Source organism: Trematomus bernacchii, unplaced genomic scaffold (assembly GCF_902827165.1).
Source record: "Trematomus bernacchii unplaced genomic scaffold, fTreBer1.1, whole genome shotgun sequence".
Taxonomy (NCBI): domain Eukaryota; kingdom Metazoa; phylum Chordata; class Actinopteri; order Perciformes; family Nototheniidae; genus Trematomus; species Trematomus bernacchii.
The window spans coordinates 8,523,481-8,584,406 of record NW_022988098.1 but is presented as its reverse complement, the minus strand read 5'-3'; the positions used below and the strand labels follow the sequence as shown (position 1 = coordinate 8,584,406).

General features: G+C 43.6%; 4 protein-coding genes across 4 annotated transcripts in view; 1 reads left to right on the top strand and 3 right to left on the bottom strand.

Moving 5' to 3' along the window:
- Positions 1-1,098, top strand: part of LOC117475554 — a 2,149-nt gene extending 1,051 nt beyond the window's left edge. Inside the window, exon 2 of the mRNA XM_034121829.1 lies at positions 1-1,098. This exon is cut by the window's left edge and continues 369 nt beyond it. Coding sequence (XP_033977720.1) covers positions 1-431 — 431 coding nt within the window. The 3' untranslated portion in view covers positions 432-1,098.
- A 26,608-nt stretch (positions 1,099-27,706) lies between these two features.
- LOC117475561 (zinc finger MYM-type protein 1-like) lies at positions 27,707-30,282 on the bottom strand. Its single transcript, XM_034121839.1, has 4 exons — positions 29,572-30,282; positions 29,220-29,319; positions 28,125-28,667; positions 27,707-28,064 (listed from the first exon to the last, which is right to left on the bottom strand). The coding sequence occupies exons 1-3, from the start codon at positions 30,183-30,185 to the stop codon at positions 28,140-28,142; spliced, it is 1,242 nt and encodes a 413-aa protein (XP_033977730.1). The 5' UTR covers positions 30,186-30,282; the 3' UTR covers positions 27,707-28,064; positions 28,125-28,139.
- Positions 30,283-39,266: 8,984 nt separating this feature from the next.
- On the bottom strand, positions 39,267-47,859 carry LOC117475358 (trace amine-associated receptor 8a-like). The gene is made up of 4 exons (XM_034121503.1): positions 47,742-47,859; positions 41,418-41,457; positions 41,013-41,142; positions 39,267-39,974 (listed from the first exon to the last, which is right to left on the bottom strand). The coding sequence occupies exons 1-4, from the start codon at positions 47,857-47,859 to the stop codon at positions 39,267-39,269; spliced, it is 996 nt and encodes a 331-aa protein (XP_033977394.1).
- An 8,418-nt stretch (positions 47,860-56,277) lies between these two features.
- On the bottom strand, positions 56,278-59,727 carry LOC117475357 (trace amine-associated receptor 8a-like). Its single transcript, XM_034121501.1, has 4 exons — positions 59,570-59,727; positions 59,165-59,294; positions 57,622-58,088; positions 56,278-56,536 (listed from the first exon to the last, which is right to left on the bottom strand). Exons 1-4 carry the CDS (start codon positions 59,725-59,727, stop codon positions 56,278-56,280), a joined length of 1,014 nt encoding a protein of 337 aa, XP_033977392.1.
- Positions 59,728-60,926: the final 1,199 nt, after the last annotated feature.

The window sequence follows — 60,926 nt, the reverse complement described above, 5'->3', positions numbered from 1 at the left end:
GTCTTAAGGACAAAGTTAATGTGCTGTCTTTCAATGAAGAAGCCTTCAAAGGAAATGATGAGATGGTACAGGAACTAACAGGCCTACCAAGCTATGCTAAAATGATGGTTGTTTTTGGTTTCCTGTCTGGGTTTGTGAAAGCCGGTCCAAGACTGACTCCCTTTCATAGCTTTTTATTAACACTGATGAGAATGAGGCTTAACTTACCTTTATATTTTTTTGTTTATCTTTTTCATATGTCTAAGAGCAGTGTTGTCAGAATGTTCAACAATACTTTAGATGTTATGTATGTCAGACTGTCACCACTTATATTTTGGCCCTCAAAAGATCAAATTCAGGTTAGTCTGCCCATGTGTTTCAGGGATAATTTTAGCAACTGCACTTCCATCATTGACTGTTTTGAAATGTTTGTAGAGAAGCCAAAGAATTGAAGGGCACGTGCACAAACATACTCCTATTACAAGCACCACAACACTGTAAAATATCTCATTTCTATAACACCACAGGGTGTTACATCCTTTGTGTCAAAGGGCTGGGGGGGACGCACAAGCGACAAGTACATTACAGAAAACTGCTCATATCTTGAGAAATTATCACCAGGAGATGTTGTTCTTGCTGATAGAGGCTTCAATGTGAAAGACACTGTGGGACTGTATAATGCACAGTTGAAAATACCAGCATTCACCAAAGGCAAGCAGCAACTGCATCCACTAGAACTTGAATCCACAAGGGGACTCGCTGCCATCAGGATCCATGTGGAAAGAGTCATTGGCCTGGTCAGGAACAAATACACCATCCTTCAGAGCACCATCCCGCTGTCTCTTTGCCAAGCAGCCACTCAAGGACAACCTACTTCCCTTGACAAGATGGTAACAGTTTGCTGTGCACTTTGTAATGTCTGCCCATCTGTGGTACCCACAGAATAGATAGATACTATTTGTAAGTCGCGACTCGCTTTTGATAAAAGCGTCAGCTAAATGAAACAAAATGCTTATTGTGTATTCCCTTTTCTATGTATGTTGGATCTTCTCTCTATTATTTTTACAATTAATACATTAAAATGTCCAGTTTTGAACTAATAAACATCACTTTATCCAAGTATTTGTTCTTTGAGGTTTTTTAAATACTCCTACTTATACTACAATGCATCTGCAAGTATTAGATACAGTTATTTATTGCACAATCTACAGTGAATGAATATGTAAGGTTAATGGGTACACAAAAACCTGACCATGAAGACAAAAGAAAAAGACCAGTGTCTGACAAGAAGAGCTTATTTATTGTCAGCTTCTTAATGTCCCCCAGATGTTTTGTCAGAGGTTGCAGTGGGGGAGAAGCGTGGCACAGTAAACCATTTACCCAACAACTCTGGTAGTATCCCAGTTCTGATGAAGTTTACCACCTTTGAATGGGCAACATAAAAAAATGCACCATCAAACATGATGCGCTGTTTAAAAAGTTCTTGAGGTGTCCACACAACAAAATCACAGAACATTACCTCTGCGACACGCATTTGTGCCTGCACTTGATACATATAGCTGTGATCCAGCTTTAGGCTCATCACACCTCCCTCAGGGACAGTCAGGCAGAACCACGAGTCTTTGGTGCATTCAAGTAGACTGCGGTCTTTAGCGCTGAAAGGACACTTAATTTCTAAAATGCCAGGCTCATGGCAAGCACAGGTCACGATACCATCTGGGGATGCACTAATCCATGGCAGCTCTGGGTTAAGGATGAGCCCTGATGCTGCAACATTAATGTCTTCATGGTGATCTTACATAGCCACCAGGTAAGACTTTTTGGCAGTGTCCTCGTTTTGTAAACCCCATCTGAGGAAAAGAACATGTTATTTTGAACATTTTGGAAAAAAACTCATCACTTTAAAAAGTCCCTAAAATACTGTTATTAGAATGTTAATATCTTGTTTAACCCTCATAATATCTAGTTACTCAATTATTGTCTTTATTCATGATGAAGTAGTGGAAAGAATGTATGATTTAGTCTTGTTGCCTAAATGTATATATATATATATATACCTGGTCGCTTCAGTGGAAAACTGAGAGGAGCGAGGATAGCAAACTCTTTTAATCAAAGACGAAGAGCTCTCTGTCTTGGCTGCCTCATGGAAGGATGACGCAGTAACTCTCCCTGCTCTCTGCTCAAACCAGACCCTCGACCTACTCTGTTTCCTGGTCTTCTCCTCAACTAACAAACACTCAAAAAGAATTGAACTATCAAAAGAGCTGTAATTATCAGAAAGCAGTGAAGTTATTCTTGTTGATGTTTAGGATTTAGCATTGTGACACGGTTTTATTTTACCGTAAGCCATTTCTATTTCTTACCTGCTCTGGTGTGAGATTCAGCTCCTCAAAGACTTTGGCACCCTCCTCTAGCAGTGCAGGCAAATCCAGTACAAGTCTGCTGCTTTGATACAGACTGGTAAGGGGTGTTGGCAGATCCAGTTGTACAGTCTTTGGCGTGTATCTGTGGGAATGGCCTTCAATGACCGACAGGATAGCACTTTTCTTGGGCTTTGTCTCTTGTTCTTCACTTTGGTGGAGTTGTTCACAGAATAACTTGAAATCATCAGCAGATGGTCTCATGTGCTGAAACAGGTCTTCGGTTTGAACTTGTTCTTTGATGGCGAAGATGTTAGACACCTCATTGTACTTCACCATTTTAGTGCTAGGCTGTGTCCATGTGCATGGCTTCTCTGTGCATGTCTGGTTTTCTCTCTTCTCAACAGCAGCCAAAACTGTAAACATAAGTGCTGCTGCGTGGGAACAAACCTCTCCTAACCCTGCCATGCATGTACAATGCGCCATCACCACTGTCCCGTCCTCCTGCACCACAATCCATGGAGATGTTGGTTTGCTGTTCAAAGCCTGGGAATGATTGACCTGTTAAGTGAAAAATGCAGTACATTAATTTTGTCATATAAAAGCTAAACTCTCCTGAGCTTGTACAAATGTAAGATTCAAAGGTTTATTGTCAAATACAATAGCTACAGCGCAGATTGGCATTTAATATCTGAAGTCCCAGGCTGCTCCAAAAGTAGGCTACAACATACAATATCCTTAAGACATAAAAAAACAAGTAAAGATAGAGCAACGCGAAATATAACAATAGTGCAAGTGACAGAGAATCGTGAAATAAACATGGACCTCTTGCAATTTGTCATTGAAAGAAGAGTATGTTGCTTTAAAACAATATATATAGCTACTGTAGCTGCCAGCTGGAGTTATGTTAGCTAGAAATACCATAGCAACTGGCTAGCAAGCTAACATCATCACTTTAGACATAAATACAACTATAATAACACGTTTTATGATTGTTGGTAAATTACTTACCTTCGCTGTGATCACATGTAGGTGTGTCTTCTCCACATGCCATATCTTGGTGTCGTTCACCCACCCGGCAACGGCGTATTGATATGCATCTGTGCTCTTAAAAGCCTTCAGGCTCTCTCCGGTGAATGGAGATGGATTGTGAACAAGATAAATATATATGTTGGGGAAGACACTTAGCCGAATTCAATAAACAAAATACAGTTGGGGGCAACAAATAGGGATCGCATCCAATAATCGCCGTCTTTACCAAATATCTCTCTCTCTCTTTCCCGTTTAAATGCGCTGTGTTTGCTGCTATGACGAGTGTAAACAAACTGTGAGAGTCGGTCACAAAGATGGCGGCGGGCATTCCGGAAATGACGTACTTGGTACCCATACGGCAACTCTAATAGGACACTTGACACAGTGGCTTTTGGCAAAGCAGAAAAAGAACTGATAGAGATTAGTTATTGTCAGCGCCACTCTGGTTATTGTTATTACAACGTGACTTCACTATTATTTAACAACTCTTTTTATTGGGTTCTTTTATTTGGGGTTAAGTACATTGTCAGAATAAGTGAGAAATGGATTTAACTTCTGTTAGACATATGCCATACATTTTTGCATACAATCAGAGTAAATATGTATTCAGTATGATAGCTGTCTAACAGAAGTTAAATTAATTTCTCACTTATTCTGACAATGTACTTAACCCCAAATAAAAGAACCCAATAAAAAGAGTTGTTAAATAATAGTGAAGTCACGTTGTAATAACAATTTGTGTCAAGTGTCCTAGTAGAGTTGCCGTATGTAGTTGTCCAATATGGCGGACCATCTCGCACATGCGCAGTACAGATCGGGCAGGTGGACCGATCGGGTAGTGACAATTGTCGCGGTCGAATACTCCAAAAATCAGCTCCTAAATTCTAACCCTATCGTCTATTCCTTGACCTCTGAGTGAAACGTCACGGGGTTAAGGGATAGTGGATAGGAGAATTCAAAAGGATTTAGAAGAAGAGACTGCGGTACTTTAGAGAATCCGACTGCACTTTCACTATCCGACGTGTTTATGATGCGCCAGCGGAGGTCATAAATGTGCGTCTGCTGCTGTGGGGAAACTATGGAAACTACAGTTTTCTATACAGCGGACTACAACATGGATGTTTAATAAGAACGAGGGACTACTGTAAACTCATCTAGAGACTCTGCACCGTGCTCTGATGCTGTTGCTTTATGCTTTATGAACGGGGACAACAGAGAAACATATTCTTCATGACCAAAGTTGGAATTGAAATAAAAAAGGAAAGTGAAACTTATGCTCGTCACCCTCTCCCTCCGGTCCACATTAATACAAATGATCCCAATACGTATGATTGAATGAAAAGATCTTAAAATCAATACAAATGTATTTATTATAAACGTTAGTCCTTAACATCTATCACTGTGTATATCACCATTCAAACATCTTTTAAAAGTTGAACAAACCCCACAGCTCAGTAAAGACTGTGAAATGTTGACTTTATTTGATCATTTCAGTCAAAACTAACGTTCATATTTCTCTTTTTGATTATAATACTGATGAACGTTCAAAACAAAGCACTTTGGCAACTTACCACATACGTTTTAAAATGCTTAATAAGGACCGTAACTTTCATGATATCATTTCTCGTTCATAATCGGTTGTTTCCGTGAACGGCCGACTGTTGTGTGACGGCAAATGCCGCGGCCGCAAGGCATTGTGAGGCGGCAGTTAACAGCTAGCGGCTAGCTAGGAAATATGCTAATTTACACATCAATCGTTATGTACTTTTATATTACGCTGTAACAGGATCTACACTGTTAAAAATGATTTGTTGACTCAACTTGACTAAGGCTAGTCATCTTGTTGCTTTGACTGAGTTAAGTTGTGTCAAGTTGATTCAACATTTAGTGTCAAGTCTATTACACTTCAATAAACTAGTTGTTACAACTTGTAGTCTGTTGACACAACATTTAGTGTCAAGTCTATTACACTTCAATAAACTAGTTGTTACAACTTGTAGTCTGTTGACACAACTTCATGTCTCAAGTTATTTGGACTAGAAAATATTAGTTAGGATAACTTAAGAAGATGTTGGTTTAACTTATTTTATTGAGTTCTTAAAAATGTGTTAATCAAGTTGGCTCAACATGTACAACTGTTTGTTCAACTTCTAGTACCAAGTTAGCTTACCAGGACAAGCAAACTAATAGCTACAAAGTTATACTATAAATCAACATGAGAACTAGCTTAGTCTAAACTATATTAACACATGAAAAAATAGCTGAAAAGACATTTCATTCAGGACTGTTATTACAATATCAATAACTGAAGAAATGAAGAACTCCAACCCACACACTCATTAACTGTTCAGTGTTGCTTTTTAATTCAAATAAGTGTGTCAATGGATGTCAACATATGATAAAGACCTTCCTTGGGACATGTAGACAAAACAAAAAACACCCTCTAACACACCATTGTTTTTGCTCTGGGCTGCTCAAAAACTGAAATGACACTGTCCCATGGATAAAACTGTAATTGAGTGACTTGTTAAACAGAGTCCATTCTGAGGAGTAAGTGTTCAGGGTTGCTGCAGTAAAATGCAGTAAAACATACATAGAAAATGGTATCTCTCTTAACTTAACTTTCAGTCAGAAAATTCAAACATTCGAACAGTACTGAAATATCCACTCTGTTCATGGTTGCTGTACAACATAAAATACACACTAGTGTCTCTCAGACACTTCCTCAAAATAGAGCAATAGAAAATGAAAACAAAATAAACTGGTGTGACCCACAGAGGGGCTATACATTTGTTTTCCTCTTAGAACAGTGGACAAATGACAAAAAATGAAGATGCATCCTTTGGGACAGATGCAGAGACATCTTCCTAGGCCATCTCTCTGGCCGTTTCTCAATGTCGAGTACACATGATGCAGAGCCACTATTTCAAGTATACTACGTCATTGAGTGGCGCCGAAGGACTGTTTAAATGCATGTTAAATGCCCAGCATTCTGCGCCACTCTATGACGTAGTATACTTGAAATAGTGGCTCTGCAGCATGTGTACTCGACATTGAGAAACGGCCAGAAACTGAGAAACTTAACTTTCAGTCAGAAAATTCAAACATTCGAACAGTACTGAAATATCCACTCTGTTCATGGTTGCTGTACAACATAAAATACACACTAGTGTCTCTCAGACACTTCTTCAAAATAGAGCAATAGAAAATGAAAACAAAATAAACTGGTGTGACCCACAGAGGGGCTATACATTTGTTTTCCTCTTAGAACAGTGGACAAATGACAAAAAATGAAGATGCATCCTTTGGGACAGATGCAGAGACATCTTCCTAGGCCATCTCTCTAACTGAGCAATTTATTCTTCAGAGAGTGGACCCTGGGAGTGCACGAGTCCAACCCAATTCCCATGAACAGGCGCTGAATCACCTCAAAGGTGTATTTCAAGTCTTTTGGATAGTCAAGGTTCAGCATGTACTGCAATCCCATCAGGTTCACAAAAGCATTGGGTACATCACCAAGGTGACGTATGACTATCCTTTCCTCGATCACGAGGGCGACATCAAAGTAGGAAGCTGGAAGAGGTTCCTTCACATCTTCAACGACTGAAAGGATTCCAATCACCATTCCCTTGATGACGTCCTCTTCAGGATCCGTTGGCTTCATGCAAAAAGAAACAAAAAACAACAACGAAAGTGCTTTAGAGATGCTTTGCCATATGTGCATACACAGACGACCCCTGAAACGACTAGTGTAACCCTGTTCATTGTGAACTCGTTTTTGTATCATCTTGAACGACATTTCAGCGCTTACCTCACACATCTTCATGATAGTTGAAGGATTCTCCCTCATGTACCATGGTAGGCCCTGCAACACTGCTGCCCTCTTCCTTTGGTTCGATGCCTGCCAAAACACATGAAAAATTAATATTGCTCGTTGCTATCAGAATTATATAACCCCCTCAATCCACAAGACATTCTGGTTATTTGCACTACGTTCACAGCTAACCTTAATAGATTCCTTCATATTCCGTGTGTCTGTCTGTGTGTGTGTGTGTGTGTGTGTGTGTGTGTGTGTGTGTGTGTGTGTGTGTGTGTGTGTGTGTGTGGCCTGCCTTCTCTGACCCTTGCCTGCCTCACTATCCCTTAAGCCTTTGTACCACCATGTTGTTTATTAAATCATTGAACTGCATCAATCTCTGCCTCAGGCGCCTGCTTTTGGGTCCTTCCCCTGTATCCCGTCGTAACAATTACATTTGAGTTTACACGAGAACATAGAATGAATGTGGAAAGGCAGCTCTATTGCCTCAAAGTACTTTAAAGTAAAGAACTGTACTTACATCCTTGTCGAGGCTCTCCATTAAGGATGTAATTTCTTTGATCCCCTCAAAGCGCTTTGACCTGAACAACTGAAGGAATTTCTGCAGGTGGCTGTCCAGACCCTCATAGAGCGAATTGAGGTCCATCGACATCAGCCTGGTGAATTCCTTGACGATCTATATGAAGAAGTGACATTACATCATTTTTAGTGCAGTGGCATTACTGTACATCATTTTAGTCCAAGTTAAAAGTGACCTACGTTTTCACATTTCACAAGCTGCCCAGATGTAATATTTGGTATTGCACAAGCATATAGATTTCAAACCATATACAAATGTTGAACATGCAATACATGAAATAGAAGAACATTATTACTTTGTCATGCCTGTTGCTACAGTCATCTTCGAAGCCTAAGATTTTGCGTTGGTAAAATTCAAAGCACTCAAAGCAAGCAAAAACGTATGCACTTTACCTGTCTTTCAGTAAACAGCGCGGGCCATCTGACTTTCATTTCGGCCACAGGTGGCTCCTCTTCAACAAGCTCCTGTCTTCTAAATGCATATGTGGCGTTCATTGCATCATCAATGAAGGCCAGGTTTGGGGTTGTTTTTCTCATCTCCTGGGCCATCTTTTCTCGCTCTTCTTCAAGATGTTGTCGGTCTCTTCCCTGGGGGAGATCTGGAAAGAAGTTTGTTTCAGACCGTCTTGGTTTCTTTACTTTGTTTCTCTTCCCTCGCGTGTCCCCAGGACCTCTCTTCTCGGAATTTACCATCAGTTCTTGACAGCCTGCTTCTCTCAATTTCTGCCTGTAATTGCCCATCTTAAACTTTAAACTAATTTTCCATCCATACCATCCAGATGTGGAGCCACGTTCTTTTAGGCAAGGGTGTTTTTCAATGAGTGCAATGGCTGCACTCTCAAATTGTTGTTCATCAGGGTAGGCCTTGAATGAATACATTGCTTCAGCCATTTTCTCCAGAATTTCAGATTTCATGTCCCTTGAAATGGATGGAAGTGTTCCATCTTTTCTGAAAGCACCATTGCCGTGACTGAGCCTTAGCTCAACATCATATGAGAAGGTGGGAAGGGGAAAGAGAGTTGGCCACGGCTGTGAACGACCTGCAAAGGACTCTGTATGGCTGCTCGATGCAGAGGACGTTGAAGGAGATGATGGACACCCTGCACTTAAAGTTTCCAAACTGGAGTCTGAGGAGACGGAGCAAAAATTGACTTTCAATGTAACCTTCTCCTTTGGTAGATCGTCAATACACGTGAGGTTACAGAAGTCTTTGAAGTCCTCATCTTCATATTGAAGGTCAAACAAGGAGCATAGCTGAAAACTGTTTTTCAACACAAGTTTCAGGCCATGAACTGAATCTGGAACCGAGTCCAATCGGAGCTTCCTTATGTCCTGTGGTGAAATGATCACGCGCAACAGCATCTTCCTTTGATTGAGAAACTCTCAGGACTTTTCTGGAGATGGAGAAGAAACTGTTACGCTTCCCGAGAAGTGACTGGAGATGAGAACCCGCTACGCAAACACTAGACGGAGACAGTGGTGAAGTGTCAAACAATAGTCTTTATTTGACCACGGCACAGGCAAGGTGTAGAGAGGAGCTCAGAGAAGACAGACGTGGAGCTGGATAGCTCAGGGGGAGACGGAGGTGCGGAGATGCACGGAGGGCGCACCGGCGTGGAGAGCCGGAGATCCAGAGCTGGCGAATGTAGACAGGATGAGCTGGTGTGCGTGGAGGCACGGAGGAAACACCGCCGAGGAGAGCCGGGAATCCAGAGCTGGCGAACGTGGTCTGGATGAGCTGGTGTGCGTGGAAGCACGGAGGGAACTCAGACGAGGAGTCGGAGGCTGGACGTGGCAAGCAGAGCGGCAGGTGTGTGTAGGTCTGGAAGAATAAAGATGCAGGGTGAGAAAGGAATAACCTTTCACTAGGAGTATCAAAAGGTTTACTAGAATACTGCTAGTAGGCCTGGACGATAGTTACCACTGAAGGATAAACGAAGAACTGGCGAAGTCTGAGGATGGGAACCAGGGTTTTAAGCAGGTGCAGGTGAGTAGTGGCAATCAGTGAGATTTACAACAGCAGTGGAGATGAGTTGGCGGGAATCAGAATGTAGGTCAGCCACGCCCAGCCAGGAAGACAAAATAAACATAGAAGTGGAAAAGAAGGAGGAAGTACTGCAGATCCTCACAGTACCCCCCCCCTCAACGGGAGCCTCCTGGCGACCACCAGGCTTGTCTGGATGAGCCCTGTGAAAGGCCCTTATCATTACAGGGTCCAGGACTCGGGAGCGAGGGACCCAGCATCGCTCCTCGAGACCGTAACCCTCCCAGTCCACCAAATACTGTAAGCCCCTGCCCCGGCGCCTGACGTCCATGAGACGGTGCACTGTGTAGGCAGGATGGTCATCAATGACTCGGGGGGGAGGAGGGGGAACGGCCGGAGGGCTCAAGTCACTGGTGTGAACAGGCTTAATCTGGGAGACATGAAAAGTAGGATGGACTCTCAATGTTCTGGGAAGCTTCAGCCGGACTGCAGAGGGGTTAATAATCCTTTGAATGGAGAAGGGACCAATGAAGCGTGGAGACAACTTCTTCGATTCTGTGAGGAGAGGAATGTTCCTGGAAGATAACCAGACAGACTGACCTGGGACGTAAGGAGGAGCAGCTTGTCTGTGGCGGTTGGCCGACTGTTGGTTCCGAGCTGAAGTCAGGAGGAGAGCAGAGCGAGTGTCTCTCCAGATCTTTTGACAACGACGAACATGCTGCTGGACCGAGGGAACTGCTAGTTCTCTCTCCTCTTCAGGGAACAGGGGCGGCTGGTACCCCAAAGAAGCCTCAAACGGGGAGAGACCAGTAGCAGAACACGTTAGGGAATTATGCGAGTACTCAACCCAGGGAAGATGGGAGCTCCAGGTAGAGGGGTTACGGTCAACGATGCAGCGGAGGGCTGACTCCAGGTCCTGGTTGGTTCGCTCAGTCTGACCGTTTGACTGGGGATGATATCCGGATGTTAAACTGACAGAAGCTCCCAGGGATTGACAGAACTCCTTCCACACTCGAGAGGTGAATTGAGGACCGCGGTCAGAAACTATGTCAGAAGGGATTCCATGTAGCCGGAAAACGTGTACAGAGAGGAGTTGGGAGGTCTCCAAGGCTGAAGGGAGCTTAGGAAGAGCTACAAAGTGGGCAGACTTAGAGAATCTATCAACAATGGTGAGAATTGTGGTGTTACCCTGGGAGGGAGGCAGACCGGTAACAAAGTCCAAGGCGATATGTGACCAGGGACGACTAGGGATGGGTAGAGGCTGAAGCAATCCTGCAGGTGTTTGGTGGGAGGACTTACTCCTAGCACACGTGGGACAGGAAGAAACAAACTCCTGAGTGTCCTTGTTGACAGTTGGCCACCAGAAGTGTCTCTTAAGAAGAGAGCGTGTGCGGTTTACTCCGGGATGGATGGAGAACCGGGAACTGTGGACCCACTGTAGAACCTTGGAGCGAGCAGCATCGGGAACGAACTGACGGTTCGGAGGACCGTTACCAGGATCTGGTTGCTCTCTCAAAGCCTCCTGGATGGTGTTATTAATCTCCCAAGAGAGGGCGCCTACAACACAACTCTTGGGCAGGATTGAACCAGCAGAGGGCTCGGGAGAGTCAGAAGAGTACAGTCTGGATAGAGCATCGGGCTTAACATTCCGGGAACCTGGACGGTATGTGAGACTAAAATTGAAGCGACTGAAGAAGAGAGCCCATCTGGCCTGTCGAGAGTTCAGCCGTCTCGCTGACTGGATGTAGGCGAGGTTCTTGTGGTCTGTCCAGACCAGGAATGACTGCTTGCTGCCCTCGAGCCAGTGTCTCCACTCCTCTAACGCCAACTTTACTCCCAGAAGCTCCCTGTTTCCAACGTCATAATTGCGCTCAGCAGGAGAGAGGCGGCATGAAAAGAAAGCACAAGGATGAAGGATGTTATTAGAACCAGCAGTTTGTGACAAGACAGCTCCCACCCCAGTGTCTGACGCATCAACCTCCACAATAAACTGCTTCTCAGAGTCTGGCTGGATGAGGATGGGAGCAGAGGTGAACAGGGACTTGAGTTTGAGAAAAGCCTCATTAGCCTCTGGGGTCCAGAAGAACTTAATGTTGACAGAGGTGAGTCTTGAGAGAGGTGCAGCAACCTTACTGAAGTTCCTGATGAAGCGGCGGTAAAAGTTGGCGAAGCCCAGAAACCTCTGAAGCTCCCTCCTCGTAGTAGGGGCTGGCCACTCGACCACAGCCTCGATCTTTCCAGAATCTGCCTCCACTCTGCCCTGACTAATGATATAGCCCAGGAAGCTGATCCGGTTCTGGTGGAACTCACACTTCTCAGCCTTGACATAGAGCTTGTTCTCCAGCAGTCTCTGAAGCACCAGGCGGACATGGTTCTCGTGTTCCTCCTGGTCTTTGGAGAAAATCAGGATGTCGTCTATGTATACAAAGACAAAGCGGTTAAGGAAATCACGCAGAACATCGTTGACCAGAGCCTGAAATACTGCTGGAGCGTTAGTGAGTCCAAAGGGCATGACTAGGTATTCAAAATGACCTAAGGGAGTGTTGAAAGCCGTCTTCCATTCATCCCCTTGACGGATACGGACCAGATGATAGGCGTTCCTAAGGTCAAGCTTGGTGAACAGGGTTGCCTCATGGAGAGGTTCAAAAGCAGAGGTGAGAAGGGGTAATGGGTACTTGTTCTTAACAGTAATGTTGTTTAACCCACGAAAGTCAATGCAAGGTCGCAGTGACTTATCCTTTTTGCCAACGAAGAAGAAACCGGCACCCACGGGAGAGGAGGAAGAACGAATAATCCCAGCAGCCACTGAGTCCGTGATATATAGCTCCATAGCCTCCTTCTCAGGACGGGACAGGTTGTAGAGGCGGCTGGTGGGTAGAGGAGCCCCAGGAAACAGATCTATAGAGCAGTCGTAGGGCCGATGAGGAGGAAGAGAGAGAGCCCTCTCCTTGCTGAAGACCAATCTCAGGTCGTGGTAGGTCGCAGGAACTCCAGTTAAGTCTACAGAAGCAGCAGAGTTTGGGGAGACAGAGACAGGAGGTACGGCAGATAACAGACAGTTAGCGAGACAGTGCTGATCCCATTCAATGATCTTTCCCTTGACCCAATCAATGTGTGGGTTGTGGGTGCGAAGCCACGGATAACCCAATACCAGAGGTGTGGAAGGTGCAGAGATTACCTTTAACTGGATGAACTCTCTGTGGTTGCCGGAGGTGATCAATGTCAAAGGGGCTGACTGTGCTGTTACAGAGGAGATTATTTGTCCATTAAGTGCATAGGCTGTTAGAGGTTCATCTAACGGCTCCAGGCAGAGTCCCAGCTGTTCAGCTAGCTCACGGTCCAAAAAACTATCCTCAGCACCAGAATCAATGAGAGCTTGGATAGGCAAAGTCATAGAATTAACACAAATCTTGGCGGGTATTAGAAAACGGCACAAGGAAGGAGGTAGAGAAGATGGCTGTGGACTCGTCAGGACCCCCAATCTCACTGACGAGCTCCCACGTTTGGGCGTACAGGACAGTTGGCAATGACATGCCCAGCGTTGCCACAATACATGCATTGGCCAGCACACGCCCGACGTTGACGCTCCTCCGGAGATAGTCTAGCGCGACCCAGTTGCATAGCCTCCTCGTGAGAAGAGGTGCGCCCGCTGGGCGGCGAGAAAACGGAGGGAGACTTAAACACAGAGGGAACAGGGTAGGTGGAAAAACTGGGCTTACTGTGTGAGACAGGTGGATTCCGCTGTGTCCGCTCAGCTCTGCGCTCCCGCAAACGACAGTCCAGGCGGGACACCAAGGAAATCAGATCTTGGAGATCCGCTGGAACGTCTCGTGCAGCTAATTCATCCCGGAGCTGATCCTTTAATCCTCTCAAAAACACCGCCTTGAGAGCCGCCTCGTCCCATCGAGCCTCTGCAGCGAGTGTGTGAAACTCGATGGAATATTCGGCCACACTCCGGTTTCCCTGTTGTAAACCGAGCAGCTGATTCTCGGCGGAGCCAGAATAATTGGGATGATCAAAGACAGCAGAAAAACGCTCAGAGAAGCATTCAAAACGCAGATTGTCATAGTCCACTGAAGAGCTCAAAGCCTCTGCCCAGGTTAAAGCCTTGCCACGGAGCAAACTCAGAACATAATTAATCCGGGTAACATCAGCTGCAAACGAAACAGGACGCTGGCGAAAAACTTTGTTACATTGGAAAAGAAATCCTCTGCATTTCTCCACCTCACCGTGGAATGGCTCAGGGTCGGTGATGGGGAAATCCTGGCGTGGAGTGGGAGAAAAAGCTGGATTGGGAGTGGCAAGAGAAACTGCAGCCGAGGTAGTTAGAGCTGAGATCTGGCAAGCTAACTCAGAGACATGATGAGCCATGGATTGATTGCTCTCGACTAACGCCCGAATGAGCTGGTCGTGTTGACCCAGAAGGGAACCCTGACTAGACAGGGCATGATGGACTGTGGCGGGATCCGCTCCCGTGCCTGCGGGGTTCATTGTTGGCCAGTTCTTCTGTTACGATTCCCGAGAAGTGACTGGAGATGAGAACCCGCTACGCAAACACTAGACGGAGACAGTGGTGAAGTGTCAAACAATAGTCTTTATTTGACCACGGCACAGGCAAGGTGTAGAGAGGAGCTCAGAGAAGACAGACGTGGAGCTGGATAGCTCAGGGGGAGACGGAGGTGCGGAGATGCACGGAGGGCGCACCGGCGTGGAGAGCCGGAGATCCAGAGCTGGCGAATGTAGACAGGATGAGCTGGTGTGCGTGGAGGCACGGAGGAAACACCGCCGAGGAGAGCCGGGAATCCAGAGCTGGCGAACGTAGTCTGGATGAGCTGGTGTGCGTGGAAGCACGGAGGGAACTCAGACGAGGAGTCGGAGGCTGGACGTGGCAAGCAGAGCGGCAGGTGTGTGTAGGTCTGGAAGAATAAAGATGCAGGGTGAGAAAGGAATAACCTTTCACTAGGAGTATCAAAAGGTTTACTAGAATACTGCTAGTAGGCCTGGACGATAGTTACCACTGAAGGATAAACGAAGAACTGGCGAAGTCTGAGGATGGGAACCAGGGTTTTAAGCAGGTGCAGGTGAGTAGTGGCAATCAGTGAGATTTACAACAGCAGTGGAGATGAGTTGGCGGGAATCAGAATGTAGGTCAGCCACGCCCAGCCAGGAAGACAAAATAAACATAGAAGTGGAAAAGAAGGAGGAAGTACTGCAGATCCTCACAGAAACACCCTGAGAAAAGACAAAATGAACAAAAAAGCCAATTTACATTAATTCGTTTTTGCGTTGGATGAGAGGAATACACCATTTAAAGTAAAATAACAGTTAAACCATACCTTAGTGAAGCAATAAAACTACTGGTGTCACCATCAGTTTGCCTGCTCTTGTGTATGGATACAGGGGTTGATATCCATTTAGTTCATGTGATTCCACAATCTCCAGTTCATAAGACTGTTTTTCTTTCAGCTCATAACTCCGCAGGTGCTCTATGTACCATGCTTGATATGGTTTTATGATGAAAGACACTTTGCTGGACGCAACCACAATTTTAACTAGCTTCCCAAAGTTAGGCAGGCCACTGGTGTGCCCCACGGACAGAATCATACCCTCCGAATACTTGGTGCCAAAGAGGCAGGCATGGGTTGCAAGAGATACAAGAGTTGTGTTTCCATATTTCAGCTCTACAGCCTGCTTCATGGGGTGCTCAAGTGTATTAGGAGAAACAACAGCAATGTGTCCAACTTACAAATCTGGTCTGAAAAGACTTGGCAAGTCTAGATGGTAAGCTAAAGAAAGCTGGTGTTTTTTCGCTAGAGTGAGCAAGATGTTTCTGAAGTTGTGAGAATCATGCAACTTTTAAAAAAGCTGTGCTTTGCTTCAAACCTAATAGTCCAGAAATCTATCACGGGCCCAAATCTCCGAATCAGTTCCGGATAATGTTCCAGGAAGTGGTGCTTGGGCGGGAGGTGGAAATCGGGAAACACCTCTTTTAATAGACACCTGTGATCAGAGATTTTACACTCCAAGTATGACAATGTCTCATCTGAAAAATGCCCACTAGCCAGTATTTCAACTATTTCTTTTAAATCTAATAAGATTTGCCAAGTTTTGTCTTCTTCTGGTATAATGTGACCGATCATCAACGGCAGTAGTCTCAATAGCGTCCAGTTTTCATGGCAATTCCCACCAATAGAATTTTTCTTTGCAAAATACTTTGAAATTGGTTAAGGTCTGTTGGTTTTGTCCGTAAACTTGAAAGGGAAGGATTCAATGATGGAATTCAGATAATCTACTGTAAAATACTTTTTGGATACCAGAGACTTTATACAAAGACTCAACTCCTTTGGCACTATTCCTTCAAAAAGGTCATGTTGTGCACCGACAGAAATGCTAGAGAGATGCATGTTATTTACGTTTGCTTTCTCTCATTCCAGGCTTCCTGATTATTTTCACCTGTGTCTCCTGTGCTCATCAATGTCAGCCCCGCCCCTGATTGGTCCCACCTGTGTCTAGTTACCCTGTGCTTATATTCCCCTGTCTCCCAAGTGTTCTTTGTCAGTTCGTATTGTCTCTTGCTATGGTCAGGTCTATGCTCTTTGTACTCTTGTAAAGTTTGATTCCTCACTACGTGAGCGCTTTCATTTTGTTCCTCTATTTTTGTCATCTCGGTTAGAGATTTGATAGTTACCTTTTTTGTTGTTCATTGCTGTATTTTGGAAAATAAAGTATCTTACTAATACTTTACCTCTGTCTCCCGGGTCGTGCAATTGGGTCCTACATCCTAAGTGTCTTGAGTTCGTAACAGAACGAACTGACCATTATGGACCCAGCCGACCCAAGAACGCTTCACGCAGCGCTGTCAGCACAGGGCGTGAAGATCTTTCATCACGAGGAACAGCTGGGCCTAGTCAACCAGGAAATGCAAGAACTAAGAGGACGCCAGGCCGGGATTCAGGAAGCATTATCCACACAGATGCAACAACTGGCTGTCCAAATGAATCATTTTTTCACTCACCAACAGACTGCTCCTCCGGTGACGTCATCCACAACTGAGAGGTTGCCTGTCAATGCTCCAGCTGATTTCCCAAGTCAGGCTGTTTCTTCCCCTTTACGGCTGGCTCTTCCGGAGAGATTTTCCGGAGATTCTTCTAATTGCAGAGCCTTTTTGGTACAGTGCGATCTGCATTTTCAACACAACCCAGGAGCCTTTTCATCGGACCATGGTAAAGTGGCGTTTATTGTGTCTCATTTAACGGGAAGAGCTGCAGCCTGGGCTACTGCAGAATGGTCAAGAGAAACTGAACTATGTTACTCATTGACCGATTTCATAGAGACTATGAGTCGTATTTTTGACCACTCATCGCCTGCTACAGAGGCCAGCAGAAAACCTTTTCATATACGCCAGCTCAACCGCCAGGTGGTTGATTACGCCATCGAGTTTCGCACAGCAGCAGCGGACAGCGGATGGAATGTTCCGGCTCTTCGTGACGCCTTCATGACGGGACTTTCGGAACCGATAAAAGACCAGCTGGCTCCACTGGAGACACCCCGGGATCTGGAATCTCTCATCGCCGTGGCCATCCGGATCGATAACCGTCTTCGGGAAAGAGAGAGGGAGCGTCGACGCAACCGAGACGTTATTCCCAGCTCCCAGAATGCATCTTGGTGGGTCGCGCCGCCAGCCGAGGATGTCCAGCCCATGTTACCACACCGTCAGAGGATTACACTTCCGAATGACTCCGGGGAACCCATGCAGCTGGGAAGAACCAGGCTTTCTCTGGAGGAGAGGCAGCGCCGTCTACGGGAGGGTTGTTGTTTCTACTGCGGCCAGTCGGATCATCAACTCGCTTCATGCCCGGGAAAAGATCGTGCTCACCAGTCAAAAGGAGGGCGCTGGTGAGCAAGTTTCCCGCAGACTTTCCTCCTCGACCTGTTACGCAGGTAAACATTTGTATTAACAATCAAACCATTGACCAGGGTGTGTTAATAGACTCAGGGGCTGACGAAAGTCTTATGGACTGGGGCGTAGTAAATCAGCTAGAAATAAAGACTGTTCCGCTATCTCATCCTATTAATGCCAGTGCCTTAGACGGCCGCTTGTTGTTCACAGTCACCCATTGCACTGAGCCCATTCAGATTACTGTGAATAAGGACCATACCGAGAGCATGCAATTCCATATTTTTGAGTCGGCTCAGCACCCGATTATTTTGGGGTTTCCATGGCTAAAGATCCACAATCCTCACATTGACTGGCGTTCAGGGAAAATTAAGGAATGGGGAGAGGATTGTATGGGCAGGTGTAAACTTTCACAACCTGTTAATGTACCAACAGACTCTCGTAAAATCATTATAGATCACCCCGACTATCCTGATCTACAGAAGGTACCTTCCTGTTACCATGATTTAAAGGAAGCCTTTAACAAATCCAAAGCCATGTCGCTACCTCCTCACCGAGATTTTGACTGTCCCATTGATCTCTTACCGGGAGCCCCCATTCCCAAGGGGAAACTTTATTCGATTTCGAGACCTGAGAGAGCAGCAATGGACGAATACATTTCCTCTTCACTCAAATCAGGAATTATCCGTCCTTCATCTTCTCCAGCCGGAGCGGGATTTTTCTTTGTGGGAAAGAAAGACGGGTCTCTGAGACCTTGCATAGACTACAGTCCACTAAATGACATTACGGTGAAGAACCGCTATCCTCTGCCACTCATGACATCTGCCTTTGAACTACTTCAAACTGCCAAAATATTCACCAAGTTAGATTTAAGAAATGCATATCACTTGGTTAGAATAAGAAAAGGGGATGAGTGGAAGACAGGATTCAACACTCAGAGTGGTCACTATGAGTATCTAGTAATGCCCTTTGGACTATGCAATGCACCGGCTGTGTTTCAAGCTCTTGTGAATGAGGTTTTACGGGAATTTTTGAATATTTCAGTGTTTGTGTATCTGGATGATATTCTGATTTTCTCCCCAGACACTAAGTCTCATGCTAACCATGTCCGTCAGGTTTTGCAGAAACTGCTAGAGAATCAGTTATATGTCAAGGCAGAGAAGTGTGAGTTCCACACAAAAGAGGTATCCTTCTTAGGATACATAATCTCACCTAATCATATGCAAATGGATCCGGCTAAAATCAGTGCAGTATCCCAGTGGCCTACACCAGACTCCAGGAAGAAGGTCCAACAGTTTCTAGGGTTTGCTAACTTCTATAGGAAGTTTATTAGGAATTTCAGTTCTGTTGCTGCCCCTCTACATGTTCTGACTTCTCCTAAGGTTCCTTTCAAGTGGACTCCCCAGGCGGACTTCGCTTTCCAACGTCTCAGAGAGAGATTCACATCAGCCCCCATACTCACCATTCCAGATCCCCAGCGCCAGTTTATGGTCGAGGTTGATGCTTCCAATGAGGGAATTGGAGGAGTACTGTCTCAACGTTCTGCAGAAGACAACAAGATGCATCCATGTGCTTACCTGTCGCGGAAACTGACAACGGCAGAGCGGAATTACAACGTGGGGAACAAGGAACTGTTAGCTGTAAAAGCTGCCCTCGAGGAATGGAGACACTGGTTAGAGGGTGCAGAGCAGCCGTTTTTAGTCTGGACAGATCACAAGAATCTGGAATATATATATATAAGAAAGGCTAAGCGTCTCAACTCCCGTCAGGCCAGGTGGACACTATTCTTTAGTAGGTTCAATTTCACCCTCTCTTTTCGTCCCGGGTCTCAGAATCAAAAACCCGATGCTTTGTCTCGTCTTTATGATCCGGAACCACTTGCGGTAGAGCCCAAGACCATCCTTCCACTTAACCGTGTGATCGGAGCCTTTTCCTGGCAAGTGGAGTCGGACGTAAAAAAGGCGAATGTCAAGAATCCAGCACCTAGCGAGTGTCCCAACAATCTGCTGTTTGTTCCTGAGGCTCTTCACTCCAAGGTCATCCACTGGGCTCACTCATCTGTGCTTTCGTGCCATCCGGGGGTAACAAGGACAATGTTCAGGATACAACAACGTTTCTGGTGGCCAGCCATGAAGAAAGATGTGGCAGAGTACGTAGCGGCTTGTCCGGTGTGTGCGTGTAATAAGACCTCATCACAAGTCAAGATGGGCTTGCTCCAGCCCCTGCCGATTCCCCAACGTCCTTGGTCACACATTTCAATGGATTTTGTGACAGGATTTCCTTCATCCAGAGGCAAGACTACGGTCCTAACAGTGGTGGATCGATTTTCAAAGATGGCTCACTTCATCCCATTGACCAAGCTTCCCTCTGCCAAAGTCACCGCAGAGGTCATGATGAATCACATATTCAGGATCCATGGATTCCCTGATGACATTGTTTCCGACAGGGGTCCACAATTCATTTCCGTTTTCTGGAAGGAGTTTTGTCGACTCATAGGTGCCACCGTCAGCTTGTCATCAGGATATCATCCTCAGTCAAATGGACAGTCGGAGCGTCTGAACCAGGAACTAGAGACTACGCTACGTTGTCTCGTCTCCTGGAACCAGACTACCTGGAGTGACCACCTCACATGGGTCGAGTTTGCCCACAATACTCTTCCTACGGCAGCCACAGGTCTCTCTCCATTCCATTGTGTCAATGGTTTCCAGCCTCCATTTTTCCCTAACAACGAGGAAGAGGTGAGGGTTCCATCGGCTCATGCCATGATCAGACGTTGTCGACGAGTTTGGGCTGGTGCTCGCCAGGCTCTTCTCCGAAGTTCAGCTCGGATGAAGGCTGTTGCAGACGTCCATCGCAGGGTCGCTCCCTCCTACAGACCAGGCCAAAATGTTTGGCTTTCCACTAAGGACTTACCACTCCATGTCGCCTCAAAGAAACTGGCTCCGAGATTTGTGGGTCCTTTCCCGGTGTCCAGAGTCATCAACCCGGTGTCTGTACGCTTGCAACTCCCCAGAACTATGAGAGTACATCCGACGTTTCACGTCAGTAAAATCAAGCCGGTGTGCGAGAGCACACTTGTTCCCGCCTCCAAGCCCCCTCCACCGCCCGAGTTCTTTGAAGGGGGTGAGGTTTACAAGGTCCGTAAGCTACTGGAGGTCCGTAATAGGGGGAGGGGGAAGCAATTCCTGGTAGACTGGAAGGGTTACGGTCCTGAGGCTAGAAGCTGGGTAGCTGCGTCATTTATCGTAGACAAGACGCTTATCCACGATTTTTACAATCAGCCTGGGCCATCAGGAGTTGGCCCTAGAGGGGGGGGTACTGTTGTGCACCGACAGAAATGCTAGAGAGATGCATGTTATTTACGTTTGCTTTCTCTCATTCCAGGCTTCCTGATTATTTTCACCTGTGTCTCCTGTGCTCATCAATGTCAGCCCCGCCCCTGATTGGTCCCACCTGTGTCTAGTTACCCTGTGCTTATATTCCCCTGTCTCCCAAGTGTTCTTTGTCAGTTCGTATTGTCTCTTGCTATGGTCAGGTCTATGCTCTTTGTACTCTTGTAAAGTTTGATTCCTCACTACGTGAGCGCTTTCATTTTGTTCCTCTATTTTTGTCATCTCGGTTAGAGATTTGATAGTTACCTTTTTTGTTGTTCATTGCTGTATTTTGGAAAATAAAGTATCTTACTAATACTTTACCTCTGTCTCCCGGGTCGTGCAATTGGGTCCTACATCCTAAGTGTCTGAGTTCGTAACAGGTCATGCATAAAATCTGGGGGGAAGCCCTGGATTGTGTGGAAATGAGAAAGTCTATTGAGAACACAGTCTCTCTTTACTCCATTCAGGGAAACTAACTGCTGTCTGTTCAATTCCAGAAGGTCGTGATTGTGAGCTTCAACTGTCCGCAGTGGAAATACTCCCTCCTTCACCTCGTGAATGTCAATATCTTGCCGACTAGCTAAACAAAACCGGCAAAATTTGTTAACATTGAAATTCTCTTTCCAGCAAGCGAATGGGCCCCCAAGTTGTCTGCAGACACGTACAGCACAGTACCTCTAACAGTTGTTCCCAATTTCTGAACATACAATCCTTGCTGCTCAAATACTGCAAGGTCTTTTAGGAGTGGTTCAAGAATCGCGCCATACCCGTACTTCTTCACATCGTTGCTATTACACAGACATGCAAGATAGATTGACTGTACAGATGACCTATACCGTATTGGTAAATTTGAAATGACCCAATAGACTGCACAAATCTTGTGTTTTTTTCTTGATGTTCCTAATGGGTTGCAAACCTCAAAGTCATCTATATACAGTCCTAGGGCAATGCTTAGATCTTCTGATGAGAGCAAAATATTCTCTTTGCAATATAGACCGTCTCTGTATGTTTTATACTGAGTTGAGTGTTCAACAGTTTCCCTGTGTTCTGTCTCCAAGACTTTATCTAACACATCGTTACGATTTAACAGCTCTGTCAAGACTTTCAGAATTGGAATATAAACAAATTTACGTCTGGAAGATGCATCTAAAACATATTCAATCGGCTCAATCACTTTAAAATTATTCTTGTAAAAGGTTTCTCTTTTGTATTCAGAGCCAAAAGGTCCGCCCTTTGACAGGAAACTTAGGGGGTTTGCTTTTTTAACTATCTCTGTTATAGCAGTGGTGACTGCACTATTTACTGCACAATTGTGGTTGATCAATACACTTTCAATTATTTTTGGTGTGCACTCTTCCACAACTGAGCTAATACTACATAGCTCGTTTATAATTTCCTGAGTTGTTGTCTTAGACACATGCAAAATCGTTTGCATACGCAGTAAGAGAGATGCAACTTTCTGTTGTAACAAATCATGCAGGTCTTGATCCTCTATGTAATCATCTGTTAAATCTAGATGGTCCGAATTTGTCTCATCAAATCCTGTACTTTCAGAGTTTGAAGTGACTTGAGTACAAGTTTGATACAAGTTTATACGGAAATCACCAACAGTACAGAGGTGATGTTTCTTGCTCTTATGTGCACGAAAAGTACTGTATACGCTGGACTGAAAACTACAGTCTTTGAAGGGACATTTCACAGTTTCCTTATTGTGTATGTGTGTTTTTAGATGTGCAAAATACTGTGTATCACTAAAAGTCTCTGAGAAATTGCACAGTTCACAATTTAACCTTGAGGTCACCTGCGTTGAATGTGCTTGACTATGGTCTCTAGTTAAATGTTTTTTCAGAGATGATTCGGTCCTGAAGGAGCACACACAGTCTGCATAAACACAGGGAAGAGGACAGTTCCTTGCCTGATGACAGTGTTTCAGTTTGTAATGGACAATTAGTGTGCGTTGGCTCGGTGAGGAGTAATGACAACACTTGCAGGACCACCTCATTGAAGGGGAATTGCTCCAAACTGCACAGCCTCCACTGAAGTTATCCTGTACAGAAAAAAGAAAGAAAAACATGTTATATTGAGTTATGAGCACACAACACAGTAAAATAAGTCCACATACTCTACTCTAAAATGTTTTTCAATCCAGATTTTAATGTATCCAGACATGTAAACACTGTTATTACAAAGTGGAAATAAATACATTGAACAGATGTTAAAAATTGATTGCTGTAAACGATAAATGTCTGGTAGACAATCAAGTTTATCAAATCAATTGTCAATGTATCACTATTTTTCACATCACATGCATTTTCATCACCTCCATTCTTTATTTGTGTTACATCCACCCTTGAGGACACTTAAATGATAAATGACAATTTTATGTTATGAATGCTGAAGAATGATGAAATGTAAGACGGGAAAATTATGTAACATTGCTCTGTTTTAATCAAATCGGCTTTAGATTAATCTAATCACTTTTCCAATTCACATCTGTTATACCCCCTTCAGGGTTCTTACACCTTTTCCAAAGTCAAATTCAATCACTTTTCAAGGTGCATTTTCAAGCTTTTCAAGCATCTTACATATTTATATACACATACTTATACTCAAATGATTATTTCCCTAACACACATTAAATCAGATGTTCTTTATGCTATAAAGTATAAACAACCAAATGTGTTTCGTGATAGCATTCTACATGAGGATGAAAAATTAAAGAAAAGAAAACTAAGTTTAATATTTCAAAATGAGTGACCCATCTGTACGTAGACTGGGCATCCCATATAACCTGGCTGAGCCAATATAAAACAATCAGCCAAATAACTTTTCAATATATTATTGATTACTATTTTTTAGGTACTTTTAGGTTGGCAGTAAACACAAGTCAGAGGTAAATGGTGTACTTTTACTCCACTACATGTATTTAATACCTTTAGTTACTTTACAGATGTGGATGAATGATGTGAAATATAATCAAGTGTTAAATCAGACTTTAGTTCCACCTGGAGTAAATCCACAAGCTACCCTGCAGTATACAAAGTCATTACAACTAGCTGCACCTTTACCAGCTTTGAGAACACTTTCATAATCAATAATTATAAAACATATCATATATATTATTCTGAAATGGACCAATCTGCACAATGACTACTTTTACTGTCGCTACTTTAACTATATTTTGATGATAATACTTTTCTACTTTTACTTGAGGAACATTTTGAATGCAGGACTTTTACTGTAACAGAGTATTCCTACACTCTGGTACTTGAGTACAAGATCTGAGTACTTCTACTTTTACTCAAGTACAAGATCTGAGTACTTCTACTCAAGTACAAGATACGAGTACTTCTACTCAAGTACAACATCTGAGTACTTATTCCACCTCTGGTAGCGTATTAGCCTGAATTGTAGCCACAAAATCACGCAGAGCTGCATACAAATAGACTCACAATTGTAACAAGTGGAAAATAATATTTACAAATGTGTACAATGATTTGTAGGTAATGTTGACTACTGAAGACACCTGACTTATAAATCTTCAAAGGAAGACTGTGTTCATTCTACAATTACATGGGATTAAAGCTAAATGTAGTTTTACTTGTATAATACTTCAAGATGTTATATTAAAGCCTGTTTCTAAAAGTATCAACCATAGCGACGCGGTCAAATCGCACCCTGCTCTTCCGCAGCGCCGCTCCCCCTCCCTCCGGCTGAAATTATGAAGTAAAGGCGTATAGTAATCAAAGATAACACGACAGGGTCCGGGACAGTTTGTTTTCAAATAAACAAAGTATTGGCTTTCAGAATATTAAACTTGTTTCAGCAAATTCAGATGATAAATACAACTTTGAAGCTTGTAACAGCATAATTACAAGCGGAGAACCGAGTAATTTAACATCAGAACAAGCATAACAACAGCCGGTGTTTCTTGTGAGTGTTTCCCCGGTACACAAACACAATAGGCCTACATACAAACGCAAAAATACACAAACACACACACTCGCGAGCTTCCCCCAGACCAGTAATACAAACGAAAATGTGTCTTCGGGAAGTTCGGGTCAATGTGACTGATTTCGATAGAGCAAGTCACATTTGGTTTAGGCACGAAACATACTACCAGTAGAAATACATTGCTTTTTAAATCGCTCTGTGTCGAATCAATAGATTATATTTCGTGACTAAAACACGAAATGCCGTGAGACTGGGTTGAATTACAACAGTGAGTGGTTCACCCTCTGAACACCACAGGATGGCGACTGTAACTCTGTAACTGTTTGTCCCCTGCAATTATTATTATCCCTCATCGAGTTCGCTATTCAGCTTGCTAACGTTAGCTTAAACAAACGTAACATTCACGTTAGCCTAATCTAAAATGCTCTACGACGGCATACCTTTCATGTGGCCCGTCAGCGCACTCTCCCATCTTATTTTTTGCAAACTTTGCAGGAGGCTACTCGTGGGCTTGACCCTCGTCTTAGCCATGGCTTGTATTTGTCTTCTGCTAGCCAACGCTCGTTGAAACTGCAACCTCCTGGCATACTGTCATCTATCACTCTCATCAGAATGCCCAGGTCACACGTAAAACAAACACTTGCAGGTCACGCGCATAGCGCGGGAAGTTTGGAGCGGAGCTGTTTTATGTAAAAGCGAAGCAATTAAGCGCGCTCCGACTTCTTTATTTTCTTTTAATCTAAAAATTGAAATAAAGCATTTACAATTTAAAGCACTTTATCCCAAATTCAAGCACCATTCCCAAAATGCAAGCACTTTTCAAACCTTGAAAACACCTCATACAATTTCAAGCATTTTCAAGGATTTCCAGCACCCTACGCACCCTGTTATTATCGTCTTTAGCTGAGTTTCTTCCCGTTAAGTGGGTATGACACATTAATAGGTTGTTAAATGTTAACAAGCCCTGGAACGGTGTTTGTTACAAGATGCTGCGTCAGCCCGCGTGTCCGGGGCAATCGGGCTAGCAACAAAAGTGCTAAATTGGCATCACTGCACGTGTGTGTGCTTGCGCTTTCGACTTTTTACTCGTAAAAAATACTTTTACTCGTGAAAAGTACATTATCCGTACCGGATACTAATTTCAGCCGAGTTTTAGGCTCAACCCTCCTTCAAATACTCGCTATTTCACTCGGGCAGCTCTTAATTTCCAACCCACGGCTAGCTAGCTAGCTAGCTCGCTAACATGCTGTTTTTCCTAAAACTAACTAACGTTAAATATGAAATATGCATCAAAAATTGTGGCGACAGACAGTCTGAGACAGAGACTAACGTTAGAGGATTAATTTGCATTGTCTGCTGATGAACTAGATTACATTTGAATGTACTTACTTGATAACTCCAGTCCGGGCTCTGAGCGAGGAAGAAAGATGGCAGCCAACTTCAAATTAATTTCAGTTTTGGGACACTGCGTGAGCGTGTGACGTCATATTGCAGGCGCATGCGTGTTACATACAATGCCGAGGCTGACGGATGTTATCAATTTAATGCAACGGATTATTCAGAGTTTACAAATATTTTTCAAGTTGAAGATTTTGTAACTCGTCTTAATGTGTTGTAATGGGCAGTGGGTTCACTCAGCATGATAACATTTGCCCATCTGACTAAAATCCAATATCCTTTTTAACAGTGTAGTGATATCCAAGCAACAGAGCTTCATTTAGCATGAAAGAATTATTGCACTATATATATATATATATATGTATATGTATGTATATATATACATATATATATATATATACATATATATACATATACATATATATACATATATATACATATACAGTGGCGGCCGGTGGTCTTTTTTTTGGTGGGGCTCTTGACGTACCGGAAGTGACCTACCTGGGGGGTCCGGGGGGTTCCCCCCCTGGACATTTTTTTCGAGAAATGACCCCTTAAATTATGACTTCTGGTGATGTTAGAGGGGGGGGGAAAGGAGAAATCGAGGCTTAAAAATATGAGAAGACTGATCAATACCTCCATAATCTTCAGGGTGGAAAATATTATTTATCAACCTGAACATCTACTACTTTACCAGGAATTTGTGTTCTCAGAACTGGTCAGTTTTTTTCTTTCTTAAAACTGTTCATGTTTTATGAACCAACACCTCCACCAAGTGGCTTTACAGTGAACTGCATGTGGGATATAAAATTAATAGCATCTTTTCAGTAGCATTAATTATAAATATTTAAGTGGTTCAATACAAGTCACTACAGCATTTCAAACTGAACTGTGAATAAATGCAATTTAAAAAAAATAACCACAGCACAAAATGTCATAAATTGTGTTTTTTCTTTGTTTCTCTGAGGATTATTTACAAACAGGCTTATTTACATATAGCAATAACTCAGAAATGAAAAAGCTACATCGTCTAACACGAACAACCAGTTAGCATAATGATAATATATGTGTTATGTACAATGTAACTGGCAAGGCTAGAGCAAGAAAGAACATAAAGTTTGCAAAAGGTTTAAATAACTTCAAGTATCTGTCTTCAGATTACGTGGAGGTTTTAGTCCGATGGGAAGCAGATTTTAAGCGACACCGAAGATAAACCAAAAATGTGGTGGAGCTGCAAACCGTGTAGTGTTGCTGGGACAGGACAGGAGCTATAACCGTTGGAAAATACATCACAGACAATGCAACAAACGTGGAGACAGAACAATCACTTCTGTGATAAATGCCCACTTATTAATAAACTTCTAACAACCATGGGAAACCTCCTCTCTACATATAAAGTGATATCCAGCTTATTGGCCGATAGCACCTTTTTTACTGCTTTGAATAACAAAATGTGCAACAGGCAGAAAAAAGACAAAAACAAAAGGAAACAAGAAACAACTGTTCCTCTGGGGAAAATGAGTCGAACGCAACAGGTTTCCAAACAGTACTCATGTTCCTGGACTTTGTGGTTGAACAAAACATCTTAGGTATCCAAAAGTAACTTCACAACATTCTGCGGCCGTTTAATTGTCTCTCTAATGAAACGCATTTTTTTAAGGGTCGGCCATCTGTGTTTGCTGCGAGAGCTTGTGTGTGTGTGTGTGTGTGTGTGTGTGTGTGTGTGTGTGTGTGTGTGTGTGTGTGTGTGTGTGTGTGTGTGTGTCTATTTGTAGAGGAATTTTGCCCTTCTCTCCTTCTGAGTGGCAAACCTCTCAATGACTCTGGTGTTGAAGTCAGGAATGCTCCTAATGAGTTTTTTCTCAATTGACAGCATAGCCAGAGCATTCAGGCGATCCTGTGTCATGCTGTTCCTCAAGAAAGTCTTTATCCTTTTCAGAGTGGAAAAGCACCTCTCTGCCTCAGCCGTAGCCATGGGTGTGGTTACAAGAACCTTCAGAAGACTGACAGTCTCTGTGAATGTCTCCTGCAGATTATTGTCAATGAAGAACTGGAGCAGAGTAACAGCACCACTGCAAGCCCTGAACTGGTCATTGTCATAGACGAGGGACAGTTCCGTCTTGAGCTTTGCCTTGTCCAGTAGAGGGTAGGCCTCCACAGTTGTTTCCAGCGCTGCTTCAGGGAATGTTCGGCTGTGCTGCTGGAACAGGTCTCCTTGCAGGAGGGTGGAGCTGATTAGGTGTTTGGTGAAGGAAAATCTCTCCTTTGCGTGACTCAGTATGGTATCACATACCTATGAAATAATGCACAATGAAAAAATCAAGACATAATAAATAACAGAATCACCTTTTCACATCTATCAGTCATAATGTCATTAGTGTCCCCTATAAGATGTGTAACAAACAAAGAGCTTTCTTGTGAATGGAACCTATCAGAATAACAGGACATCTATCTGAGCATCAACAGAACAATATTACTGTTTAAAATTAAGTCACTACAATATATACATTTAATGACTATGTTTACACTTCATTCATTTATTGTTGGGCCCTTTCTGTCCACTGTGGTTGCTTCTGGAAGCCTAAACCTTTTCTGATCTGTCTTGATCCCCTTTGAAATGTAGAGACTGTGGGACACTTTTTGCAGTTTAGGCCTTGTTAAGTGCATACAATTCAGAATGTAATAAGCAATAGGCCTTTCCATGTGGATATTTTAACTAGCCTACCTATTTATTTAATTTACAGAAAATGGGCTTTCTTGTGAAATGTATCATTATTGTTATATGAAATGACCTATATTATGAAAGGAGCTTTTAGTCATAGAACACGTTCCTATTACTGCTTACCTCTCTAGCCAACAGCTGTTGCTCTTCATGTCCAAGTCCCCTCCGTTTCTTTGTGGGCAGCTGCTGAGATCCACTGCTTTCACCAGAAGGAATGGAGTCCCTGATCCAAACCACAAGTAACCATGTACAATTACTCATTGTGGCAAGAATTGACAAATTAACTTGACTATTTGAAATAGTAGTCAGAGATACACCTTATAAACGTTATATAATATATACATTTCCAGTAAGCCCGTTTAAGATATTTAAACAAGTATGTGTGAGTTGGTCTATTGTGTTCAGCTAAATCACATTTAGGTTTCACAGATTTCCTATAATAAGCACATCTCAGCCATTGTAAATAATGATTTACCTGATTGTTTGTATGCTGCTGGTGAACCTCTTGATGAGTCCTGTGATGTAGACAGAGTCGATGTTCCTCTTCTGCAGTTGGCTAAACAGCATGTCTACATGTGGCATGATCTTGTGGAACAATGTCAGGAAAAAGCAAAAAACTTCATCTTCCATCATTCGCACAAAGCCCCCGGCTTCTCTCACTGTTATGGGATCAAAGTCACCTGAGTCTCTGATTGTCTGGAAACACCTCAGGATGTTCTCCTTGTGCTCATATACAGTGTTAACAGCACGACTGTGAAAGTTCCATCTTGTTGTGGAAGTGCCAGGAAGTCTGTGTGCCACCACTTGATCCAGGATCGCAGTTCGCTTGAATGACCTGGAGAAAAATGCAGCAAATCCACCAAGGTCTGAAAAAAATGTTCTTATCTTGGGGATGTGGGATGTTGCCTGCTGCATAATTAGGTTCAGCTGATGCGCATAGCAGTGGATGTAGTGCGCACTACTGTACACATCCTTCACTTTCCGCTGAACTCCACCTTTAGCTCCCCTCATCACCGCTGCACCGTCATAGGCTTGGGCGATTAGTTTGCCCTGTTGTCCATCGGGGAGGATAGTGCCCAGCCTCTCCATCAGCGCGGTGGCAACTGTGTCAGCATTCGCATTCTGAAGAGGAATGAACTCAAAAAAACGCTCCTGGACGTTGTTATGCGGGTCGATGTAGCGTAGCACAAGCACTAATGGCGCGTTTCCACTACAGCGCGCAGCCCGGTTTAAGAGGGCTGTGACGTCAGCGGCCCGTCTTTGGTTGCGTTTCCACTTGGCCTAGTACCGGCCGGCGGGTCCTAATTCACAGTTTTTCTGGCCTCATAAAATCGTGGGTCCAGGGCCAGAGACAACGAGGCTGAGTCGGGCTGAGTATGCTAAACTAGAGAGAGCGTCGCTGGCAAGGGGGCTACAACTACAACAAGATGGACATATTTGACCGTGATTTAATTGTAATACACGTTTCAAAATGATGCCGAAGTAACAACATACTGATACCGGTTAGTAAAAACCATGAATTAATGCTTTGTCAAGTCTGCAGACAGACGGCAGGCGAAAAACCTTTTAAAATGCTTGTTTTCTAAATGGAGATTGGCTAAGCTAACGCAGTATATGCTCCGACCGTCCACACTCACAACAACGGCCTATACAGACATAAATAAAGCAGCGACTGTATTCACCATGACACAGGCAGTCTGTGGTTTGTACTTGTTTAACTTTTGTCTAGTTTCTGAACATATATGAGGAGCTGTGAGCTCTGAGTGCTAACAGCTAACGGCTGTGTTGTTTTTCTGGGGTCCTCTGAAGATCACGTCACGGCTCCGCCTACACTGCGTTACTATAGATACTGCCCCAGTTCCTAAACTGTAATGGAAATGCGCCATAAAGTGAGCCAGTCCTAACGAGGCCCAGCCATACCGAGCGGGGCCGAGCGAGGCCGTGTAGTGGAAACGCGCCATAACTGGCAGTGGGTGGAAATGTCAGTTGTCTCATCCGCCTGAATAGCTAAATAACTGGCATTTTTTACTTCCTCCAGAATGTAGTCTTTACAAACTGATAACATGCAGTCCAAAAGTTCATTTTGCACCGTCTTTGAGGTGCCTTTGAAAACCGTAGCCGTTTTAAGGTGATCCTCCAACACGCTATCTAACGAGGCCAGTAGATTAACTAAACCCAGAAAAACGCCGGGGTTGTCGGATGTGTCAGTCTCGTCGTGGCCACGCAAAGCCAGGTCAAAGCCCCCACAAAATTTCACACAATCAATTATTTTAGACAAGACGTGCCTATTCGTGTCCACTTCTTCATTGTGCTTTTTCACCGACATCTTGTACCCTTGATCTAGCTGTGCGGCTATGTTAGCTTTGCCTAGCATGGCTAGCTTAAAGGTGTTTGTCATGTGTGCCTTCGTGCACTCGTGCTTTTTAATTCTTTCGGACAAATGCTTCATATCATGTACTCCCATCACAGTCCACGGGCACATCGTATCTGTCCCCGGCTGTTTGAAGAGCAAGCATGGGAAACAAAAGACAGCATTTACCTGTTTGCATCCAGCTAACCAAGCCTTTTTTGTGTACCAGCTACTTGCGAAGCCTCGTGTATAAGTTTTGTCTTTTTCACGAGATTGCTGCGATATATTCAAATCGGGTTGGTCCGGTCCAAGGTCTTTAAGCAACAATTTATCTGCCAAACTTCTCCTTTCGAAAGGATTGTAGATTAGCTCTTGAACAGAATTAGGCGGGGACCGAGGTCCGGAGACTCCACCTGCACACGAAGCCATCCTCATCAACTACTGCGTCAACCGGATACGAGTCACTGTCCAAACTACTCACAGACTGCACGGGGCGCTGACATTGGCGCCCGGTGACCGTCATATTTGACGACGCTGATTGGCTGAAATTATGTTTTCGCGGCATAGTTTACACGTTACAGATAGCAACAGTCAGCTGCTAGTGGCTGCTGCTGCACTGGTTGAGGGCTCCTCTCTTAGCGCCCCAGACGAGAGAAGGTACACGGGCAAGGCCAGGCAGGAAACATGTGACTTATCAGTAACTTTAGACATCGTAACACAATTTTAAACGAGATTTTATTGTAGATTATACATTTTACTGATACTAATTATATAATATTTACCTTGTTCATTAAAAATAAAAATAAAAATATATATATTTTTTTAAATATATTTTTTATTTTTATTTTTTAATATGAGAAGAGGTGGGGCGGCGCCCCTAGCGCCCCTATGGACCGGCCGCCACTGTACATATATATATATATATATATATATATATATTAGGGCTGTCAAGTTAACGCGTTAATAACGCGTTAACGCAAAAAAAAATTAACGCCACTAATTATTTTAACGCGATTAACGCATGTGTATTTTTTGTCCTCGGCCGCCCCGTAGTTTCAGAGCGCATCGAGTTTAAAATACCATCTACAAGCTGATGCTGACAGCCCCGCTCCTGCCGCCCGCTTGTGGCAGACCACACTTCCACGCTCACCGGCAGGCCCGGACTGGCCATCGGGAGGACCGGGAGGGTGTGTGTATGTGTGGCGCGACTCGCGAGCGAGGCACACCATACTTGTTGTTGTTGTTGTTAGCATCTGGTGCTAGCTAGCTGCGCTAACGGATATAAGGAGCTGTTTCAATGAAAACAGAGGAGCGACATTTCGCCGACAACTGCGCCGAGCACTTGACTTTATGCAGGTAGCCAGACAGTGGGACATTGTACGAAAAGTCAGCACACTCAGCACGGATAGTGCGCGCAACATGATAGCCGCGTCCAGGCAGCTCCCGTTCGAGCATATATGCCTTGAGCTGCACATAGCTCCAACGATCCATCACAGTGTCTCCACATTCTCACACACACACACACACACACACACACACACACACACACACACACACACACACACACACACACACACACACACACACACACACACACACACACAGTATTGTATTATTGTATGAGAGAGGTTCCAGGTTGAATTGAGGCGAATATTTGTAATGTCAGAGGTTGTTGTGTTTAATATTCATGAGAATATTTGTCATTGTTCAAATGATAATAAACAAACATATAAAGCATATTTGTCCACTCATATGTTGATATGAGTATTGAAAACTGAAAAATATCCCTCTAAGGTACATTTAGAACAGATAAAAAATGTGCGATTAATTTGCGATTAATCGCGATTAACTATGGACAATCATGCGATTAATCGCGATAAAATATTTGAATCGACTGACAGCCCTAATATATATGTATATATGTATATATATATGTATATGTATATATATATATATATATATATATATGTATATGTATATATATATATATGTATATGTATATATATACATGTATATATACATGTATATATAGATGTATATATGATTATAGGATCAAATAGCATAAAATATATATATATATATATATACATACACACACACTGAGTGTACACAATGGAGGTGTATAGTAGAAGATAATATAGGAGCAAATAGCATAAAATATATATGAGTGTATACTGAGTGTGTGTGTGTGTGTGTGTGTGTGTGTGTGTGTGTGTGTGTGTGTGTGTGTGTGTGTGTGTGTGTGTAGCTGCCGCTCAAAGTGCCCTTCTTTATTGTTTTGTATTTTTGAAGAATGTTGAGGCAAGTTTTCTTACCGGAAGTCATGTGACCTCTAGCCCGGATGTTTACAATGTTTGTGAGAGAGTAAAAAGGCGCGAACATTTGTAAATGCCGGCCTAGGCGAATACGTTTTCACGCTGTTTCATAATTGTACCAAGAAGGAAATAAACATGATTGTGAACATCAGTTCGATGCGTAACGTTCTTTCAAGACAAAGTTACAGTGTGTGTACCTTTGCGTTTGGTTGCTGGTAAGGGGGACGAGCAAGCGCTGTGATCTTGAAGGCAAAGCTCGCTGCACAGTTATTCACAAGTCAAAACGTTTTCATAGCGGCCGAGAATATCTAGCTAGCTAGATGTTATTAGCTAGCTCGGGGCCGGTGTTAGCCAGTTCAGCCTAGCATGGCTAGCTTGATCTACTGAGCAAATAAAAGTACATCTGAGACCATTATTGTGCAGATTAAAACCCCAGTGCATGTAGTTGATTTTACCTTCGTCGTGGTCGTCATCGTTGGCCACTGAATCCACAGTTTGAGCGGCCTCCCACACCATCGTGCCCGAATCGAAGGTCGATGCTGTCCGGGAGAAAAGGTCTGTGGCCTAGCAGAGCATCCAAGCGCTCGTACCATTTACTGGTCTTCCGGTCGTTACCACTCTTGTTATAATAGTCTTTAATTTGTTTGTAGTCCTGCCTGAGTTTCTTTATTTTTAGCCGGTATGCCGTGGCGCTGTGCACGATTCCCAGGTCGAGTGAAAGCTACTGAACTGGCTTCAGTAGCATTCCCTGGGTCGCGTCCTCGGCGTAGATTTCCAGAAGCGCCGACACCTCCTCATCACTCCACCGCTTCGATTATTTCTTGATGCTTGCCATAACTGCTTTCAAAACAAACTACTCTCCGTTGGTGCGCTGGGTTTTTGTAGCGAGCAAATAAGATGGCGGCTCTACAAATCATTTCAGAGTTTTACGGCAATTCGCCCAGCCAATCAGAACTGGGGCACTTTTGCAGAGGGAAATAACTCTCAGAATAACGTTATTAGCACAACTTGAGGAACAAATGTTTTTAATAAGGGCTATACAAGTGTTCATACTGGGTAGTTTATTTTGTTTAAAAAAAATTATCCAACGATTTACAGACCACTCTTTCCCCATGTAAGTCAATGGGAAAAAGTGTTTCCGGGCCTGGCAACCAAACGGAAGTGTAGTACCGCCGTTTGGCCACCACGAATATTTTCATCTGAGTCCGGCACACTTCCTGGGGGCTTGGAGGAAGTGCCACACAAACCCTGAGCTCATTTATACAGTCAAGCAGTGGCGGCTGGTGGAAAATATTTTAGGTGGGGCTGTGGAAATGGTGACCAAACAATACTAGGGGGGTCCGGGGGGATGCTCCCCCGGTAAATTGTTTTGAGAAAAGACCCCCTAAATTATTACTTCTGGTGATGTTAGAGGGGGGGGGGGAAGGACAATTTGAGGCTTACAAATATGAGAAGACCAATCAATACCTCCATAATCTTCAGTGTGGTTGGCTATGAATCTTCAAAAACTTCCAAACACCTTGTCCTGGACATAGTTTCTACAGCATAAACTGTGCAACAGTACAGTAGGCCCACACAAACTGCAGAACACCGGGGCTTTGGGAACACTCAAAATTACTTAAAATGATTTAATTCCCATTTAACCTGTTAAGGGGCTTTTTTCCCCCGTTTTTTTTCTCACGAAACTGTGTCTCAGGGCTTCTTAAAATGTAATAATCTATTCATGTGTCCTACTCAGAGGAAACGCAGCTAACTGATGATATGAACCATGTTTACCGAAACAAAACACAAGTCTCACAAGAAGCGTCTAAATGAGCCCTGAGCGAAAAAATGCTAACGCACTCTAGGTATAAATCAATCGATATACTTATCGGATATGCACAAACAAGCTTATGCTAACAAACTGAGATTCCACAGATTCTAGAAATATAAGTATCATCAATGAGTGATCAGAACTCGCGACAGGGGAAGCAAATACAGACATCACACGACGTAGCTTTAGGTAGCAAAACACGGAGATATGCTCACCTTTTGCAGAATAACAATTCTGATCAAAAACGAGAAAAACGCGGCTGAAGGTTAATCCATAGGTTAATCCAATGTGTCTGTCACTTTGAAACAATTATTGATGATCCATAATTCAATTTTTATGTCAAAAACTGAGTTTTCATTAGCTGCTAATAGAGTGGCGAAGTCCCTCCCCTTCCGGTGGACCTCCATGGGACTTTATTTCGGAAAAATTATGTATTGAAGTCAATGGAGAGAGAAAGATTATCTTTCGACCCCGTTTGAATTGTGCCACGAATTACACATATGTTGTTTGTCAATTTAAAAGATAATTTTGCAAGTAAAAAAAAAAAAAATGTGTCGTAAAACTGTGAAGTAACACATTTGTTTGTGTGAAACGCTCAATGAACTACATCTCTGGTCTCGCACAACAACACACGTCACCAAGATGGCCGTCACTACTGTCTTGTCAACACAACGATTGACTACTCACTATCACCACAATGAAACACGTCCTGAAGAATGTCATGCAAAGCTGCCTGCCTGCCTTCCTTTGATTCTCTCTGAACTGCCTGGTCGTTTTAATGTTTAATGTCAACCATTTGTGCAGATAGCATGAAGTAGAGAAGATCGCTAGCGCAGTGGTGTAGTCTACTTTTTTGTAGTGGGTATACTGTAATAATTGTACTCATCCATCCTAGAGCGACGCATCGCGGAGCGACACCTGTCTCGAAGCAACACCTCATGAACACCATCACACTCACTAATGCATAGACTAGTCTTGAGACTGGTTATGTGTTATCAACATGTCAATGTATTATAAGCATTTTTATGTGACTTTTAACTGCCAGTGACATTAACAATACAAAAATACAAAAATAAAAGAATGAACAATGATGGAAAAAGCCCACTTATCTTCTAGGGTTGAACAATTAATCTACATTTTTATCAAAATCTCAATATGGCCTACTGCAATTTTCAAGTAATATACAATAAATATGGTCATGCTACAGATGTCCTGACCCACACATCATATTCTACACTTAAAAAAACATCTTTGTTTCACATAGATCTGCACAAATATCACACAATAATAATTTTAAACATATTTTTCAATGCATTAGATATTTATTCAAACTTGTTCAGCCCTATTATCTTCCATAAATCATTGTCAAACTATGTACTGTATCAGCTTAAATGAACAAGCAAACATCCTTGAAGTGCTACAAGACAAATTAGCTTCAAACAAGAAACAAATGAACAAATAAGCTTCACCTCAATAAATGAGGGTTGAAAAAGCACTCAACATGTCCATACTGGGTTCACTGTGTTAGTCCACAAGCCCTGAAAAAAGGATGGAACACTTCTAGACATAGTCTGGTCGTCTACAGAGCTTTCCAGATATGTTTGTACTCAGGCATCTGAGGTGTGCATTGCCTCCTTGCTTGCGTGGCAGAGCGATGGCTTCTCAGCCATGTTGTGACATACTTCCTTGGCTCAAAAAGTGTTACAGGGGGCCCATTGATGCTGATCATCATCAAATTACTTACATTTGACAACAACAGTGTCAATCTCTTGTCTGTGCATATATTGTTCATGAGACTGAAGCCCCTTTCACACTCAGCAGTGCTGCAAGGGAAGGTCTTCATGCATTGTATGAGTGGCTTTAAGCTTTCAGGCTCACTGTCTGGGTGCTCAAGGAAATCTCTCATACCATTAACTGCTTGCTCTTCACCAAGATTGAACCGCCTGCAGAGTCGTTTCACTTGTGCCTCACCATGCCGTATGCCAGGGGTTGATGGCCAGTTGCCTGTATCCAGAACACTGAGATCATGAAGCATTTCACCATCAAATGAGAGGCGCTTCTCCAAGTTGTTGATCAGACTTTGTAGGAATTGTTTTGCATTGATTGGTGTGAGCTTTGCATTTGACTCCAAGGGAACAGATCCTAAATGTCCCAAAGCTTGTGCAGTCAGTGCCTCCTCTAATTTCTCTCCTTGGGTATCTTTGAATGATGCCAGCACTCTGATGGTGCGCTTTAGAAGATGGTCTGCTCTCAAGAGTGTGACAGAATGGGCCTGGAGTTGCTGAGACAGGTTTGCAAGTTCAGACAGTGCATCAAACATGAGTCCGAGGTCACACAGGAATTCCTTGCTTTGCATTCGACGTGCCAGGCCTCTATAAGTTTGTCTCTCTTTGCTGCTTCTTGTTTGGTCACCTGCAGCATTTTCAAAGTGTCTATTGAGTGCTTCATATGATGTCCACACAGCCTTTACAGAACGGAAACTGCTGGCCACCCATCGCGTACTTAAAACTCTGCCAATTTTCAGGACTTGCGAGCCCACTTCTTGTGCTGCTTCCAGAAGCTCTCGTGAATTTTTATTGGACTGACTGTAGAGATTGTGGATCTTCTCTAGGAACACTTTGAAGTGGTTGACTGCCTGAACCTCATCCACAGCATCAGATACAGCCAGTTCCAAACGGTGGTTCATGCAGTGTCGACAATATTATCGTTTATCGCAATAATTTCCGGGAAAATGTATCCAACAAAATTAATTATCGTGAGAGGCCTATACATGAAACACACACACACAAACAAATCTACAGACTTACTCCAAACTGCCAAATATATTAATTAACACACTCTCACTTTCATATACTCTTTGACTCTATTTTGGCCTAGTAGAACAATAAGCAGCAGACTTTTACTTTTTTATCATTTCTACTGGATCTTAGATCTGCGCATGCGTAATACGGGTCGGCAGTTGCGGCTCCAGAGTATTTTTGTTGGGTAATCTATGGTAGGGCTAACCCATAGTGGTGGGGCTCAAGTCAGTATTTGCAATGTAATTACATACACGCTCCCCCCGACAGTGAAACGCCACGCGTGAGGTTTAGATTGTTAGCACTCAACAAGATTTATTTTTGTTCTTGTTATATTGTATCGTCAGTGTGTTGGAGAACCAAATCTGTTATGTGTCAGTAAAACCTTCTCTCCTTTTTCTCTCTCTCGCTCACACACACGCACGCACGCACGCACGCACGCACGCACGCACGCACGCACGCACGCACGCACGCACGCACGCACGCACGCACGCACGCACGCACACACACACACACACACACACACACACACACACACACACCACACACACACACACACACACACACACACGCACACACGCACACACGCACGCACACACGCACACACGCACACACAAAATAAATTAACAATTGAACATATCATTACCAGAATACTGGTCAAACTGAAGTCAACACAGGTCAAAAACTACAACTTCTTCCACACAATGTAATATTTTCCAGTTTTATTTTGTATTCAATTATTTAATATCTTTTAGTTACATATGTTTTACTACATTAAATAATGTCTAATCTTTCTTCAGCCATTAAACATTGCATTCTGACTCAGCAACAATAGCAAAAATATGTCCATCTGAACAGAGGTTTTTTAGAATATATCTCAAACCCAGCCCGTCATTACAGTATTTTAGAATCACACGAGTAAGACGTAAGTATCTTAAGGGTAACAATGAGCTTGATAGCTTTTCTAAACCAGGGGTATAACGAGGCATAAATCAATGGGTTCAGACAAGAGTTAAAATACAGCAACCAGAGTACAATGAGTGAGGTTGAACTACTATGTGCAATATCCTCACCTATAAGGGATGGAGTGTAATATGGAAAAAAACATATTAGAAACACAAGGACAACAACACCAAGAGTCCTGGCTGCTTTCATCTCAGATTTCTTAACAGTAACACCAACTGAAAGTTGCATAGTGACAGCGATAACATGAGATCGCATGGCTCGAGCCTGAGACACAGCCACCACAAACACTCTCATATACAGAACTATGATAACAGTAATGGGGGAAATAAAGGTAACGACAAAGTCAACTGCTCCTGTGATATTGTTAAGGACAACTACACACTCTCCATGGCAAGAATTATGTGAATCAGGTTGTCTCAGAAAGTCCTTTAAAATGAGACAATTATAGATAACAGAGCAAATCCAACAAAGACAGATGCAGATTTTTGTTCTGTTCACAGTAACTCTGATGGTGTAATGTAGAGGGTCACAAATAGCCAAATAACGATCAATGGATATGAGCACCATGTTTTCAACCGTAGAAGAGGTAATGATAAAAGTAATAATACAATACAGAGCACACATCAGAGGCCTGTACTACGAAGCTGGATTTTCTCTTAGCCGGCTAAATTCAGGGAAATCTCGGGCTTTCCGGTCCTACGACGCTGGTTCTCTTTTTAGCAGGCTAGATTTCCATGGTAACTTATGCTGAGCGGCAAACCTGCTCCGGAGCAGGTTAGGTTGCAGGCTAAGAGATCAACTCAGTGAAAGCACCGCCTGCTGACCAATCAGAGCTCCGTGTGCGGAGTTTAAAGCTATCAATTCATATTACAGGATAGAGGAAAGACAGAAAAACTGCCGTTGCAGGAAAGACAGCCGGCCAAAATCAACTGACTGTGTGAACGTGAAAATTAATAGAATATCCCCTCCCATCTTCAGAGCAATCTGACTATTATAATATTAGCGTTAAGAAAGCTTACTTAAATATCTGCCACGACATAAGTAACCGGATCAGAGTAACATTAAGTACAGTCCGCGGCACTGTGAGTGCAGACGTCGATGTGTGCCATTATCATTCATATCACATCATAATGTATCATATATTTCCTTATCTGAGTCAGCTGAGCCGTATCTGGCCGTGCAACACTCACAGTGTCACATACTGTATGCAGAAGTATTATTTTAAGCAACACATTAAATTGACGAAACACTCCAGTCAAATTCTCCTAATTAAAGTCATATCCACTCGTGTCTTGGACGGGGCAGTGATTTCATAAACCTGTTAATGTACGCATTCAAGCAGCTATGTGGCTTTTATCCTGGATAAAGTGTTTAAGACATGGATGTTTAAAGTTTAACTTCTTCATATTTGACTAATATTAAAGTTCACTTTTCATTCAGGAAGTATGACGCTGCGCTGTCAGTACGGTTGTCCGTGTTTGAGATTGGTCGAATGCTCCAAATACCACCCCTTTCATGTGAACGCGCACCTAACTAGATAGGACACGGCTGGCTTGAGCGATCCACTTGATAACCGGCGTCGTAGTACAGCTTAGCGCCAGCGCGTATGTTTTGGCTTAGGCCAACCGGCTAACTCCAACATATCCAGGTTAAGTTGAACCAGCTTCGTAGTACAGGCCTCTGGTCACCCAAGTACCAGCAAGCCTCTGTTAAAAGGATTTTAACAGGCATCAAAATGAGGCCCACAAGGAAGTCTGAGACAGCCAGAGAGAGGATGAGGAGGTTAGTGGGGGTGTGGAGCTGCCTGGAAAGGAAGAATATCATCATAAATAAGATTATCAACAATAGCTTGTAACAACAAACAGCAGTAAAACACAAAAAAAGGCATTTGAATGAATATGCATTTATTGTTGAGTGTCTGCTTTAACTATTTTGCCACACAACGTCAGGTTTGAATATGTTATCATTTAAAACAGAACAACTATTATCTGAAACATTAATTAAAAGGAATGCATGGCTAAATCCTGTTACTTTTCAATCATGAACATATACAAGCTTAAGCTGAAAGTTTGTCTGTGCCTGAAGTGGGAGATAGAGATGATGACCAGCAGGTTGAGAGCTGCAGTGACCAGCAGGGGCGGACTGGGACTAAAATTCAGCCCTGGAAACTGACCCAGTCCGGCCACATGAAATGTCAAATGTTAGAAATCCGCTGTTTATTATTTAAAGTTTTACGTCAGATTCGCTCCTTTTTTCCTCTCTGTACACAGCTCCAGTTTGGGCATTGGCCTGTCATCAGATTTCATTTTGAGTTGCTGCTGTAGTAGCGGAAGTTTAGTAAAATTATTTTTTATGAAATAATCCAAATCTCCACCCTCCATAATTGCACTTGCTTCAGTTGCTTGCTACTTTTTAACGGCGGTGATGACAGTTACAGTACGAACTGAAGTTGATGCGATTTGGTTGGATTGTGAGGCATGACGTGAGCCTCATCTGATTGGTCAATCCCTCAATTTCTTTTCACCAAGGGAAGCCAATTTCGGCCAGCCTCCTCTCGCAACAGAGTGCAATCTACTGTTTCACCATAACATCTAGAGGGGCGCTGTTTCACTCTTTGTAAAATACTCAATGAGAATGGGGGAGAGATGGGCCGGCAGAATATTTACCTAAACTAAACGAAGTGTTTTTATTTATTTATTAAAATTATAACTACAATCCAAAAAAACAGGGGAAGCCTGGCTTCCCTTGGCCTCCAGGAGAAAACGCCACTGAGTTCAAGGGATAATTCTCACCCACCTCTTGCTCTTGCCCTGCACTTGTATGTGCCAGTTGAGGTGGTTCTCATCATGAACGCAGGAGGCTGGCTGTATATCTGAACTCGCGCCCTCATCATTCTCTTCATCATCTTGCACTTGTTCTAAGCTGCTGCTGATAGTGCTTGTAGCAGCGCTGCTGCCAAAAAGGTCTGTCAATTTGCGACATTTATATGCATCATTTATATGCATTACCTGCGAGTTTATCAGTGGATGTTTGCTGGAACTGTTTGTAAACAGCGTGTTACCTGACGGACACACACAGCGTGACTCCGGTCAGGTAGAGACCGGTCTCCAGTCAGCACCGCTGCAGACTCGCTGTTTGAGGGCTTGATAACCCACTCCCCCTCCACACCGCTCCACACTCGTTGGTTTAGAACAGCACTTAAAGGGCCCATGTCATGGCCATTTCCACTGATCATAATTACATTGTTGAGGTATTAGTGATGGGAATTATGGTTCTTTGAAGGGAGCCGGATCTTATGGCTCCGTTCCTTTCAAAGAGCCGTTCAAAAGAGCCGTTCAAAAGAGCCGTTTTTTTAAGGTTTCTAGGTTTATCTGCAAAATAATCACCAGGATAATGATTGACTGTATTGCCAGACCTAATGTCAATAATCGGCATTGTAAACATGACACAAGGTGGCGCCATATCCATGTCATCATGTCAGTGAATGTACTTTGAATTTACCCTCTGTATGTGTTAAGTCAATAAAGTTGCCTTGCCTTGAATGAAATTCATGCAACTCTTAATATTAGATACTGTGTTTTTAAGTGGCGATGGAGATTATTTGTTGACCCTGCTTTAAAGGATATTTTGCCTTTACAAATGGTGCGCTTTATCACTGCCTGGGTTTTGGTTGAAGTGCATCCAAATGCTGCTCCGTTTTCGCGTTTGGCTCATTTTCCATCCGAAAAACCAGTCGTCTACCTGTCCTGTACCACTTGTTATGACTTCTCTCTCTCGCGTATTCCCTTAAGACCCACCCCACCTCACTCCTCGTGCTGAAACCTACCAATCAGAGTAGGGGCGAATCTTCACAGAATACGTTTGGGGAACAAAATCAAGCTTTTTAAAAGGCGAGTGAATTTTGGCAGGCAGTGAGTGCGGACCAACGATTGAACGATAACAAGAACGGCTCTCACCAAGTAGGACTCGGTTCCCCTCATTCGTACCAAAGAGCCGTTCAAAAGAATCGGCTCGTTCGCGACCGACACATCACTATGAGGTATACTAAAATAGATTTATACTGTGCAATTTTCCAAACTCACATTGGTTTCGCATACAGCATCTCTGTCAAGCATGTGTATTCAGCAGTATTCACTTTCTCCACTAAACGACTCGTTGGAGCTCTTGCCCCCCCCCTCCCTGTGAGCCTAGTGTGCTCCGATTGGTCAGCTCGGCCACTCTGTTCTGATTAGTCAACCACCAGAGAGGCTCCGCCCGCTTTTTTCGGGGAACATCAGTGTAATGGTACAGCTGATATTTTATACTAACTAACCGAACTGAACCTACAACTGTTGTTATAGAAGAGTGTGACGGCCCCAGGGCCTTTGTGCAGGTGTGTTGCAGGGCTTACGGTGGGGTGGAGCTGAAGAGGGTAATCAGCGCGATCACGGACACCTCCGTAGCCGGTGCTATTAATCCCAGCGGCCCGGAGTCTCTCTCCAAAGCGGCTGCAGAAGGACGAACTGAGCGACCCTCTCCCCTCGACCACCTATCTCTGCATTTACCACAATAAATGTGCCGTGGTTTTGTAAACTTGTGTATGTCTCCTTGCCTTTCCGTTGTGGCCTACGAGCCGACATAACAAAGAGTAAGTTATTTTTACCTGTAATAAACTACTACTGTTTGATGAGAAATCAAATCATGGTTTGCTAATATATGAATTCAGGGAAGAAAGGATAGGCCTACTAAGTATTTCCATTAAACTTTATTTTTAGAAATGTACAAAATGAACATAAATATACATATATATACACACGGTATATCATCCATTCCTCCTCCTCTTGCCTGCGCACAGCCGGTGCGGTGCCTTTTAGCACGAGGCCTCAGTAGTAGTAGAAGTCCCGTCCCCGTCATGGATTGTCCGCCAGGATCTGGCTGGACGAAATCAAATGCAAATCACAAAATATTAGAGAAACTTAGTTGTTTTAGATTCGTTAGTAGTAGTTGTGTAATGAACAGCTTGCCTGCTAATATGCTAACCTAGCTTTGTTTACCTTGGTAGCTAACACGATATGAACGTTAGCTTGGAGGAAAGGCAACTATAATACAGTGTAATAAAACTACTATGAACAAAAGCTAGTGGTTCATATTAGGCTAGCAATAACGTGTTTATAATTGCAATCGTATACGGGTATTCTGCTACCATACAATATAACTTGCATGAATACATTGTTTTGCGCTAGCATACAGCTAGCCTCGTTAGCTACATGCAGTATATGTACCATACCTGCCAACCCTACCGATTTGGGCGGTAGTCTACCGCTTTTGACATGTTTCTACCGCCTACCGATTTAGCTGACTCTCCCTACCGATTTTCAATCTTCCCAAACTATAACAAATAAAAATGACACTACATAGACACTGGACTCGACTTTTGGCGGACACCGTTTGCAGCGTGTCTGTGATCCCATCATACAAACAGTCCTCTGTGTTTCAGTCGATCGCGAGATGTGTCTAAAAATAGAACAACAATATTCTGTTTTATCGTTAATGTCCTATAACATAATCTTCCTGTGCCAGAATAATGCACATGAACGCATCAAAGCTTTGTGATTGGCGTGACCCCATGTATCGGGGCGTGGCTGGTAGGCAGTGGGCAGTGGGCAGTGGGCACTAGTCTGCTGTGCAGTCCGCACACACAAGACCACAATTATGGCAGAAGCAAAAGAGCCCAAAATATATAATTTTCACTCTGAGTGGGGAGGATGATTATTTTTGTATCTATTCCAATTCAAAGTCCATCTGTCTCATCTGCAATGCGAGCGTGGCTTTATCGAAGAAGGGTAATTTAGGAGCGGCATTTCAAAACAGTGCACAAACGCTACGAGACGGAATTCCCTCCTAATTCTGCCCTACGCTCCCAAAAGGTGAGGGACCTGAAAGGACAGCTAAATGCACAGCAGTCCATTTTCACCAGGCCCAACAACAAGAGCAAGGCTGCTACCATAGCATCTTATCGTGTTAGTCACGTTCTTGCGAAACACATGAAGTCTTTCAAAGACGGCGAGGTTGTGAAAGAAGCATTCCTGGAGGCTGCGGACACGCTTTTTGGGGACAGTAAAAATAACAGTAGCATTTCAACAGGTTTTTGATATAATAAAAACTCAAGTTAGATACCGTTATTAATCAGCTGTAAGTTTTAGTTTGTTTGAACTTATTCATTATAATTATTGTACAAAATGGTATAAGAATGCAAACTTTAAGATCTGTTCTGTTTAAATTGATTATAGTCTATTATCAATTCAGAAATTAGTGTTGCTTGCATCCTATTTTAAAGGCATTTATTTTTATACTCTACTAAAATGCAAAAAAAAGAAAAGGGTTTGATTCTATTAATTTTGTCTTTTTTATTGCACTCTGGCAGCAGATTCCTGTGTAGCTTCAGATCTGAGTTGTCTTATTAGTCAAACTAATTTATACTTTTGTAGCAACACTATTTTTATATAATGACAAAGAAAGGGTTCAGTCTTTTCTTTTTTTCCTGTGTCATATGTGGCAGCACTGTTCAATGTTTCTTGAAAACATGACCCACTGTAGTATGTGATGTGTGAATAAACTCCAACTCTGTATCAACAACACTGTTGTGTAACTTCAGTTAAATACTTGTGTGTGTGTAGATTAGAAAGAGGTAAGATAAAGGATCTGCAGTATTTTATGAAGTATTAATCGTACAAAGGTCAGTTTTATACAAGTAGAAGTGTGTATTTACCTGGTAGTCGGCTGTCAGTAATGGCTACACCTCTCTATTTGGACTGGTAGATCTCGGCAGACTGGCAACTTTAAAAGTAGCTCTCGGTTCAAAAAAGGTTGGGCACCCCTGATCTACACTGTCAAGGTTCAAGGTTCAAGGTTCTTTATTGTCAAACTAACACAGCTACAGAGTAATTATGTCGTTGAAAATCTTATGTCACAGGCTTCTCCAACAATGCAACTGAAAGAGGACCAGAAACACATTAAAAATATAATAAAATGTGGAGACTTTGGGATATTTATCTCCCATTCTTTTACTTTTCGGGCATTTTACAGACCAAACATGTCTTTGATGTCACTGTTTAGTGTTTACCAAACTACCACTTTTTCTGAAAAATGCATAAAATGATGCAATATATATATGTTAAATACATGGTTTATACATGTAATTACTGGGGTTCTGATTACCTAATTTGGGCGTGCACATTTGCCGCGCGCAAACCTACCTCTTTTGGATTTGGAAAGGTTGGCATGTATGTATGTACTGTCACAATGTACGGTAAATCACCCGGACTATACTGTATGAGTATTCCGTGTGTGTGACTGCAGACATTCTCCTGCCATGACAAACATGTAAGGCCATCTGCTGACATTGTAGTTGATATATTTAAACGCTAGCAACGTAGCATCACAAAAATGTTTTTCCGACCAAATCTAGCTCTAGCTCCGTGTGTTAGATCGGTTGCATACACGCTACGCCAGCTATAATGTAATTACGTTTCGCGACTGACCGCACGGCAAATCACCCGGAGTATACTGTCAATAGGTATTTTGTGTGTGAATGCAGACATTCTCCTGCTATGAGATACATGTATGCAAGGCCATCTGCTGATATTAGAGTTGATATATGGAAACTCTAGCAACTTAGTTAGCACAGTTAGCACTGTGTCAATGGCTTAGCAGTCCAACACAGTTTACACATTTAAACAGTCTTGTTTGATAAATACACAAATAACAATGCAAACGTACAGGTTGTATACCCAGATCTTCCCCTGCTCCAAACGGTCCAAACAAGCTGTGCATATCCGGCCTCAAACTGGGCAATGTTTTGGAAGCTATCGTCTGTGAAATGCCGGTTCTTCGAACCTCTGGAGGAGGAACACGCCGCTGCTGGTGTGGCCATAGCTCTTCGGGATTGGTCCATTTCGTTCCGGGTACCGCATGACATCAGGCGGTACCCGGAAGAATCAAATGGGCAGTGACGTATCTCCAACGAGGCGTTTTGGGGAGGTATTTTCTGTGTTAGAGTTTTACTCGCTACAGGGTGTACTTTGAGGGTTTTGACTCTGCACACCGTTTACATGCATAAAAACCTTCATAACACACAAGGGGACGGGTAATAACCGGAAAAGCATGACATGGGAGCTTTAATGTGGCGGACCCTCCGCGCGAGGGCCTTCGTGTGGCCGGTCTTTTTCTTCTTCGTGTGTGATTATTTGACAGATAAGAACCACACAACTGCATTAGCGGCCGCTGTCGCCCTCTGTCGGCCGTAAGCGCAACTTAAATGATGACTTTTAAAAAAAAAAAAATGTATAGGGCCGGCCGGCCGTCAACGGCCCTTGACGACCGGCCGTTCTGTGGTTCTCCAGATTCTACAGATGGCCAGTCCGCCCCTGGTGACCAGAGCGATGAAGGACAGCAGGATGTAAGCGAGCAGGACATCTGACTGAGCTGGCGTAGGCTTCCTGCAGGATTTGTTGAAGAGTTGTGGAAAGCAGAGTTCATCCATTTGGGAAGTCTCCATCTGCAGAGAGACGTGTTGAGAAGCTGCTGTGTTCTGGCAAAGCTCTCCGTTATGCAGCTGATATATCTCTTCTCATCTGTCTTGCCCCTACTATTACTTTCTCTCTAGCTAAGACTGAAATCCCTAAGCTCTACTTTGTTTTCTGCAGTCATCTTCATCTCAGTCTTCATCACTTCCATGCAAGTTATTTTTTTCGTAATTCCCGGCATTGACATCATCTTATTTGATTATGGTGGCCACTTTTTCCTTCTCATCAAGAGTGGTTTTACAGTGTAAAGAATCTTAAAAGATTAACATTTTTCGTGAAGTATTGAAACCAAGTGGGCCATGCTGATAAGTTACATTGTGGGAGTGGCTCCTCAGAGTTATGGTCAAAGGGTCAATGAAGCCAACTTGCTTCTAGACAATGGATTAGGTTATTTAGCCTTTTGGGCCTGGTGGTTCCAGGGTTATTTTGAAACAAAAACGACATAAAGGCAAGAGATTGGGAAGGCCAATGAGATTGACTGTTTGTTCGCCTCAAGAAAGTTCTGGCAGCCCCCAGATGACTCAGGAAAGGGACACAGGGTTTCAGAGTGTTCAGCTCAGGAGGAGAGCTGCTGATATCCTGATACTGCCAGGCACTTTGAAGGGCTCCCAAACACATCCAAAAGGTTGTGGATGGATGATGAAAAGTTGGAAGATTATAGGGAAGCTTTACCCATATCCCAATATCACAGCGCCAGGTATGGATGAGATTTGCCGAGTAATATTAAAGGCTCTAGACCAGGGGTACTCAAATACAAATCTTAAAGGTCCAAAAAAATTGTTTCAATAAGACAAAGGTCCGTTTATTACGGTCATTCAAACTTTTAAACAATTGCAACAAGATTCTTAACACGAGGTTGCAAAAACTAAAACTGTATGCAGCAGTTTTCATTGTTATTGTGTCTGTGCTTGATCCCTCAGAGTCGCAGTGTGAGCTGCACAGTTATGAATAAAGGCAGCTGCACCCTCTTTCATTCAGCATTCCCATTATTGCTTTATAAATGTCTTGCCCCCTTGTGTGTCCACTGAGGTTCGTCAGGCCCAACACATCTTCAACAAACTCCCCCTTTGCCTCATCATAAAAACTCACAAACACCAGCAACTGAGCATTGGCAGTGGTGTCAGTGGACTCATCCACAGCTAAGGAAATGCACTGTGCATTTTTTATTCCATCACAAAGCTGATTCATCAAATCACCAGCCAGTATTTATGTTCTTCTGGTTGCTGTGGACTCTGAGAGGGGGATTTGCTTGATTTGACCTGTTATTTCCTCTTTTTGTTTGCCTTCAAACATGGTCTCCATCACTTCAGTCATGCATTCTTTTATACTTCAGTTATTATCCAGTGGAAAGTCCTTACCTACTGGCCTAGTTAAATCAAAGTGGTTACTTTTTTTTTGGCTGGGCAGTATAGTTTTACACACCGTCTTATTTTACTTTCTCAGGACTTAAAACTGTTTTTTTGGGGGCAGACCCCCACAAAGAAAAAAATATATTTACACACGTAAGGTCATCATCTTAACAGTGTTGTATGCTCATCCGTGAGCAGAGCATCAAGTTGACATGCCTATTACAGCTGAATGCGGCGATTACCATTTTGTTCAGCAAAACGCCTCACAAACTTATTAAGATCAACAGCTTTAGTGCGTTTTGATTCAATGCTGAGCACAGCCAAACTTGACAGTCTCTTCTCTGTCATTGTAGACCGCAAATACCTCATTCCTTCAGTACTTGGGTCCGAATGCTTCTCGTTTTGCGCCGTCCCGTTCAAATGAAATCTCCGCCAATCATATTTCCACGCTCGCGCCAGGGACGGGGGAGGGGTTACAAGACGTGCATCTTGTGCTGCATTCACTTGCACTCGGACATTAGAGACCTTCTCTCATAAATGTCAGATGAGCCACAACTTTTCTTTCAAAACAAAGCTGCCAACTGGGGTGGCAAGGCCTATTCTTAGGGTGGCAGTTGCCACCCCGGTAGGTGAAACTAGGCTACTAGCTACAGTACAGATGCAACTAGAGGAGCTGTTAACTCTCGCTCTGACTCAGACAGGTTTAAAGTAGTGATGTGTCGGTCGCGAACGAGCCGATTCTTTTGAACGGCTTTTTGGTACGAACGAGGGGAACCGAGTCCTACTTGGTGAGAGCCGTTCTTGTTATCGTTCAATCGTTGGTCCGCACTCACTGCCTGCCATCCATCCACTCGCCTTTTAAAAAGCTTGATTTTGTTCCCCAAACGTATTCTGTGAAGACCCGCCCCTACTCTGATTGGTAGGTTTCAGCACGAGGAGTGAGATGGGGTGGGTCTTAACAGAATACGCGAGAGAGAAGTCATAACAAGTGGTACAGGACAGGTAGACAACGTGTTTTTCGGATGGAAAATGAGCCAAACGCGAAAACGCAGCAGCATTTGGATGCACTTCAACCAAAACCCAGGCAGTGATAAAGCGCACCATTTGTAAAGGCAAAATATCCTTTAAAGCAGGGTCAACAAATAATCTCCATCGCCACTTAAAAACACAGTATCTAATATTAAGAGTTGCATGAATTTCATTCAAGGCAAGGCAACTTTATTTACTTAACACATACAGAGGGTAAATTCAAAGTACATTCACTGACATGATGACATGGATATGGCGCCACCTTGTGTCATGTTTACAATGCCGATTATTGACATTAGGTCTGGCAATACAGTCAATCATTATCCTGGTGATTATTTTGCAGATAAACCTAGAAACCTTAAAAAACCGGCTCTTTTGAACGGCTCTTTTGAACGGCTCTTTGAAAGGAACGGAGCCATAAGATCCGGCTCCCTTCAAAGAGCCATAATTCCCATCACTAGTTGAAAGAGACGACACGACACACGCATTTTTCCCACCCGCATTCCGCGAAGACCCGCCCTACTGTGCCTCTGATTCGCAGACTGTTGGTAGGGGGAAAAAACGCTGACGGGATGCTGAATGTGATTGGACCAAAGCGTTGACAGACACACACAGACAGCAGAACAGTCTGACATGCAGAGCGCTGTATGCAGCGGACATAGCGGAGAATTTTGACTCGTTGCGTTGTGGCGATGTCTCGCAGATAACACAGATAATACAGATAATACATATGAAAAGTATAATTTGCTCAGAGTCCAGAGACAGTTGTGGTTCGGTCCGGATCCGGACCGGAGTCCGGACTTTGAGGATGCCTGCTCTAGACATTGTTCAGGTTATATCTCTCACAGGCTCCGCCCTCTACTGGACTCTATGGGTACTACCTTATCCCGCGTGCATTCTCCCACTGAGACTTCTATAGACGTAGCCGGCCCAGGGCGGGCCTACCTGAAAGCGCGCCGCATCACACCGTATAAAAGGAGGCCTCGCCTCCTGACTGCCATCCTTTTTCTCTTCAGCTAAGCGGAAGTGATTCCACAGAAGACGTAAGACGTATTGAAGTGAAAGTAATAGAGAGAGAGTATGGCTGGACCATAGGACCTGCCCGAATTGTCCAAACGATCCGCACCCCCTCTGCTTCACGTGTTTGGGGCCCGACCACGCGATGAACGGTATGGGCTCGACGCCGGCGTGCTCGGCCTGCCAGGCGATCCCGCGGCGCACGAGGGAGCATCGTGGGCAGCACTTCCTGGAGAAGATCGCCCCGCAGGAGGAGTCGGAGGAGGAGCTGGATCTCGACGTCGTGGACATGGGCGATTCGGGAAGCGAGTGGACATCGTTCCAGTTCTCCCTGCCGTGGGGCCAGACGGCCCCGGTTCCGATGATCGACGACGAGGACGCCTCGCTATCCGGAGGTCCAACTCTCAGCTCTGCGCGGATGGATTTCCCAGCGGTGATGACTCTGGCGGCGGAGCGTGTAGGTTTACCGCTCCCCCCACCGCTGCCACCGAGGCCTGTAAACCGCCTGAGATCGGGGGTTTATGGCCCGGTGCATCCGGCGCAGCCGACCTTCGTTTCGCCCCAGCTGCCAGAGGTATGGCGGTGTGTGGAGGCGACATGGCAGCAGCCATTTAAAATGAAGGCCTCGATAATCTTGGCGTGTTGGCGTCTTCCTGATCACCCTCAGGCAGACGCCCCCGCCCTCCCGTCTCAGGACGAGAGCGATTATTCGGACCACGCTGTTAGTCTGATGAGTAATCTGATTTATGGCGTGGCCACCGCAGCAGGGCGGATGATTTCCCTGGCCACAGTGGCGTCTCGTCACGTGTGGCCAGGGCTCACGGCGCTATCTAAAAAGGACCGAGAAGATCTCCTCGGAGCCCCCGTGTTCACGAAGGGGCTCTTTGGGTCGGTCTCCTCGGTCACCCAGTCAGCCGGCTAGAGGAGGAGAGAGTCCAGCTTAGCCGCATGCTATCGCTGGCTCCTCCTCAGGCCCCGCTACGTGCCCCCCTCGCGTTGCCATGCAGAGGAGGGAGCGTAGTACGACAGTGAAGCGGGGGGAGAGGCGCCGGCACGGGGGTCCCGTAGCTGCAGCGCCCTCCACCTCTACGGCCCACCCCGTGGCACCGGCATACCGGCATATGAGGGGCTGCCCAACCGAGGCAGGCTCTGCAACAGCAGAGCACCCGGGTGGGGAACTCCATCTTCGCAGAGTTATCTGTCTATTTAATGCCCAGATCTCTGTCAAAACTTTTAAAATAAAGATGGTGTTGATCTGTATCCAAGTCTGAGTGTCCTTTGTTTCCACAATACACTTGCACATGTTGATGACTGTACAAATTCCCCATTCGCCGCCCCAGCTATAGCTCCCGTTAGGGAGGAGGCTAGTGGGAGTGCGCAGGTGAGAGTGATAAACCGCAGACAGCACTGTTATAGTGCGGTGCGGGTACAGGGACATTATGACCGACGTTTTTCTGTTAGAAAACATTCTATGCCTGAAGCTAAGACTCCAAATAATGCTGTTCACTATAGTGATAGGGGCTGCATTATAGCAACGCCCGCACTCGTAAAGAGGCGCGTGGCGGTGCGTTCAGGGGCCTTAGTAAAACACACTACGCCTGTAAGAACTCTGGTTAAATGCTGTTTTCCATGGTGAGGAAAATAGCATTATGACGGCCCCCCCCTCGAGAGCGGGCCGCGGTGCGTTCATGGACAGAAGAAGCTCCGATTAATGCCTCTTTCTAAGAGGAAGCAGCATTATGGCGGAGCGCGCGCTCTCACGGGAGCGTGCCGTGGTGCGTTCAGGTACCTCAGTGGAAAATCTGCCGTTTTTTTCTCTGAGTGGAAACTGCATTATAGCAACGCCCGCACTCGTAAAGAGGCGCGTGGCGGTGCGTTCAGGGGCCTTAGTAAAACACACTACGCCTGTAAAAGCTCCGGTTAATACTGTTTTCCATAGTGAGGAAAACCTGAGGCCTGTACTACGAAGCCGGATTTTCCTAACCTGGATATGTTTGAGTTAGCCGGTTGGCCCAATCCAAAACATACGCGCTCTCGCTAAACTGTACTACGACGCTGGTTATCAAGTGGATCGCTCAAGCCAGCCGTGTCCTATCGAGTTAGGTGCGCGTTCACATGAAAGGGGTGGTATTTGGAGCATTCGACCAATCTCAAACATGGAGAAGCGTACTGACAGCGCAGCGTCATACTTCCTGAATGAAAAGTGAACTTTAATGTTAGTCAAATATGAAGAAGTTAAACTTTAAACATCCATGATTTAAACACTTTATCCAGGATCAAAGCCACATAGCTGCACCTGCAAGGTGAATACAGCTGGTAAAAGAAAAAGAGTTTGAATGCGTACATTAACAGGTTTATGATATCACTGCCCCGTCTAAGACACGAGTGGATCTGACTTTAATTACATTTGACTCGAGTGTTTCGTCAACTTAATGTGTTGCTTAAAATAATACTTCTGCATAAAGTATGTGACACTGTGAGTGTTGCACAGCCAGATACGGCTCAGCTGACTCAGATAAGGAAATATATGATACATTATGATATGATATGATATGAATGATAATGAGACACATCGACGTCTGCACTCACAGTGCCGCGGACTGTACTTAATGTTACTCTGATCCGGTTACTTATGTCGTGGCAGATATTTAAGTAAGCTTTCTTAACGCTAATGTTATAATAGTCAGATTGCTCTGAAGATGGGAGGGGATATTCTATTAATTTTCACGTTCACACAGTTTTGGCCGGCCGTCTTTCCTGCAACGGCAGTTTTTCTGTATTTCCTCTATCCTGTAATATGACTTGATCGCTTTAAACTCCGCACACAGAGCTCTGATTGGTCAGCAGGCGGTGCTTTCACTGAGTTGATCTCTTAGCCTGCAACCTAACCTCCTCCCGAGGAGGTTAGCCGCTCAGCATAAGTTACCATGGAGATCTAGCCCGCTAAAAAGAGAACCAGCGTCGTAGGACCGGAAAGCCCGAGTTTTCCCTGAAGTCAGCCGGCTAAGCGAAAATCCGGCTTCGTAGTACAGGCCTCTGATGTACTTATATGATTCTGTTTTCTTCAAGTTTGTATCTTCTTGGTCGAATGCACTTATTGTAAGTCGCTTTGGATAAAAGCGCCAGCTAAATGCAATGTAATGTAATGTAATGATTAATGAAAGGGTGTCAGAGGCCTCGGTGTGGTGAGACAAGGAATTCCTAACTTTTCACATGGAATTCACAAATTATGGTAAATATGTGCATCTTACAATATGTTTTTTCTCCATTCCTTTAGCTTTTACATTAACACACACACACACACACACACACACACACACACACACACACACACACACACACACACACACACACACACACACACACACACACACACACACACACACACACACACACACAGCAGAAGCAGCCCTCTACTTGCTACAAACTTAAATATGGAAAGGTTCAACTACGCACACCCCATAACACATCATCTCGGCTCGCGCAGCACGCTCACAGGCATAGATTGCCAATAATTGATTGCGCGCCTTGGAGGTGAAGTGCAGGCATATTGTCATTCAAGAGAGAATACGATGCGTAGTTCTTTTGGAAAACATGTTTTTCTTTTAGCCTATTTACCTCGTTAACGTAAATAATACTCGTTAGATTGACACATGCATTATTTGTGATTAAAATAATGGTTGTTGGTAATGTATTAGCGACCCAATTTCCCTGTATGCATGAGTTCATGGGAGCTCAGACCCTCCTTATGGGAGCTCAGCTCCCATTGGCTCCCGCATAACTCAAACCCTGGCCTGCCCTTTAAGACAAAGGCCGTGGGGAAGTTGAAAAAGATGTGGCTTCAGCTGAATACTTTGCCAGTAATCGAATACATTTTTATTTATTATATTTATTATGTTCAGTAGGTTGTGGAAGTGCGCCCCAAAATATTTGTTGATCTTCTTTATTGGTATTTATTAATTTGCTATTATTTATTTAAATGTAGATATATATGTATAATTTATTTTATTTATATTTGTAATGGTTTGTCAGTTGAATTATACTTAAGGTTCAGGGTAATCAACTGTTAAAAAGATACTGTTCAAAATATTATTATTCTTTTTTTTAAAGTTCAATAAATGGATGTTTTCAAAGTCAATGAATAATCGTATTTAATAATCGTGATATCAATATTGACCAAAATAATCGTGATTATGATTTTTGCCTTAATCGAGCAGCCCTAGCGAGGTCCCGATCATCACTGATTGAAGCTTTAATTCTTATTGTCAGCCTAAATATTATGAATGTTTTTCTACATTTTAATCCCTCATTATTGCAAGAGACAGTACATGTAAATGATCATGGGCAATGGTCAAATAAACATGTGTTAGCACTCAACAAGATTTATTTTTGTTCTTGTTATATTGTATCGTCAGTGTGTTGGAGAACCAAATCTGTTATGTGTCAGTAAAACCTTCTCTCCTTTTTCTCACACACACACACACACACACACACACACACACACACACACACACACACACACAACACACACACACACACACACACACACACACACACACACACACACACACACACACACACACACACACACACACACACACACACACACACACACACACACGACAGCTCTGTCTTTTTGTTTGAAGTTGCACACTCACCTTCTGCCAACGACATACTCAATCAGTCTGTACTGCATATTGTCTACTAAATTAACAATTGAACATATCATTACCAGAATACTGGTCAAACTGAAGTCAACACAGGTAAAAAACTACAACTTCTTCCACACAATGTAATATTTTCCAGTTTTATTTTGTATTCAATTATTTAATATCTTTTAGTTACATATGTTTTACTACATTAAATAATGTCTAATCTTTCTTCAGCCATTACACATTGCATTCTGACTCAGCAACAATAGCAAAAATATGTCCATCTGAACAGAGGTTTTTTAGAATATATCTCAACCCCAGCCCGTCATTACAGTATTTTAGAATCACACGAGTAAGACGTAAGTATCTTAAGGGTAACAATGAGCTTGATAGCTTTTCTAAACCAGGGGTATAACGAGGCATAAATCAATGGGTTCAGACAAGAGTTAAAATACAGCAACCAGAGTACAATGAGTGAGGTTGAACTACTATGTTCAATATCCTCACCTATAAGGGATGGAGTGTAATATGGAAAAAAACATATTAGAAACACAAGGACAACAACACCAAGAGTCCAGAGGCCTGTACTACGAATCTGGTTCAACCTAACCTGGATATGTTTGAGTTAGCCGGTTGGCCCAATCCAAAACATACGCGCTCTCGCTAAACTGTACTACGACGCTGGTTATCAAGTGGATCGCTCAAGCCAGCCGTGTCCTATCTAGTTAGGTGCGCGTTCACATGAAAGGGGTGGTATTTGGAGCATTCGACCAATCTCAAACACGGACAAGCGTACTGACAGCGCAGCGTCATACTTCCTGAATGAAAAGTGAACTTTAATATTTGTCAAATATGAAGAAGTTAAACTTTAAACATCCATGACTTAAACACTTTATCCAGGATAAAAGCCACATAGCTGCACCTGCAAGGTGAATACAGCTGGTAACAGAAAAAGCGTTTGAATGCGTACATTAACAGGTTTATGAAATCACTGCCCCGTCCAAGACACGAGTGGATCTGACTTTAATTAGGAGAATTTGACTCGAGTGTTTCGTCAACTTAATGTGTTGCTACAAATAATACTTCTGCATACAGTATGTGACACTGTGAGTGTTGCACGGCCAGATACGGCTCAAGAAGCTGACTCAAATAAGGAAATATATGATACATTATGATGTGATATGATATGAATGATAATGGGACACATCGACGTCTGCACTCACAGTACCGCGGACTGTACTTAATGTTACTCTGATCCGGTTACTTATGTCGTGGCAGATATTTAAGTAAGCTTTCTTAACGCTAATATTATAATAGTCAGATTGCTCTGAAGATGGGAGGGGATATTCTATTAATTTTCACGTTCACACAGTCAGTTGATTTTGGCCGGCCGTCTTTCCTGCAACGGCAGTTTTTCTGTATTTCCTCTATCCTGTAATATGAATTGATCGCTTTAAACTCCGCACACGGAGCTCTGATTGGTCAGCAGGCGGTGCTTTCACTGAGTTGATCTCTTAGCCTGCCACCTAACCTGCTCCGGAGCAGGTTTGCCGCTCAGCATAAGTTACCATGGAAATCTAGCCTGCTAAAAAGAGAACCAGCGTCGTAGGACCGGAAAGCCCGAGATTTCCCTGAAGTTAGCCAGCTAAGCGAAAATCCAGCTTCGTAGTACAGGCCTCTGGCTGCTTTCATCTCAGATTTCTTAACAGTAACACCAACTGAAAGTTGCATAGTGACAGCGATAACATGAGATCGCATGGCTCGAGCCTGAGACACAGCCACCACAAACACTCTCATATACAGAACTATGATAACAGTAATGGGGGAAATAAAGGTAACGACAAAGTCAACTGCTCCTGTGATATTGTTAAGGACAACTACACACTCTCCATGGCAAGAATTATGTGAATCAGGTTGTCTCAGAAAGTCCTTTAAAATGAGACAATTATAGATAACAGAGCAAATCCAACGAAGACAGATGCAGATTTTTGTTCTGTTCACAGTAACTCTGGTGGTGTAATGTAGAGGGTCACAAATAGCAAAATAACGATCAATGGATATGAGCACCATGTTTCCAACCGTAGAAGAGGTAATGATAAAAGTAATAATACAATACAGAGCACACATCAGAGGCCTGTACTACGAAGCTGGTTCAACATGACCTGGATATGTTTGAGTTAGCCGGTTGGCCCAATCCAAAACATACGTGCTCTCGCTAAACTGTACTACGACGCTGGTTATCAAGTGGATCGCTCAAGCCAGCCGTGTCCTATCTAGTTAGGTGCGCGTTCACATGAAAGGGGTGGTATTTGGAGCATTCGACCAATCTCAAACACGGACAAGCGTACTGACAGCGCAGCGTCATACTTCCTGAATGAAAAGTGAACTTTAATATTAGTCAAATATGAAGAAGTTAAACTTTAAACATCCATGACTTAAACACTTTATCCAGGATAAAAGCCACATAGCTGCACCTGCAAGGTGAATACAGCTGGTAAAAGAAAAAGTGTTTGAATGCGTACATTAACAGGTTTATGATATCACTGCCCCGTCCAAGACACGATCTGACTTTAATTACATTTGACTCTAGTGTTTCATCAACTTAATGTGTTGCTTAAAATAATACTTCTGCATACAGTATGTGACACTGTGAGTGTTGCACGGCCAGATACGGCTCAAGAAGCTGACTCAAATAAGGAAATATATGATACATTATGATGTGATATGATATGAATGATAATGGGACACATCGACGTCTGCACTCACAGTGCCGCGGACTGTACTTAATGTTACTCTGATCCGGTTACTTATGTCGTGGCAGATATTTAAGTAAGCTTTCTTAACGCTAATATTATAATAGTCAGATTGCTCTGAAGATGGGAGGGGATATTCTATTAATTTTCACGTTCACACAGTCAGTTGATTTTGGCCGGCCGTCTTTCCTGCAACGGCAGTTTTTCTGTATTTCCTCTATCCTGTAATATGAATTGATAGCTTTAAACTCCGCACACGGAGCTCTGATTGGTCAGCAGGCGGTGCTTTCACTGAGTTGATCTCTTAGCCTGCCACCTAACCTGCTCCGGAGCAGGTTTGCCGCTCAGCATAAGTTACCATGGAAATCTAGCCTGCTAAAAAGAGAACCAGCGTCGTAGGACCGGAAAGCCCGAGATTTCCCTGAAGTTAGCCGGCTAAGCGAAAATCCAGCTTCGTAGTACAGGCCTCTGGTCACCCAAGTACCAGCAAGCCTCTGTTAAAAGGATTTTAACAGGCATCAAAATGAGGCCCATAAGGAAGTCTGAGACAGCCAGAGAGAGGATGAGGAGGTTAGTGGGGGTGTGGAGCTGCCTGGAAAGGAAGAATATCATCATAAATAAGATCATCAACAATAGCTTGTAACAACAAACAGCAGTAAAACACAAAAAAAGGCATTTGAATGAATATGCATTTGTTGTTGAGTGTCTGCTTTAACTATTTTGCCACACAACGTCAGGTTTGAATATGTTATCATTTAAAACAGAACAACTATTATCTGAAACATTAATTAAAAGGAATGCATGGCTAAATCCTGTTACTTTCCAATCATGAACATATACAAGCTTAAGCTGAAAGTTTGTCTGTGCCTGAAGTGGGAGATAGAGATGATGACCAGCAGGTTGAGAGCTGCAGTGACCAGAGCGATGAAGGACAGCAGGACGTAAGCGAGCAGGACATATGACTGAGCTGGCGTAGGCTTCCTGCAGGATTTGTTGAAGAGTTGTGGAAAGCAGAGTTCATCCATTTGGGAAGTCTCCATCTGCAGAGAGACGTGTTGAGAAGCTGCTGTGTTCTGGCAAAGCTCTCCGTTATGCAGCTGATATATCTCTTCTCATCTGTCCTGCCCCTACTATTACTTTCTCTCTAGCTAAAGGCCCCACACCAGGCCGATATCGGCCGTCTTGCGTTGTTGGGCGAAAACGGGTTCCTTGTCGCCCAAAGTTAATTTGGTGTGTCCCGAACCCTCGGCCGTGACACGCCTTATTTGGCCTTTCACGATCGACACCCGGCCGATTCAACATGTTGAATCGGCCGGGTGTCGGACACAAGCTATCGGGCCAAGAAACCACTCTGATCAGCTGTTCAGCTATCAAATGAGAAGCAAAACGGAAGTGAGGGACGTAAACAAACGATTTAAATGTCCTCTCTTACCTTCCACACATAGCAGGGACATCTCTGATATCGGCGGGAGCGTCCCCGGCTGTCCTCTGCTGAAAGCTCCGTGATTTGTTTGGTCAAGTCCGGTTTTTCATCTCATCGTAAATTTAGCAAGAAGTGGCCATTATTACATTGCTGACTCAATAAACTACACACCCGCCAGAACACTGCGATCATCAGATGCAGGTCTATTAACTGTGATTTCATAGTATGTCTGCACTTTATGTGCTCATTTCATCATGCATGTATTTTTATATTCTAAAACATGTTTTGAACGGCACCCGCTATTTGTTTGTATATCAGTCTGTTCTTCTTCTCTGTCTTCCGGTTGTTGCCTATTTTGAATGACGAATACACACTACCGCCGCCTGCTGGTAAGGAGAGTTATTGCCACTCACGCATGCGCAGTTCGTACGTGCTCGGCTGTAGTAAAGCGGTGTATTTCAGTGCGACACACGGCCAATACGCAGGAGAACTCGTCGATGGATCTGTCGGTGTCGGATGTCGGCGAGTTCTCTGGTGACTGCCTGGTGTGTCAGGGCCTTAAGACTGAAATCCCTAAGCTCTACTTTGTTTTCTGCAGTCATCTTCATCTCAGTCTTCATCACTTCCATGCAACTTATTTTTTTCGTAATTCCCGGCATTGACATCATCTTATTTGATTATGGTGGCCACTTTTTCCTTCTCATCAAGAGTGGTTTTACAGTGTAAAGAATCTTTAAGATTAACATTTTTCGTGAAGTATTGAAACCAAGTGGGCCATGCTGATAAGTTACATTGTGGGAG

What these genes read in the sequence shown, in the direction of transcription:
- LOC117475561 (XM_034121839.1), bottom strand. Translation starts at nt 30,185, where the DNA reads ATGGAGAGGCTGGGCACTATCCTCCCCGATGGACAACAGGGCAAACTA. An exon ending in AGCAGCATACAAACAATCAG is followed by an intron (nt 29,320 to 29,571) that starts GTAAATCATTAT and finishes GGTTTGGATCAG; the next exon opens with GGACTCCATTCCTTCTGGTG. An exon ending in AACAGCTGTTGGCTAGAGAG is followed by an intron (nt 28,668 to 29,219) that starts GTAAGCAGTAAT and finishes ATTATTTCATAG; the next exon opens with GTATGTGATACCATACTGAG.
- LOC117475358 (XM_034121503.1), bottom strand. Translation starts at nt 47,859, where the DNA reads ATGGATGAACTCTGCTTTCCACAACTCTTCAACAAATCCTGCAGGAAG. An exon ending in CATCGCTCTGGTCACCAGGG is followed by an intron (nt 41,458 to 47,741) that starts GCGGACTGGCCA and finishes TGGTCACTGCAG; the next exon opens with CTCTCAACCTGCTGGTCATC. An exon ending in ACTTGGGTGACCAGAGGCCT is followed by an intron (nt 39,975 to 41,012) that starts GTACTACGAAGC and finishes CCAGCTTCGTAG; the next exon opens with TACAGGCCTCTGATGTGTGC.
- LOC117475357 (XM_034121501.1), bottom strand. Translation starts at nt 59,727, where the DNA reads ATGGATGAACTCTGCTTTCCACAACTCTTCAACAAATCCTGCAGGAAG. An exon ending in ATCTCTATCTCCCACTTCAG is followed by an intron (nt 59,295 to 59,569) that starts GCACAGACAAAC and finishes CTTCCTTTCCAG; the next exon opens with GCAGCTCCACACCCCCACTA. An exon ending in ACTTGGGTGACCAGAGGCCT is followed by an intron (nt 58,089 to 59,164) that starts GTACTACGAAGC and finishes CCAGCTTCGTAG; the next exon opens with TACAGGCCTCTGATGTGTGC.